Source organism: Emys orbicularis, chromosome 9 (assembly GCF_028017835.1).
Source record: "Emys orbicularis isolate rEmyOrb1 chromosome 9, rEmyOrb1.hap1, whole genome shotgun sequence".
Taxonomy (NCBI): domain Eukaryota; kingdom Metazoa; phylum Chordata; order Testudines; family Emydidae; genus Emys; species Emys orbicularis.
In genome coordinates, this window is record NC_088691.1 from 69,316,447 (window position 1) to 69,377,394 (window position 60,948).

The 60,948-nt window shown below is 43.3% G+C and overlaps 1 protein-coding gene across 1 annotated transcript; it reads right to left on the minus strand.

The window, feature by feature from the left end:
- Positions 1-32,467: 32,467 nt before the first annotated feature.
- Positions 32,468-39,790, minus strand: AP1S3 (adaptor related protein complex 1 subunit sigma 3). Its single transcript, XM_065411408.1, has 5 exons — positions 39,755-39,790; positions 36,465-36,643; positions 34,820-34,928; positions 33,751-33,888; positions 32,468-32,579 (listed from the first exon to the last, which is right to left on the minus strand). The coding sequence occupies exons 1-5, from the start codon at positions 39,788-39,790 to the stop codon at positions 32,544-32,546; spliced, it is 498 nt and encodes a 165-aa protein (XP_065267480.1). The 3' UTR covers positions 32,468-32,543.
- Between the last annotated feature and the right edge of the window lie 21,158 nt (positions 39,791-60,948).

A 60,948-nucleotide genomic window follows, 5' to 3' on the forward strand; every position in this document is an offset into this window, starting at 1 on the left:
CCGCGGGAGTCACTGAGCATCTGGCAACTTGAAACAACACCAACTGGAGTTCTATAGCCCAGCAACTCTCAGGATTAGTCCCAAATTTAAGAGGATAGTTTCCTTTTTCTGCAGGCTGGAGTAGTCTCTGGAATGGCCATATCCCACCTGTGAGAATGTTGTGCTTAGGTGTTATTATTATTGTTATTTGACAAAGTGGTATTTTAAGTGTCTATTTCCGCCTCATACTTGACAAGCGGGTAAGACAGTCATCCACTATGTCAGGAACGTGTCATATTTAGCTTTGGGCCTGAGTGACTTTAGTTGGCCCAATGTTTAATGAAAGTTAGCGTTGCTAAGGAAGTTTGAAGCAGCTTTTAGGTGTGTAGGCAAAAGATGATTAGAACAGTAACTCACTTGCCCTTGACTCTGTCCCCACTTCTTAGACTACTTTCCCAATGTCATAATTAATTCATTGCCATGAGAATGTGTAAAAATGAATGAGTGTTGATGCGGATTGGGCAATTATATTTAAACAATGAAGACACATGTCTGGGATCTAAGCAGAAGTTTGCCTATCAGGTCCTTACATCACCTTTTTGCATCCGGTTTTTGAGACACATCTGTTTTAATAGCAAGGAATCAGTTTATGACACGTATGTACCAAACTGGAATCTTCAATGTCACTCTCAGACCAACATGTGAGGTCATTAATCCACGATGAGCTATCGCCAACATGCTGGCACCCCTAACTGGGGCTCAGTAGACGAGTCCCTGATTCCTACAAAAGATGCCAACCATGCAGAGTAGGGGAAGGGGTCTTTCTCTCACATCAAATACCTGAACTTGTATCCTGCTTTCCTCTTCCTTGGACTGGCCACCCACAGGAAGAGAGTTGAAACAAGCCTGAAATGCAGCTAAGAGAGAGGACAGATCAAGCCCACTGCATGCAAAAGCATAAGTTACATGTTGTAATCGATGAAGATACTAGTAAACATTTACTTGTTCCAAGAGCCAAGACCAACCACGTGAGCTACAGATTTTTTGATGGTGTGAATATCCCATAGGACAACTCGAGGATGCTTGAATCAAGCCAATGCCCACAAGTGTAAAAGTGTGTGTATGTGTGTGTCTCTCTTTCTCTCTCTGTTACTTACTGTTCCACAACATAGACACTAACTCCTAAATCTGTTGTTAAAACAGTAAAAGATCTCTGGACCAGGGTTGCTCTAGAGCTGCTAGAAGTCTGGGATTTTAGAAATCATTCTGTCTGTGCCAATCTGTCAGAAACACAGGCATTGTGTTAAAGTGGGGAGGGAAATATATGAAATAAATCAAGCTTAATGTAATCTTTGTGAAGAGTGAAGCTTAACAGGGGAAAAACAGCCAAAGAGGAAGATACCAAGAACTTATTTTGAGTGATGTACTTCCTTAAAACTAAAGCAAGTAACAGCCTCTGCTGCTAACAAACACTGAGCTAAAGAGCATACATGAAAGGAAACAGATTCTCCCCTTCCCCTTATTGTAAGTTGTTAAAATAATTGTTTTGTTTAATTTACTCATTGTTTGATTCAGTTATTAAGTAAAGTAATTGGTGAACCCGATAAATCGAATCATTGGACCTACTGACTGTCTCAATGTAACCTAAATTTGACCATTGTATTGTACCTTTGTAATTTAAGTTAGGAAAGCTAGACTTGAACTTACCTAGTGACAGTTTACTTAAAACTTTGTATATAACTCCTTGCTTAAATCTTTTAATAAAGATGTAAGAGGTACTATGAACTGGTTTATTTCTCTAAATTTTAACTCAGACAAAGTAATCTATGTAGGAGAAAAAGCGAAAATAGTTAAAAATCATTCCTGAGTCCATCCTGTATTTTAATTACTTAAAACAACACCCTACAGTTGAGCATGTATAAAAATCAGATCTGGTAACCATCTTTAGTATACTAATAGTAGCTCCTTCATTTTTAATTGTTACTTGTATACATAAAGATGTTGAGATGTGTTCAATACAATTACTGTGTGACATCTGGGAAAGGGTTAATCAGCTCTTGGTGGTTGCTAGGCAATAGAGGCCTGCTCCTGTGGTATGTTCTGCCAATGAGAGACTGTTCTGGTGATGTAATGTTCCTATAGCTCATGGGGAGTTTTATGAAAAAACTCATTCTGCAATGGAATTAGATTTCCAGCCTGCTCATGTAGTTAAGTTTAGCTACTAGAAGCTGTTATTTTTTAACTGCCTTTGGACTGTTGAACATTCTACTCAAAAATGACCAAAATCTCTTTAAGTCGTATTATCATGTTTAAAAAAAAGACAGAAAGAGAACACCAACCAATAACCTTTTTTGGGCAACTAAAAGGATTTCAGCAATGTCTAGAATTTCGTTATTAATGCACCTTGAGTTATGACTCTCAAAATAGTAGAGATGGACCAAAGCAAATCCCCAGATACAAACCTCTCAAAACTTTGGAAATGTTCTGATCTGGATTCAAACTTAATAGCTGGCCCTCCCCTCCCCAGGAATAGGGCATATAGTCGCTTATTTTATAGATGCCTGAGTAAGGGTGGTAGCATTGAGTGAATAATGAGCAGAACCAAAAACCTGGATTTAGACACCCAGGAACTTTGGGGGGGTTCTGCACATCACCAAAGAGAAGGAAGTGCCTAGGGTTTTCCCAGCTATAAGACACCCCTCTCCTCAGAATCCACTATGTCTTGTTTGTCCACCCAGGAACCAAACGCTTCCTTTGTGAGAGAGCAGCCTTACTATTAGCTCTTGATTCATCAATAGCCAACATTTCTTGCCAAATTCTTATTTCCTCATCTTATTCAGAGAACTATTCATATTCATTTGGAGTGTGTTCTTTGCTTAATGTGAGCATAGGTGCAGGAACTAGGGGTACTGGGGGTGCTGCAGCACTCCCGCCTTGAAGTGGTTTCCATCGTATACAGGGTTTACAGTTTGGTTCAATGGCTCTCAGCACCCTCACTGTACAAATTGTCCCAGCATCCCTGAATGTGAGTGTCCTCAAATGACAGCTGAAGAATTCCACAACAACTATTCTGGCAAATGCTGGCCAGATCTAGAAAGATGCTGAGCACTCACAAAACCCTTGACTCATTATCTCTCATAATTAGGCCTGTTATTTGCCAGCTACGATGGCATCTACTTAAGGAAGATCATTTTGGCTATCAAGAGATCTTCCTCCAGCAAAGAATCCTAAAGCAGACTAGGAGCACTGCCTTGAACTTACTGGGACTAAGTAAAAGCTTGAGTGAAGGGATGTGATTGCTCTGAGACAAGTCTTTTCATTTGTTTCTTGTGATTCATCTGAACTTCTCGGAGCTCACACCCCTGCTTTTCATTAAGGGGTAGATAATGCATTTGACTTTCTTCCAGTCCGTTAATGCTTACCCTTTACTGGGCTGGTCTTTTCTCCCTGGAGCTTATGATAAGACAAATGAGTGAGCCATTTTGGCAACAGTACTGGGATTTACATTCTCACAAATTGGTTGTTCTCAAAAGAGAAAATTAAAATCTTTTAGGAGAAGGTGGCTGTACTGATAAAAGGTCAAGAGAACAGCAACAATAAAGGAGAGATTATGTTCTATTAAAATAAATGTAAGAAATAATTTGCTAACTGGCCTTTTCTTGATTTTCAAAATAAACATGGTTTGGTTTAAAACAGTTGGATCTCTGGCTATCGTTGGGACAGCTTACCCAGCGTGCCGTGAAGGAAATAGGATCCTTTTGCCTTTGAAAAGAGGCAGAAGAAGCTTTCAATCTACAGTCAGTTCAATTTCTTGGGCTACAAAATGGATCAGGGAGGCGGCCCTGGAAGGGTCATGAAACACACCAGAGATGAGACACAAGCTGTGAGGATATGGCAAGCATCTGTGGAACAAGGCTTAGTGAGCCCCAACATTCACATCATCCAGAAGAAAGAGATGCTGCTCTTAACTAGGGGATCTCACACTTCCCAGCTTCTGCAGGCTGAGTTAATTGCACACACTGGGGCCCTCTTGCATTCCGACATTCCCTCCCACAAGCTTCCCATGTACCCCCCTCCCATCCCACTCTAGTTCAGGGACTCCCTGCAACTTCAGCATTGCCCTCCCTTGTGTCTGGAGCTGTGCGTCCTCCCTTCCCCCTCCACTACATGCCACGGTCCCCCATTCCAATAGCTCTGCGTATATCCCCATTCCTAGTCCGTCCCCCCCCCCCATGTTCTCCATTCCCTTACCCCTCCCATGCTGGAGCTTTGTATACCCCCTACCCCCATACCAGGTTCCCCCACCAAGGGTTCTGTGTGCCCCTCTCCCTCCCTCTACCCATTCCAGGGTTCTGCATTCCCCCCCCCCATGGCAGATGCTCTATGAACCCAGTTATTTACCTTCCCCCATCCTAGGGGCTCTGTCTGCTCCTCCTCTTACCTCCCCCATACCAGGATCCCCCATTTCCCCCCTCCATGCCAGGAGCTTTGTGCATGCCCCTCCCCCGCATTATGCTTCTTTCCATCTGGGAGACGTGTTATTCAGGGTGTCAGCACTTTCAGCTCTGTTGGGATACTAGATAGGGGTGTTATGTTGGAAGGCATTAATGGGTGTCTTAAGTTTTGGCTCCACTAAAGAGCTGGTGAGGATTTGCACACACACACACACACACACACACACACACACACACACACACACACACACACACACACACAACCATTCTTTCCCCCCAAGACAAAAGGGTTTTGATCATTATGCCTAAAACATTCCCTGAAATTTTGGAATGGAATGGCTTTGACGTTCAAATTCAATGCATTACATACAGACAAACATCTCTAGTTGAATGCAAGGCCTTCATAAGCTCAGACAATTATAGGGCTTCATCAGGTTGGCGAGTCGCCTCAGAAACCATGCTAGGAGCTGCTTTCACTTGAAGTTCATGCACCATAAAAAGATGAGAGAGAAACTGATGAAGTGCTAAGTGTCAGCATCAGCAGGCTGGGGAAGAAAGGCCAGGGGAAGAGGAACAATGAAACTTTAGAACTGGGCGGGGAGGAGTCTAACGGGCTATTATCTTCCTTCAGTGATTGGCTTTTGTAGTATAAGGACATTTTGCTGGGAACTAATGCTAACAGGAGATAGGCCCCAGCCTTGAAATTTGCCTAACTTTCCTCACATGCTGCTGGAGCTGGCAATCAAGATTTTAGGTCAAGTCTGCTACAGATAAAGGCCCAATCTGAGGCCTGGTCTACACTACGAGTTCAGGTCGACTTTAGCAGCATTAAATCGAATTAAGCCTGGACACGTCCACACGATGAAGCCCTTTCTTTCGACTTAAAGGGCCCTTTAAACTGGTTTCTTTACTCCACCTCCGACGAGGGGATTAGCGCTAAAATCGGCCTTTGTGGGTCGGATTTGGGGTAGTGTGGACGGAATTCGACGTTATTGGCCTCCAGGAACTATCCCACAGTGCTTCATTGTGACCGCTCTGGACAGCACTCTCAACTCAGGTGCACTGACCAGGTAGACAGGAAAAGCCCCGCGAACTTTTGAATTTCATTTCCTGTTTGCCCAGCATGGAGAGCACAGGTGACCACGCAGAGCTCATCAGCACAGGTAACCATGATGGAGTCCCAGGATCGCAAAAGAGCTCCAGCATGGACAGAACGGGAGGTACGGGATCTGCTCGCCATATGGGGAGACGAATCAGTGCTAGCTGAACTCCGTAGCAGTAAACGAAATGGCAAAATATTAGAAAAAGTCTCAAAGGCCATGAAGGACAGAGGCCATAACAGGGACGCACAGCAGTGCCGCGTGAAAATTAAGGAGCTAAGGCAAGCCTACCACAAAGCCAGAGAGGCAAACGGAAGGTCTGGGGCAGAGCTGCAAACATGCCGCTTCTACGCGGAGCTGCATGCCATTCTAGGGGGTGCAGCCACCACTACCCCAACCGTGTGCTTTGACTCCGTCAATGGAGAAACACGCAACAGGGAAGCGGGTTTGGGGTACGCGGAAGATGATGATGAAGACAATGAAGATAGCTCACAGCAAGGAAGTGGAGAAACCGGTTTCCCCAACAGCCAGGATATGTTTATCACCCTAGACCTGGAACCAGTAACCCCCGAACTCACCCAAGGCGTGCTCCCAGACCCTGAGGGCACACAAGGGACCTCTGGTGAGTGTACCTTTGTAAATATTACACATGGTTTAAAAGCAAGCATGTTTAATGATTAATTTGCCCTGGCAATCGCAGCCAGTACAGCTACTGGAAAAGTCTGTTAACGTGTATGGGGATGGAGCGGAAATCCTCCAGGGACATCTCCAGAAAGCTCTCCTTCATGTACTCCCAAAGCCTTTGCAAAAGGTTTCTGGGGAGGGCTGTCTTATCCCGTCCGCCATGGTAGGACACTTTACCACGCCAGGCCAGTAGCACGTAGTCTGGAATCATTGCATAACAAAGCATGGCAGCGTATGGTCCCAGTGTATGCTGGCATGCAGACAACATCCATTCCTTATCTCTCTTTGTTATCCTCAGGAGAGTGATATCATTCACGGTCACCTGGTTGAAATGGGGTGATTTTATTAAGGGGACATTCAGAGGTGCCCGTTCCTGCTCGGCTGAACAGAAATGTTCCCCGCTGTTAGCCACGCGGTGGGGGGTAAGGGTGAAGTGATCATCCCAGAGAATTGGGTGTGTGTGTGTCGGGGGGGGGTAGTTGGGTTTGTGCTGCATGTTAACCTGGAAACCCCAGCCCCTCCTTTTACATTGCAAACCCATTTTAAATGGCCAACCCAATGGGTCCTTGGTATGGGAAATGAGGGCGCTAATGTTTGAAACCATTCCCATATGTTATGAAGGTTAAAAAAGCCAAAAGACTGTGGCTTACCATGGCTGCCTGCAAGCCGAAATCTGTTGCCTGGCACTGCATGAGTGATCTCTCACACCAAACCGGCAGGCCCTCAATATAAGAGGAAAAATGCGACCTTGTAACGAAAGCACATGTGCTGTGTAATGTGAACAGCAAAATTTAACGTGAAAGAGTGTACCCATTGTTCTCTAAAATGTGTCTTTTTTAACCACCTCTCCCTTCTCCTCCACCAGCTGCAAATGTTTCTCCTTCGCAGAGGCTAGCGAAGATTAGAAGGAGAAAACGGCGGACTCGGGATGATATGTTCACGGAGCTCCAGATGTCCTCCCACGCTGAAAGAGCACAGCAGAATGCATGGAGGCAGTCAATGTCAGAGTGCAAAAAAGCACAATATGAACGAGAGGAGAGGTGGTGGGATGAATCGCGGGCTGAACTAGGGTGACCAGATGTCCCGATTTTATAGGGACAATCCCGATTTTTGGGTCTTTTTCTTATATAGGCTCCTATTACCCCCCACCCCCGTCCCGATTTTTCACATTTGCTGTCTGGTCACCCTAGGCTGAACAGAGCAAGTGGCGGGCTGAAGATGATAGGTTGCGTCAGCTTGCAGACAGAAGGCAAGAGTCGATGCTCCGGCTGCTGGAGCATCAAACTGATATGCTCCAACGTATGGTTGAGCTGCAGGAAAGGCAGCAAGAGCAGAGACCGCCGCTACAGCCCCTGTGTAACCAACAGCCCTCCTTCCCAAGTCCCATTGCCTCCTCACCCAGACGCCCAAGAACACGGTGGGGGGGCCTCCGGCCACCCAGTCACTCCACCCCAGATGATTGCCCGAGCATTGGAAGGCTGGCCTTCAATAAGTGTTAAAGTTTTAAAGTTTTAAACTGCAGTGTGTCCTTTTCCTTCCCTCCTCCCCCACCCATCCCGGGCTACCTTGGCAATTATCCCCCTAGTTGTGTGATGAATTAATAAAGAATGCATGAATGAGAAGTAACAATGACTTTATTGCCTCTGCAAGCGGTGCTCGAAGGGGGGGAGGGGAGGGTGGGGTGGTTGGTTTACAGGGAAGTAGAGTGAACCGGGGGGGCGGGGAGGGCGGAGGGTTCATCAAGGAGAAACAAACAGAAGTTTCACACCGTAGCCTGGCCAGTCACAAAACTCGTTTTCAAAGCTTCTCTGATGCGCACCGTGCCCTGCTGTACTCTTCTAACCGCCCTGGTGTCTGGCTGCGCGTAATCAGCGGCCAGGCGATTTGCCTCAACCTCCCACCCCGCCATAAATGTCTCCCCCTTACTCTCACAGATATTGTGGAGCGCACAGCAAGCAGCAATAACAATGGGGATATTCTTTTCGCTGAGGTCTGAGCGAGTCAGTAAGCTGCGCCAGCGTGCTTTTAAACGTCCAAATGCACATTCCACCACCATTCGGCACTTGCTCAGCCTATAGTTGAACAGGTCCTGACTACTGTCCAGGCTGCCTGTGTACAGCTTCATGAGCCATGGCATTAAGGGGTAGGCTGTGTCCCCAAGGATAACTATAGGATTTCAACATCCCCAACGGTTATTTTCTGGTCCGGGAAGAAAGTCCCTTCCTCCAGCTTTTGAAACAGAGCAGACTGCCTGAAGACGCGAGCATCACGTACCTTTCCCGGCCATCCCACGTTGATGTTGGTGAAACGTCCCTTGTGATCCACCAGGGCTTGCAGCAGCATTGAAAAGTACCCCTTGCGGTTTATGTACTCAGTGGCTTGGTGCTCCGGTGCCAAGATAGGGATATGGGTTCCGTCTATCGCCCCACCACAGTTTGGGAATCCTATTGCAGCAAAGCCATCCACTATGACCTGCACGTTTCCCAGAGTCACTACCCTTGATATCACCAGGTCTTTGATTGCCCTGGCAACTTGGATCACAGCAGCCCCCACAGTAGATTTGCCCACTCCAAATTGATTCCCGACTGACCTGTAGCTGTCTGGCATTGCAAGCTTCCACAGGGCTATCGCCACTCGCTTCTCAACTGTGAGGGCTGCTCTCATCCTGGTATTCTGGTGCTTCAGGGCAGGGGAAAGCAAGTCACAAAGTTCCATGAAAGTGCCCTTACGCATGCGAAAGTTTCGCAGCCACTGGGAATAGTCCCACACCTGCAACACGATGCGGTCCCACCAGTCTGTGCTTGTTTCCTGGGCCCAGAATCGGCGTTCCACGGCATGAACCTGCCCCAGTAACACCATGATTTGCACATTGCTGGGGCCCGTACTTTGTGAGAGGTCTATGTCCATGTCAATTTCCTCATCGCTCTCGTCGCCGCGCTGCAATCGCCTCCTCGGCTGGTCCTGGTTTTGCTTTGGCATGTCCTGGCTCTGCATATACTCCAGGACAATGCGCGTGGTGTTCATAGTGCTCATAATTGCCGCGGTGATCTGAGCGGGCTCCATGATCCCAGTGCTATGGCGTCTGGTCTGAAAAAAGGCGCGAAACTGACAGAGGGAGGGAGGGGCGACTGACAACATGGCGTACAGGTACAGGGAATTAAAATCAACAAAGGTGGCTGTGCATCAGGGAGAAACACAAACAACTGTCACACAGAATGGCCCCCCCAAAGATTGAACTCAAAACCCTGGGTTTAGCAGGCCGTTGATTTCATGGAGAGAGGGGGAAGCAAATGAATACAGAACAAATCTGGTCCATCTATTTTTTACATCTTAAGCTGGCAGCAGATGGTGCAGCATGACTGATAGCCCTCGGCATCTTCTGGGTGCTTGGCAGAAGATACTGTACTACGACTGCTAGCCATCATCGTCAAGATGGTTCAATAGGACTGCCGGCAGGACTGAGTCTCCAGGAGACAAAGCATGTCTGCCCAGGTGCCTCTGATTGAACTGGAGTACGACGATGACGGATACCAGTCGTAATACACCATCTACTGCCAAAAGGCAAGGGGCTGCTGCTGTATAGCAATGCAGTACCACGTCTGCCGGCACCCAGATGACATATGGTGACGGTGAGCTGAGCTGAGCTGAGCTGAGCGGGCTCCATGCTTGCCGCGTTATGTTGTCTGCACAGGTAACCCAGGTAAAAAGGCACGAATCGATTGTCTGCCGTTGCTCTGACGGAGGGGGAGGGGCCTGACGACATGTACTCAGAACCCCCCGCGACACTGTTTTGCATCATCAGGCATTGGGATCTCAACCCAGAATTCCAATGGGCGGCGGAGACTGCGGGAACTGTGGGATAGCTACCCACAGTGCAACGCTCCGGAAGTCGATGCTAGCCTCAGTACTGTGGACGCGGTCCGCCGACTTCATGCACTTAGAGCATTTTACGTGGGGACACACACAATCGACTGTATAAAACCGATATCTATAAAACCGGCTTCTATAAATTCGACCTAATTTCGTAGTGTAGACATACCCTGAGAGATGTAGATTTAGGGCTTGGCTACACTTGCGAGTTAGTGCGCAATAAAGGAGCCCCGTGCACACTAGCTCACTCCCCATCCACACTGGCAAGGCACGTAGAGCGCTCTGACTCCGCGGCTGGAGCGCTCCTGGTACTTCACCTCTGCGAGAGGCATAACGTTTGCTGCGCCCCCGCTGGAGCGCCGCGGCACCAGTGTGGATGACCTGTCCTGTTAATGCGCTCTGATTGGCCTCCAGAAGTGCCCCACAATGCCTGTTCTAGCCACTTTGGTCATCAGTTTGAACTCTACTGCCCTGCCCTCAGGTGACCAACCGTCAGACCCGCCCTTTAAATTCTCTGGGAATTTTGAAAATCCCCTTCCTGTTTGCTCAGCCAGGCGTGGAGTGCTCCCAGTGAATCTTTCCAGGTGACCATGCCTCTACGTGCCAGGCGATCCCCAGTATGGAGCAATGGCGAGGTGCTGGACCTCATCAGTGTTTGGGGGGAGGAAGCTGTCCAATCCCAGCTGTGCTCCAGCCGTAGGAATTACAATACCTTCGGACAGATATCAAGGGACATGATGGAAAGGGGCCATGACCGGGACACACTGCAGTGCAGGTTAAAGTGAAGGAGATGCGGAATGCCTACTGCAAAGCCCACGAGGCAAACAGCCACTCCGGTGCTGCCCCCACGACCTTCCATTTGTACAAAGAGCTGGATGAAATACTTGGGGGCGACCCCACCTCCACTCCGAGTACCACCATGGACGCTTCAGAGCCCAGTTCAACAAGGCAGCAGGAGGAGGAGGAGGAAAGCGGGAGCGAGGGTGCTGAGGAGGAGGAAGACACCCCGGAATCCCTAGATGCATGCAGCCAGGAGCTGTTCTCAAGCCAGGAGGAAGGTAGCCAGTCACGGCGGCTGGTGCTCGGGAAAGGATAAACACCAGAGGAGGTTCCCGGTAAGCGGCTTTTATTTTGGGAAGGAAGTTATTTGGTGTGGGCTCTTGGGGCGAGGAGGATTAGGGCTGCATGCATGCATAGATAGGGCGTTGATGTGCTCTCTCACATCGTGGTAATCGGCCTCAGTGATTTCTTCAAAGGTCTCATCCAGAATTTAGGCAATGTGCTTCCCGAGAAACCTGCGCAGAGCCACTGTGGTCCTTGTCCCAGTCAGGCTAACTTGTCCGCGCCACTGTGCCGTTAGGGGTGGGGGGACCATTGCTGCACACAGGCAAGCTGCATATGGGCTAGGGTGGAAGCCGCATTGCAGTAGAAGACCCTCCCTTGCTTCCCAGCTCACCCTCAGCAGCGAGATATCGTCCAGGACGAACTCCTGTGGAAAATGTGGGGACAGTGTTCAGTATAGGGGCCCCCTGCCGCTGTTAGCTCTCCCCAAGGCACAGAAACCCAGAGGACAGTACAGTCATGAAACAATCAGTCACGCTTGACCCTGTGCTTACTTACTATTTTGGAGCTCCCGTGGGTTTGTGTGTGCTCGCTTTGGGGTGGGCAAATTATGCTATTGTGTAGACTGTACTTGCCCTCAAGTCCAGGGTAATCATTGCTCTGTCTGGTGTGAACAATGCTGCCTCCGTTAAGTGTTGCATTTTGCCTTTACAGATGCAACCTTGAGATCTCAGCCATCCATGTTATCACCGGCCGAAAGACTCCAAAGAATCAGAAAGAGGCCACGTAGAAGCAAGGAAGACATGCTGCATGAAGTAATGCAACATTCAAGTAATGAAAATCAAAAAGTGCAGGAGTGGCGGGAGAGTGAAAGGAGGATCTGCCAGCAGAATGCAAAGCACGGATCAGCTGATAAGCATAATGGAGCACCAAGCAGACTCTATCCAGGCGCTCGTAGCCATGCAGGTGGAGCAATACCACGCCCGCTCATCCCCCTCCTCCCCCCGCAGCCCTTGTCCCAAAACTCTTTCCCTTGTGCCCCCATTTCACCTCCAACCCACTTTCCCCAACATCCAGGTTCTTACCGCCACCAGTTGCCTCCAACATCTGTATCTTCACCACCCAGCCCTGAAAACTACGACCCTTACCCACTGCACTCAACCCCCATCACCATGCATTTTAGCCATCCTGAAGTGCAGCACTCATTGCACAGCACTCCAGACAGGACTGCAGGTTTTAAATATATTCCTTTCTCTAACCCATCAGCACAAATAAAGAAAATGTCACTGGTTCAAACTACAGGGTTTTAAATCAGTGATTGTACCGTTCCCCACTCCACCCCTTTACCTTTTCTGTTTCCCAAGCAGTTGTGTTTCTTTTCAATACATGAATTTTCTTTTCAATAAATGGATTTTTTGGCTTTGAAAACATTCTTTATTATTGCATAAAGTAAAAGATACCTTAGCCCAGGAAAGCAACAGGCACTGCAAGTCAGTGTAGCAAACACAGATTCCTATTAACATTGGAACCACTGCACTTCACTCCCGTGCAGGGCACCAGACATTACTGGTGGCTTTCAGCCTCAGATTGATCCCTCAAGGCATCCCTAAGCCTCGCAGCCCCGTGCTGGGCCCCTCTAATAGTCCTGCTCTCTGGCTGTTAAAATTCAGCCTCCAAGTGTTGAACCTCCAAGTTCCATGCTTGAGTGAATCTTTCACCCTTCCTTTCACAAATGTTATGGAGGGTACAGCACACGGCTATAACCGCGGGGATGTTGTCATCGGCCAGGTCCAGCTTCCCATACAGAGAGCGCCAGCTGCCCTTTAAACGGCCAAAAAGCACACTCCAGTGTCATTCTACACTGGCTCAGCCTGTTGTTGAAAGTCTCCTTACTGCTGTCAAGGCTCCCTGTGTAGGGTTTCATGAGCCAAGGCATTAAGAGGTAGGTCTCCAAGGATCACAATGGGCATTTCGACTTCCCCTATGGTGATCTTCTGGTCTGGGAAAAAAGTCCCTGCTTGCAGCTTCCTGAACAGGCCAGTGTTCCGAAAGATGCTTGTGTCATGCACCTTTCCGGGCCAGCCTGCGTTAATGTCAATGAAACACCCACGGTGATCCACAAGCGCTTGGAGAACCATAGAGAAATACCCCTTCCGATTAATGTACTCGGAGGGTAGGTGGGCTGGTGCCAGAATTGGAATATAACTGCCATCTTTCGCCCCTCCACAGTTAGGGAAACCCATTTGTGCAAAGCCAGCCACAATGTCCTGCACGTTACCCAGAGTCACGGTTCTTCTGAGCAAATGTGATTAATAGCCCTGCAAACTTGCATCAACACGATTCCAACGGTTGACTTTCCCACCCCAAACTGGTTAGCGACCGATCGGTAGTTGTCTGGAGTTGCCAGCTTCCAGATTGCAATAGTCACCCGTTTCTCCACCATCAGGGCAGCTCTCAATCTCATGTCCCTGCACCGCACGGTGGGGGCGAGCTCCTCACACAGTCCCATGAAAGTGGCTTTTCTCATCTGAAAGTTCTGCAGCTACTGCTCGTCCCAGACTTGCATGACGATGTGATCCCACCACTCAGTGCTTGTTTCCCGAGCCCAAAAGTGGCGTTCCACGGTGGTGAGCATGTCCATGAATGCAACAAGCAATCTCGTGTCATATGCATTACTCGAGTCGATATCATCGTCGGATCCCTCACTGTCACTTTGGATCCTAAGGAATAACTCAACTGCCAAACGTGATGTGCTGGCGAGACTCGTCAGCATATTCCTCAGCAGTTCGGGCTCCATTCCCGCAGACCGAAAGGGAAGACAGAGCGCACAGTACAAAAAACGTTGAAAGATGGCACCAAATGTGGACGGAAGCACAGGGATGCTGGGATGTGAAGCAATGCATCACGGGGCATTGGGACGGGACCCAGAATGCCCCGCACCTCTCACCCCCTTCCCACAAGCCACAGCGCCAGAATGGGAAGAGGTGCTCCGTGGGATAGCTGCCCATAATGCACCGCTCCCAATGCCACTGCAAGTGCCACAAATGTGGCCATGCCAGTAAGCATGAAGCTGTCAGCGTGGACAGATTGCAGCGCTTTCCCGTCTGCGCTCTCTGAAGGCGGGTTTAACTCACAGCGTTCTACATCTGCATGTGTAGCCATGCCCTAAGATCTAGTTCAAAGTCTGTGGGATGTTTGGATGAAGGGTCTGAGTTTGGCCTCATCTCTACCTGTAAACCACAGGTGAAAAGTAAGTGAGTAATCCCTTTAAAGGAATGGCCAAATATAACACCTCTGATTTATCTCTCTCAGTGCAGCTGAAAGAAAGAAAAGCATGTTTAAAATGCCTCCTCCCAAAAAAAGAACATGAAGTACCCAGGAGTTCATTCTGAGACATTTTCATGCAGTTTTTAAGCATAAATATGAGCTCTGACTCAGTGACTAACTAAAGGAAATGAGTCATGAAAAAGTGTGCTTAGTAAAAAAGTCTGAGTGTCCGACTCTTTTAGCCACTCTTTTAGTGTGAAAGCCAAAGCGATTGGATGGTATTTATATTGTATTTGCTGAAGAGAGCTAACGAAATAAGCTTGAAACCTGATAACGATACATTTCATCTCTAAAAAGCCATGTCTCATTATACAGTACTGTGGCTCTCTGATTTTTATCCTTTATTCCACAGGAGAAATAGACTTCATATAGACTGAAAATATTAAAGACTGACAGTCCTCTGTATAAGGCACATCTGTTTTTTGTCTCTAAGCCCATAGATATTCAAAATTCCAGCAAAGGGAGATCAGGAACAGCTATATAATCATATTGCATCTCAGTCTATTAAATTCATCATAGATTGATACATCAATAGTGTAAAAGTGACAGCAATGTATAGTTATTCAAGGCTACTGGAACTGGGCTATTCATGTGCCCAATTTATTCATTTATGCTCACTCTAGCCTACAGTTCGATAGCCATGATCATCAATCTGTGATTTCAATAACCAATCTAGGTTTCTATGAACTCACAATGGAATCCCAGCAGCATGAATAAAGATCTCCTTTCAACATAAGGTAGTCCAGCACATTCCATTTCAAAATCCTCTCAGATGATGGCCTTCTAATCTTCTGTATACCTGTCCCAGCAGGCACTGGATTGGAGCAGAATCTCCCTCCACTCCTTATTTTAAAAGGGAAATATTAACATGCAAAATCTAAAAGCCAAAACATTTCAGGAGTGTCTTATGACACATACTTACCATTTTTGCACCAGCTGTACATTCTGAACATATTTATTCCCATATATCCCAGCTTGCTTTTCAAGTGCAGCCAGTACGGGGTGTGTATTTATCAATATTAGAATTTCATATGACCAGTAAGTGATTACTACCTAGAATTAAGCCATTTCTGCTAAAAAGGAATCAAGTTCAGATGGTTTTCACATGGACTTGAACCTAGAAGACAGGCATCTAGTGGTGGTAAGAAGAGAGGCACCCTATTCATTTGTAAATTCAGAATTAACTGTTGTTCTGAAAGAAACCAACTCATGCATGTAATGCCTTCAGACTATGGCTTCATGTTTTTCTCACTAGAATTCTAACTACATCCATGAACATGTCATTCATCTACAGCACAAAAACATAGTGAAATGAATGTAACACTGACCATGCTACGCTGTGTGGGAAACACCCCTTAGGTGCCGGTCAGCCCTGACCATTTCCTAGCCTCAGCTCACACTCTGCTACAGAACATTTGCACCCATATATATATGGAATTATCATATGAGTTGCCACAGACCCAGAGGGTACCTCCGGACTACAATCATACTGAAAGCATTGGGATTACATTAACTGCCATTCCACAAGAGACCACTAGTCTGTTGGGTCTGGGATCCTGCCTCTAGCAGTAGCCTATAGAGGAAGTATCAGAATAGGGAAAGAAACCGACATACTTCTTGTCACACTGTGTGATGTTACACCATGTGTGGAGGCAAGGAGAGAAATTCCTTATTTACCCTATGAGGAGAACACACATATTCCCAAGAGCATGAGAATAAGTGTCATTTGTAACTAAAACCTAGCTAGTTTAACTGTAGGTGCTATTCATAGTCACATAAAAAAATACAAGCAATAAAAACTGTATGATCTAGCCTTTAAGTATTCTGTAAATAATTAATAATGACATATTAAACCTAACATCTGTGGCATTAGAAGAAATCCCCAGCGTCTTGCTATGTGGGTAGATATCAACTGCTGTATAAAAGAGGCAATAAATCCAGGTAGCATCTCCTAGATGAGCAGGACCAGATTTAAAATGAAGGGCCAAAGGTGAGCAAAGAATTTAGAATATTTGACTAAATGACAGGTTGTACTTTGATTATCCCTTAAGAATGATAAAATTCACAGATATAGTGCAGTATGGGATAGATGGAAAAACAGATTTGTCAGTGCTCATGACTTACTTTCTTACATATATATCCTTCCCCAACTTGAAAACAGGGCTACGGCCACCGTGTCACTGCCCTGTGTCCGCCTCACCCCATGCTACATACAACCACAGCTCAGCCTGAGTGAAGAAGCAAGGCCATTTTCTATAGACTACCAGTCCTATAGCTGATCTTCCATGTCCACTTAACTTTTGCTTCATCAGCTGATACAAACAAAAGGTTACCAATTAATACCAACTTTAGGCGTTAATTCTTACCTTTTCCTTGGGAACTAGATTGAGATTTACTCTCTTTTCACATATAAACCATTAAACAACCATCAGAGGGTTAACAACTTTTGGCTACTACTGACGTAGGCTGGATCTGTAAACAAAGAGATGAAAGTTTGTGTTTCCAGTCCCTCATGATAATGTTTTGTTTCTCTCTTAAAAAAAAATAAAAAAAAGGCCTTTGAAGTTTTTCCAGAAAATAGTCTAGAGAATTGCTGGAACAGCAGTTAACGTAAAACTAAGCTATGGCTACACCTCATTTAGAAAAAAAAAATAGATGTGATTGGGAAAAACTGAGACAGTTTTCTTGGAATTTCCCATTTAGTTTTTTTTCCTGACCAGCCCTAGCGAATGCAAGTCAGTGCAAATATGATCACGAAGGGGAATTTGTATTCGCCTCAGCTCTTGTCGTCCACCACACTGTTCTTCATCTTGCTATCCTTCTCTGAAGCTCTTTCATGCTCATGGCTTGCATAACAGTCTGACTGGACAGCCCTCCTAGCTTTTGTTGCCATAGAAGACTTCTTGTTGATGGCTTTATCTAGCTGCAGCTCATAACAGGCATCCCCTGGCCAGTTACTCCAGGTGGCTCTTAATAAGTTTATGATTGTCCCTATGTCAACAACTCTTCAATAAGGCCTTTTAAATAGATATGACACTTGAATTTATAAAATATATTTCCTTTGAGTGTCTCCATGATGCTAGGCTTCAGGGAGATTGTGCTTTTTATGTTTTAAAACTTTTCCCCACTATTGATACTGTTCATTTTTATATCTGATATGTTTCTTACTCAGTCTTTAATGTCCCCCTTTTCCATTTTCTTTAATATTTTAACTTCAGTTTGCCCTAAAAAGTCACTTTGTAAAATTACGTTATTGGATCTATATAAAATTTGCCCCATTTGCAAGTAAAAAAAGTTAGCTTATTTACATTCTCCTGCCAGTCCAACCAACTCAGCCTGGGCTCTGACGGTCATGATGGACTCTTTCTATCCGACATGTCACAGATTTGCCAACCCTGCTGGTTTTATGGCAAGTCTCACAATATTTGGTGTTTGTCTTAAAGTTTGGCATCATAAAATTACACCAAAATCTCAGCTTTCATTAAAAAAAAAAATTCCAGCTCTCATGGTTGGAGAGAGAAAAAAACAACACCTTGAAAATACACACCCAAAAGGCTCAGAAGCCAGAAGGCAAATAAACTCCAATTATTTCACCCAAAATGTCTTATTTTTAAAATATTGTGGCTTGTTGGTGGGGCTGGCTCATGATTTTTGAACACTTGGGCTTGGCAATACAGATGTCATTAATAATAAAAGGTTCAGTATGTCAACATCAGGCCTTTGGTGACATGACACCTATGAAACCCCACTGTCTCCAGATTATGCCCCAAGTAGGTTTGCACAGATGTCACTAAAGGCACAATCTGAAGGGAGACAGTGGAGTAGCACTGGTATCTTGGAGTGTGTCTACATTGCAAAAATGACCCTTGGCAGTGAGTCTCAGAGCTCGGGTCAACTGACAGACATGCAAGGTTAGCGCTACATGGCTAAAAATAGTCAGTTGACGGGTCTGAGACTCGCTGCTGCAGGTCTTTTTTTGCAGTGGAGACATACCTCTAGAGGGTTATATTCAGCCTGCAGACTCCTTACTGCTATGTGTGATTGGCAGGGGGTGCAGTGGGAGAAACAGTTTTAAACTATATCAGAGCCCAGGGTGAGCTTGCAGGCCTGGGAGTTAGAAAAAAGTAAGTATCTTTGTACTTGCAAATTGAGAAAAGTTTGCTATGAAAATCAGCAAATCATAAATATGGAATACCACAGGGCCATTCTCACATGTTTTTCAGGTAGAATGACATTTTTAAGATGTTTTTTAGGGCCAGAAATAGGTCTTTTTGTTCCACTTCAGTTCCAAAGAATGCCACACATTTCAGTTCTATCACTTAAAATGCTAGGCACTTACAGAATACATTTTAATGTGATGAAAAGCCTTTAGAGTCAGGGCAGAAGAATTTTGATATTCAGAAGATTATATGGCCAATTAAACCGATGTACTAGGCAATTAGAAGTGGTAAATCTACAGTAATTGGCCCACCATGCTGAAGGAAGTAAATTCTATCCCTTTCTTTCACAAAGCCTCATTAGTTTACTCTCTCTGTGGCTGTGGCCTAACAGCCTCTGTCTCCTTTTCTATAGTTGGAAACGGTTGTATTTTAGCAGTGATATCCAACTACAGAAGGAAAATGACATCCTTTGACTCTATCAGATAAAAATTGATGGTTTAATATTTTTATGTAATGTATATAATTTAATAGAGCATAGTAAGTTTAGGCCTTACCATAGGTTTCCATAACTTCAAAAACTAAAGTAGATTTTGTAACAAAATTCTTAAATTAAAAGTCATTTCAATTAATCAGTACATGCTTGTTGCCAAAGTTTTAAAGAAAGTCAAACTACTGAATTGGTGGCTAACCACCTGGAACCAACTTTTGACAGCAGTAGTCTCTTCTGCAAATGCAGAGAGAATAAACTGAAATGAAGAAAATATTTACTTGTTCAGTTCAATGACTAATTCATTCAGAGTTAGCAAACTGATTAGGAGTTGAAGAGGCAGGAAAACTTGTTTTCCCTCTTCCAACTTGAGAATAAAAATGAGGTGTGAGAGGATGAGATCTACCAGTTCTAAAATCTTGAAAGATATGGGGCCCAAAGATAGTTCAATTCACTAAATACAGGTACTGCCTCCTTTAATAAAATCAGTTAGTTTTTAGTGCTAAAAATGTTTTGATACAGAAGTTTATCCAGTACATTTAAAGGTAATTTTTAAAGTTTGCATTTTTAATGCATTCCAATTTTAATGCAAATAGAGTTTGACCCAAATCACAAGTAAAATGTAAATTTAGTAAGAAATGCATCACTCATGATTTTCTAACATAAACATGTAAAAATAAAAATTCAAATAAGTATTTTAAGCCATATAATTGCTTAAATAAGTATATAGATACAGTGTAGCCTCCTAGTGAGCAAAAAAGTAGTAATAAGTAGCGTAAACGCTATATTTAATAGCGATTAAACATGTTGTAATAGTTACCAACCAATGAAAATCAACCTCTCCTTAGTAAAAATCAAAACAGCAAAAAAAAGTTTAAAACCAATTATTTAAATCAAGGTTTTTTATTTAAAATATTAAGAAGTTATTTGAATTTTTTTTTACTTAAAATTAATCCAGCCTGTTGTTCAGCTTCAGTGACCTTTGCTCTCTCTTCAGAATAAAGTGAGTTTTGACTGGTTTCAATTTCAATACAACTCCCACCATCCCCAAGAAGTGAGTAAGGTCAGTGTATAGGAATCACTTTACTTACCATTGTAATGCACCAGCTCTTGCTGAATACCCAGAGACAAGACAGAAAGAGATGGATAATGCTATATATGATTGGACCATCAGTGGAATTTAGGATGTTCTTACCAGGTTGGAATAACAGTTCTACCCATTCTTCCAAGAAGCCCCATATGATGGGCTCTAATGATCACAAGTAGTCAATACCTCCTCTTTCTCTCTCATCCAGCAGAAAGCGGAACAGTGCCTCCTAAAACCATATTGGGGTATTGGTTCAGTGTTAACTCAGAGAGCAACATCCCTTCCTGGAGCACTTGTGAGTGTTTTTGGATGGGAGCCCTCCAACAAACAAATCTGGCCAACCTTGCTTAGTTTGAGAGCTCAAGGTTGTATGGCTGCAGGCTATAAATACCAGTCAGAGTGTGTTTATATTAGAAACACTACAGAGGTAGCACTGAAGCTGTGTCACTGTCACATAGACATTTACTACAGCGATGGAAGGGGTTCTTCTGTCACTGTAGTAAGTCCACCTCCCCAAGAGGCAGTAGCTAGGTTAATAGAAGAATTATTCCATTGACATAGCCCTGTCTATTTTGAGGCTTAGGTCAGCTTCACTATGTTTCTCATGGGTGTGAGTTTGTCCATACCCCAAGCAACATAACTAGGTCAACCTAACTTTCTAGTCCAGGCCAGCCCAATTCGTCAGCTAAAAGAAACTCTGATCTCTTTTCCTACAGAGTACAATTACTAGCTTCCCCCCAGCACCTTCATCCTGTGGCTCTTTCTTAGCAAGTATGTGTATGGATAAAGTGCTCACAACAAGAGAGACAACTGTGCTGATAAAAGCCAAGTTACATAACCTGTTTTGTATTAATCTGGTAACTCACGTGAACACTTGATCGGCACAGATGACAACCCAGAAGCTATTTATAAAAGCATCAACAGAAAGCTATCTGAAAATTCTCTTTGTCAATACCTGGCTTCACACAGATCCTTCCCATAAATCAACCACGTCCTCATAATGAAAATAGAAATTTAATTATTCACAGGCATGTCCCTTGAGCTTTCTCTGATCTTTTTGTGAATGACTAAGAGCAGCTGGTGCAGACAGAGCACACCATCTCTGCTGGCTGCCCTGTTAAAAGCAGTGACTCATCAACACATGACGTCAAACTCTCCACTCTTCTGAAATGGCAAAAAGTTTAATTAAGAAAGGGGAAAAAAGGCACCTGAACAAAACAGCCGGAACTTCCTCCCAAACAATCACTGCTTTGGTCACATATCATCCGAGTGGCCACGAAAAAAAAATCCAGCACACGGAGAGTTAAACTACACACCTCTAGTTTGGTCTTTTGAGTGGGAGACTGCTTTTCTATTAAAGTGTCAGTTGATAAAATATCTTTCCTCACAAAAACTGGCTAATTACATAGTAGCTGTTACAAAATAGCATTATTCCCCTTGGGAAAACCCCCATACATATTTTGGATGTGTATGCTTCATCTCTAAGTAGTGTTCAGTGTCTTCCAAGGGAGAATAACTCAAACAGAAGAAACTGATATAAGGAAGACTGAAGGCAAAATACAGTGACCACTTTGTGTTTATAAAGAGTTTTCATAAGATGTTTGCATGATACCAGGTATCACAAATTTCAAGTAAGTAGTTCTTGAAACTGCCAAAATAGCATTTTACAGGATCAAAATACACACAGGTGAGGGAGCCCCTACAAGAATATTATGAAGGCTCAACAAATGCTTCATAATAAATGCAAAACATCCACCCTGCACTAGTGCAATATTAACTCAAAAAATGTGAGTTACAGTTGAATGCACAACCATTACTTCATCCTCTTTTGCAAACATTAGGTTTTGATCCTGCTTCCATCAAAGTCAGTGGCAAAGCTGGTAGGCTGCAAAAACCAGCATATGTAAAATGCAGATTCTTATATCAGAAAGACTTGCTTTTCTGAATAAGAGTGGGGGCGTTTTACATACAAAGATGATAAAGCAGTGGAAAGAGAAACACATGCAGTAAACTGAGATTCAGCTTTTATATGGGTTTCTGTGTTGTCTGACTTCACATTATCTGAAAACAGAGAGTGTATCTGCCACATTTGAGCCTCAGTCTCGCCGACTAAGATGAGTTGAGCCCCAGCTCCCTTAGACAGTGCTTCACAACTAGAAAGCTTTCTCCTTTTCTTCAGACATGTAACTGTAATGCAGGGTGGGAGGCGAGAAGAGAGAGCTTCTGTTTGAAAAATGGAATTTAGATGTATTTCAGTGTTGACTTGAAGGTAGTATTGCTTATAAACAGCAATTCACCGGTTCCTCAGAACAGTTATGCTAGAAGCAGGCATACTGGAATTACTGGCTCAGTCTCTTCAGAGGTAGTCAAATAGGTTTTGAAAGATCAGAGAAGGTCTGAAAAGTCAGCGTGGCACTGAGACGTTAAGTGGTACACCAACGGTCACATTCTGTGACACAGCTGAGATGAGGACCCAGATACCCTGATATACACACATTTGCTGCTTCCTGCATTAGTCTGTCTTCAGTGTTTCTTGCGCAGATTAATTGCATTAGTATTTAAATGCAAAACCAAGGATAATTGACCAACCACATGGCAGTATTAGGATGTGTTTAATAGTGCAGAAAACATGGCATCAGAACCAAGAGTTGTTGCTTAACAAAACTGATGCACCCTCCCCCAATCTTTTTGTCACTTAGCAGAGATGCTTTTACAATCTGACCTTTTAAGCACTAACTTCATTCTTAGTGCCATCCTCTGACAGATTTTCTACAATGCTGTTTTCCTAGCAGCATTTGCATCCCTAGAGGTAGACGTGCTGTTTTCTCACTCTGAAAGGATATGAGGCTTTTCCCTTGAGGTTTCTGTTATAACCATGGACACTAGAGTCTCCACTAGTGCTTTAGCACTGGCAATTCCCGAAGGAAAATAAAAACCAAATAGATCACTCGCTCAGTTTCAGATCAGCATGTGCTTAATTTTCACCACGTACTTGGTACTTAAAACGTGTGATTAAGCGTCAAATCATGAAACCATTGACCAGCTCACCTGTCTAACATGAAGTGCTAATCTGGTAACTAAAGGGTTAATCATATCATCGTATGCCCGTGAAGTACACTGGATTCCATGATTACCCATAATACAGTATCAGAGGTTGGGAACTATACTAGGAAGAGTGAAACTCAGAAGGGCAGGCCCCTTCCCAGAAGAATTTACAGGCTAAAGAGACAAAATGTTAATCTCTAGGAGGACAAAGGAAAGGGGTAAGTATACAAACAGAGCAATCAGAGGGAGGAGGGGCACTTGCATACGTGGTTCCAGTTCTTTATTTTTTTCTGGTGGGGGAGCAAGCGGAGGAGGAAATGACAGAGGGAGGGAGTAAGTAGGACTGAGGCAGGGAAATGACGGAAGGGGAAGAGGCAGGATGGAAAGGAACATGGAGGGCAGAGAGGGAGACCTGCCAAGGAAGGATTTAGGAGGATGGGGGGAAGCAGGAGGAGATTGGAGAAAACAATCTGCTAACAAATAAAAGTCATCCTTAGTTCACGTTGTGAATAAGCCTGTTGAGCTCACTCACCTCCAAGGGCTGTGAAGGTTGGTGTCCCTGGATGGGACCTCTCCCTTCCCGCCCCACACTGCTGTTCCTGGGACAGGTCCTCCTCTGCTTCTCCCATCCCAGGTGGTGGGGAAACTTCTTGCCTCCAGAGGTCTGTTGCTAAGGAAGAACTTGCTGCTTTTGGGGATTAGCACCAGCCCCAGGAGATCAGGCTTTGCTTTCTCCATGTCATGAGACCAGGGAAGAGGGGAGTGCTGGTGCACCACAGAATTATCTCCAACATCTCCCCTAAGCAGAAGTGTTGTTTTTCCTGTTTGGTGATATCCCAGCTTTGCTTGTTGTGTGGCTGATCGGACATCACTTTGCAAAGCGAAGGGAGCAGGAGTTAAATTTCTACTCATGAACCACCCCTCCAGAGCTGCACCACAAGGCCAGGGCCGCTCTTCAGTCAAATACCTCCTTCTAATGAGTCTACTTCTTCTGTAGTGCTGACAAGACATTTGATTATTAAATCAAAAACAGCCTTCACTCCTTCATTCTGTGGCCTAGTCTTCACTGAGCAGTCACACAATCTGGGCCTTGTCTCTCCTCCCTTGACACATCACAGCTCTCTTGTTGCTATTCACACACGCACTTTGTTGGGGGCATGGCTGAAGTAAGTTGGCAAGCTATCGGTGGCAAGGATGTCTTTTTCCTTGAACTGAGGTATCTAGCATAGTAAAATGAAGTGGGCCACACTCCTAGGGAGCTGTCCTGGTGCTGAACCCCACTTCTCCACTAGGACTGTGATTCAGCGACAACGTTGCTCCTGCTTTGACTTCAGTGTGCAATCTCCATACTCCATTCCCCACAGCAGAAGGGAACAAATATCTGCTGCAGGGAGTGGTGGTGTAGGAAGAGGGTTATGTCTCTCCCTGATCTTCAAGCACGGAAATTGCCACCGCTGCCTGCCTCAGTGCAGGGATGGCCGGGGTCCCAATGCAAAGGAAAACGTGACTGTGCTCAGCTGGAGTACATTACTGAATCCCCAGAAGGACTGTGCTCTAGAGAATCTTTCAATTTAGCCTCTCCAGTCACAGGAACCAGACCATTCCTGTGCCGAAGGGGAAAGTTCAGCAGAAAATACCATAGATTTTCCCTTGTTTTCTAAAGAGAGGTTATCAGAAATTGATGAGATGTCAAAAAGAGCTTCAGCATTGCCATACTGTGTCCTAGCTTTAGGAAGCCTCTGCCTTTATTTATTTGACTAGCTATGGGTTGCTTATTCTTGCCTTGACCATGTCTCACTTTACCTACTGTATCACTCAAAAATACAGCCACTTTTAAAGCTTTAGCTTTCTTCCCTCCCCACAATCAACTCCCCCCTCTATTGCTGTTGCAAACAGTTCTCCTGCCTTATGTTCAGGGGGGAAAATCTCCGTCCTGTATTCACTATTTTACCTGCTTCATTTTAAGTAAACTTTTACTCCTATCACTCTAAAATCCACACTTATGGGAGAGTGAATTGAATTCTGCTGCCTCACACATCAAATGATGGACCTAAATTCCAAGGCCCCAGTTCAACCAAGCTCATAATCACGTTTAACTTCAAGACCGCATGTAGCCCCATCAAAGTCAGCTGGGCTACTCATATGTTTAAAGGTAAAGGAATACTGAAGAGATCGGCTGAATCGGGGCCTTACTGCCAGATTGTTATTAGCAGTTAGATATAGCTAGAAAATGGAGAGGGGATAAGAATTTTTCTAGAATTGAATTTCTGGTTTTCCAACAATTTATTCTTCATCTCCCTTGTCTAACCAGCGCTATTAGTTAGCCAACAGTGAACACGGCTTGAATATCAGCTCCTAGGGTAAGCCTGCAGGGTTGGGGCTTTTGAGGGGCACGGAAATCTCTTTATACTTCAACACTGTGCATATTACATGGAAATCAGACATTAAGCACAGAATCCCACAATGCTATCTTTAGAATGCTGTTTCAGAGTACAACCATATTAGGTTTGCTTTGATTATTTTTCAGCCTTATTGGGACAGTACTGTTACCCTAAACTTTGTCATATTTTCCCCAGAGTAATCCAGTTGGAAAGCCATTAAAATGACTTGCTCTTTTGTTTGTTACCTTTTTAAACTGCTTTCTCATGTTTCATTCAGTCCTCTGCACACACACACACTTTTCTGACAGCAGTAGATTTACAAGCCATTCTTTACCTAGTGTTTTGGATAAGGCCAAAATATCAGTTCCACAAGTTTAAGTTTTTCCCGTCAATTGTAAGAGACATGATGGGAGGGAACAGCATCCACTAAAGCCAGCAGGAAATGGATTGTGAGAGCCCTGTTCCAAAGAACAGAATCCCTGTTATCCCTTAGTCATGGACAATATTTCCTGAAAATATTCCATCTTGATTCCATAATCAGCAATCATTTTACAGCCTCACCTGGCACTCTCGTTTTAGCTCTTCTCGTGGAAAGTTCCTTAACTGAGATCTTCTTTTGGTTATTTCCTTCAGCACACTCCCCAGCACACTGTTCTCCCAGGACCCTTTTCCAATCTCTTCAAAGTAATCAGCATGACTGTGGCAGACCAGATGCCAGCTCATGCCAAAGCCAATTCACTTGTGTATAGTATAGATCAAAGTGACTGTTACATGCATAAGAGTATATTTGGTGTTTAAACTTCATGAAAACTAGTGGGATGTTATTTGCATTGTTTTCACTAATCTGTATCCTGTTATAATGTAGTATAGTAGTAAAAATGTACATTGTGTTTACTCCTGTAATTAAATAACCCATCAAAGGAGAAGGAAGTCTTGTGAAATACAAATGAAGAACTTTAAGAGAAAAGTGCTAATTTCAAAATATTTGATCATTGAGTGTGATGATTGGAGGTCAAAGATTCAAAAGGCATTCCTCCTCACCCTGTCATCAAAGGAAAAGCCCACCCAGGGAGTGACACTATCAGCTTGTTTTCTGTGAAAAGCTATAAGAATGGATTCAAAGAGCTTTCATCTCTGGACTGTTTGGCCTCTTACAAGGAAGTGTACCAGATGCAAAGGGGAGATCCCCAGTGACAATCTGGGAACCCTGAAAAGACTTTTGGGAAACTGGCTGTTTATTACATCACTGCCACCATTTAGGATTATAAACTGTGACTCACCTGTTAATATATTTCACCTGCTTTAGCCTCTCAATAACTCTTATTTATCCAGCATTAGAGGAAAGCAACTTTTGCTGGATTGATACAGGTGTAACTTGGTACTCAGTATGAGCTTATGTATGTTGAAATGTTCAGGGTCAAGTAGCAGAGATGGAGCTTGTTACTGGAAAGACATCAGCTGTACTTAAAGTGGCCACCTATGCTGTTAGCACTACTAAGGGGCAGATCTCCAGCTGGTGTAAATTGTCATTGCTCTGTTAATTTCAATGGAACAATTTATACCAGCTGAGGATCTGTCCTATGTGTCTGAGCATATGTCTTTTATAAACATCAAATACAGAAATGATTTGGGTGGAAATTCTTGTTTTCTAACTTTTTCTTTAATTTTTTGTATATTAAAACATCCTGTTATGAGGGCTGTTATCCTTCTTTCTTTTAATAGATAAACCAGTGGAATTTAGAATAAATAGAACTCCATTGTATTATCATATACCTTGGTCTTTTTTAGGGTTTGCTGAATAGCTACATCATTTCTTTTAGCCTGGATCCCATTAGTCATAGTCTGAGTCAATAGGTTTCCATGACAGCAAGTTTCTGTGCAATGCGGCAATTCATTCTTTATTTCTGCTCTAAACTTCCATTGATATATTTAAACCTCGACCTTATAAAAATTTCCTTTATCAAAAGTCATTTAATACAATAACTGGATTTTATTTATACCATGATCTTGCCAAAGAATACACACACTATTGAATTCAGTAAAGGTTGCCAAATTCTCCAGATTTTTTCCCCAGAAAGATATTTTTTACCTGGTTCTACCTCTCAGAATTCTGACAGCAGTCTCCCCGCCCCCCCCCCCCCCCCCCCATGTGTCAGGCCTTGACTCTGCAATGAGCTCCAGCAGGGTTGATCCTGGTGCTCATGCAGAGCCCCCAAATCTCCCCTAGCATCTGAAGCTGTGCTTTAAAAAAAATTCAAAACATATTTGAAGAGTAGTAGAATTTTATTGACCAGCATGGGCAGGGGATTTTCCTCCTTAAGAACAGTTTTCAGTCCTATTATTTTCAATGAGAATGGTGCATCTAAATCCCTTAGGGCAGCCTTGAAAATCTCAGCTACAGTATTTAGCTCTTTTATTCTTTCTTCATAAATCATTTCTCCCCATCCCTGATCTCCTTATTGTGTTGTATTACTTCTATGCAAGATAGTGCTCAACCATACATTTCCTGTTGGAAGGATCATAAAGTAAATAAATAATCATTAGCTCAGTCCTCTTACCGCAAAATGTAACTCATGCTAATCTGTCCAACAAATATTTTCAAAAGCCAACACTGGACCCAAACATTAGATATTTTCCCTCCTGGTTTTTGGTTGTTTTTGAAAGCATATACATTTCATAGACTTTGTTTCACTTTTTTTTTTTTTTTGGCACAGCTCCTATTTGAAAGGGCCTTTGTCAAACACACTGCTTTGTAGGAAGTAGCCTACCAAGATGATTCCCACCCAGATATTTGTAAACAGTCAATATACTTCAATGAGCTAGAAATTGAGGAACAAAATACCAACCACAAATTCAGTGACAACTAATAAGAATCCATGAGACTTCATGAGGTCCTGCAATACATGGGCATGCCTCTCCCCCATCGCATTTGATTGTCAGTTTTTAATATGGACATATATCTGTTATTGATATCTAACTCTAATTGCCCTAATACACTCATTGATGCCCCAACCCACCAGTCCCAATTAGCTGTATAGCAGAGAACCAGCCCTGTCACCACTGGTAGGTGACGAGATCGCAGGAAGAATCCCACAGGCAGAGAATGCTAATAAGAAAATGGAAAAGCTTATAGTCAGCACAGCTGGCAAGAGCAAAGAAAGAAATCTAAGCCAAAACATGCCCATGTTGAATGGTTATTTTGAGAAAATGAGGCTGTGCGCACTCTAAGCTCTTCAGCAAGGAGAGTTCAGATAAAATCCAAGAGAAAATGCAGTTATCTTGGTATTTAGGCTGCTTATTACAACCAATATTAGTATTACTTATTTCCTGCTTTATTGATAACTGTTTGATAATCAGTCAGTAATGACACCAAATAGTCTCTCTCATAGACTTAGTAAAGTTTAAATCGGACATTTTCTATTGGATGGAATGTACTGAGAGATTGAAATTTAGTAGGGTAACTACTAATACTGTCAAATTGGGCAACACTAAGACAGTTGTAATTTTATACCTTGGCTATTTTAAGAATAACCAAGATCAAATGTAATATGAGATATTAAGGCTCCGACCCTGCAATACACTGAGTGCAGCCCAGTCCCTGCATCTGTATAGGGTCCCTTTGAAGTGGGACTCTCTGTAGGAAGAGGGACATCCATACCCACAAAGCATTGCAGGATACAGGGCCGGCTCCAGGCACCAGCTTACCAAGCAAGTGCTTGGGGCGGCCACTTCGGAGAGGGGCGGCACGTCTAGCTGTTCGGTGGCAATTCGGCAGACGGTCCCTCACTCCTGCTCGGAACGAAGGACCTCCCACCGAATTGCCACCGCAGATCGCGATCGCGGCTTTTTTTTGTTGTTTTTTTTGTTTTTGTTTGGCTGCTTGAGGCGGCCAAAACCTTGGAGCCGGCCCTGGCAGGATAGGGCCTAAAAGTGATTCTACAATGTATTTGGGTTTTTTTGCTATTATGTATCAATATGAATTAAGTTATCTGAGTTACTGACACTGTATAGAAAGTGAAATAAATCTAAGGTTTCATAATCCTTCTGAACAATAACTTGTTCCCATTCCATCCAGTTGTAACCCACCTGTACCATTCTAAATAAGGTCTCTTCCTCTTCACTGTTTAAAACCTTCATATGCTGATAGTTGTAGGCTTGTGCCTCCCATTAACCATTACTTAGCCACACCGTGTGGACAAAGCTCAGCTCCTAGCACGAGTGGAAAGTCGCTGGTTTCCATCTGCTGATGAGTTCACAGAAGGCCAGAGAGCTAGGCATTGCCAGCCTCTATCGTTCCCACCCTGTAGCCCTTGTGTAGAGGGCATTATTAGTGGGAAGAGACTGAGGCTGGAGCACACTGCACTTCAGCAACCTTCAGCTGGCCTGTTGGGGAGCTGCAGCCAGCTAGCATAAACCACAGCACCTCATGAAGTGCTAATCTATGCAGTGTCTATAGCATGTCTAGGGTAGATGCAACCCGACAGTAAGGGAGCCACAAGCAGCCTCCTTGCAGTCCCCCAAACTGGGCATGGCAAAGAATTTGGGTCACGTTATTTAATTCAGATACGATGCTGATGTGGGTTATACAAGCACCTAGCTCTCTACTCGTGAGATTAATACTTCTTCATAAGCATCCCTCCAGGTCTCTTATGTATTATTGCTATAAAGTAAAGCAGTAGGTGAAGCCTTATGTTCCTTGTTAGAACGATCACAAAGGGCCAGATTTTGATACTCTTACACGCACTGAGTAATATCTTAGCCCTTTAGCTGCTCCATCTGATCTCACTGAGACAGCTTGAGGAATAAAGTTCTAATCAATGTGAGTAAGAGTATCAGAAATTGGCATAAAATAAGTGAGAAGAAAGTAAACTAATAATGATTTAAATGTTAAAGTCACTTAATAATCTGAATAGCCAGTATTTTAAAAGATCATCTTTATACGGTATGAACTGATTTAAAAATACTGAATTTATTATTAAATTACTGCAGTTCAAACCACAATGAAATAATATGCAGTCACCCAGTTTCACGTAATTGAATGTTAAAACCAATGTTCTGAAGCTATTTAAAGCCTTCAGTGTTTTCACTTTTTCCATGGTATTGGAAGTATCACTTTGACATCAATATGGAGAAAACAGATGGCTAGAGTAATGAACAAGTGAGCAGTATGATACTACCAACTGACTACTCACAAGTTTGACTAACAAATTAGATAACAGACAGAAAAGAAGTGGGCTGGTAATTAACAAAGTTGGTGCTGTATGTCAAAGTATTTAGAAAACCAGTAAGATACAAATAGACTCTGAAGGGAGTAGCAGTGAAATATTTAGAATAATAATGCAAGAAGTTTAATGATGAAAAAGGAACTGAAATATGGCTTTTACCATAGTGCCAAAAAGATTGGAAGTGAAGGAGAAAAAAACATACATTACTGGGGAAATCAAACCTGTAATCTCTGTGTATTTGTCACCCAAAAGTAAAGAATTCCCTACATTATATAGAAGACAGTTTCATGATTTGGAAAGGGTCTAGAGAAGAATAATGTGATGATGAAATAGAGAAAAGAAAACTTAATAACTAGGAAAAGGTCTTTTAACTTAGAAGCCTATTAGAATGAAATAATCACTCAAGTGATGTGAGTTCAGTCAAACTACAAACAGGTCAAAGCATTCAAGGTCAACCCAAAGGGAAAAAATACATCATTGGAAGGAAACTAGACAAGGTAACATGCTATTTTTTCCCTCTTCTGAAACACTTTATCAAAACATTATTATAAAGTTAGTCCAAATATTTGATTATTCTCATCTCTGTCTTGTTATTCTTGGTCTCTTCCATCTTTGTGTAGTCTGCAAAATTACAATGGGGTTTATTATAGTGTCCATTCTTATCAATATTAGGCCACTTGCAACTTTTAGGAAACAGGCTAATCTCTATGTGTATGCCAACTTTGGACTGGCTAGTTTTCAGGGGACTGTGTTGGAGAGGAGTAGCCATTTCTGGACACTAAAAGTTAGAGTAAGTTGGGACTCGAGGGAGGAGTAAATTCCACCAGACACCAACAGTCCTTCTTGTCAGGAATAATCTCTCCCTCTCAAGACCTGCCCTCCCAGTGGGGTCTACCAGTCAGTCTCTTTCTTCTTTGGTCCCGGATCTAACAAGAGGGAAGGTTATACCGGAAGGTCAGGCTGGGGTGGGGAAAAAACATGGAAATAAGACATCAGAACATAGCAGCAGAGAAGAACAGCCACGTAGAACCATGAAGGGCATAGAAGATCACAGAATCCGACTTAGACTAGGAATGTGGCCTTCTAGTACTAAGTGGAGGTGGTGTGCTTAGGGGGTGGAAGAGCTCTCATTTTATTGGGTGTAAGAGCCAGTGGTATAAGGAAGATAGTACTCCTACTAGGAAGTGGCAGGAGAGGGTGAGCTGAAGAGATGCATATGCATTTTAAGTGTTAACACATCTTCAAAGCAGACTCCAGAAAAAAAAACACCAGCTTTTAAGAAAAATTATTATTATTAGACCAGAATAATCATTACATTCAAAAAATATATTATTACAAAAGTATACTGATGCAATCAGTGATGGACTAAAACTAGTATAAATATCTTTTGCAAATATTTTCTTAGACTGAAAAAGTTCATAGCTAAAAGCCATTGTATAAAAACTAGTTTTTAGTCTAGGAGGAGGATAGTCGCTAGATTAAGTGTAATAACAGTTTTAAGAAACTCCTATATAGAACAATATACACTACTGGAGCTGACCTTCATTTTGACTACTATACAAATCCCTTTAGTTATTGGTTTTTGGTATTTCTCAGAGGCTCTGGCACATAGAAAAGCAATTTCAACAAGTGAATTTTACAGATAGTAAGCAGCATCTCTGTCCCTCCAAGAGGTTTTAAAGTTAAAATGCAGGTTTGTTCATATATTCCTCCATTGTCTGAAAAAAAAAAAAAATAGCAAGTGAGGTGTTACAGATTGTAAAATACTATGAAATACAGTAAGGACCTGAGCTGTTCCCATTGAACAGGGTTGGAATTTTTGATTGATTTCCATCAGATCCCTATGAACAAACACTAATCAATGAAATATCTACAATAATAATACTTTAAAACCCTGTTAGACTGAACTTGCACATGTAGTTGCTATATCTAGCTGGCCTTTTGTACATGCCACTACTGCAAGCTGGTGGGCTGCCTCAACAGCTCAGGAAAGAACCAGTGCCTTGCCCATGCCTCCCTCAGGCCCATGCTCCAGGGCAGAGAGTATTATTCAAATACAAAACAAAGCTTTTCCTTTGACCAAAGCAGACAGCAGAGGCCTTTCCCCTTGCCTCTCACCCCACCCCCTTTAAACCCATTCTGAGTTATGCACAGGCTGCTCTTAACTCGCTCTGGCTGTTTCACCCTATCAGCATGTGCAAATACCAGCTTGTACTGGGGAAAAAAAAAAAAACTGCAAAGGGCCTATTCACATAGTGTTTTCCTAACTAGTTCTACCAGCCTCTCATTTTCTTCCATGTTAATGATCGTCCTGAAAATTGAATCATCCATAGCGTTTGCCAGTTCTTACCATTCTCGGCTCACTAAGGTAATTTACAGTGTAGGAAAATGAAGCTCATTCCTGCAGGTTTTTGAATAAAAGTCTCACACCTATTCCTCATAGGAACCATTACATGGTCTAGTTATGGACAAACTGGAGGTTACCAGCACATACTTGTGCTGATTTTGATATTACCATGTAGGTCATTTGTCAATTTATTAGTGAAACAAAACAAAACAAAAAACTTGAACATTCAGGCCCTCTACCATGACGTGTTAAACGTCATTTAAAAATTATATAAAACAAATTCTTAATGCAGTGTCTAATATCTAGCAACTGACATGACTGATTAACAACCATTCTACTTGCAAAGTAGCCACCGATAGCATATGAATAACTTAATACCATATCACAGGATGCCAGAGGATTGAACAAAGGGTATAAGATATTGCCACCTTTTGTAATTATACGGTTGTACCTCGTAGTACTAAACTTCAGACATGTTGGGATATCAAACACTACTCCTGTCAGACAAAAAAACTGTAGCGAGGTGTGTGCCTCTGTCTTACCTCTTGTAACATATCAGAATCTTCTATGGCTTTCACTGCTGATTTCTTTGATGTTTCTTGTATTTCTCCACCCATTATAAACTCATCAAGAATAAAATAAGCCTTTTCAAAATTAAAGATAATATCCAGCTCGCAAACCTGATGAAGCAAAATACACATTTAGGCACAATATTATAGCATTATATGTATTAGCATTCCTAGAACTTACAGATTGCCAAACCTATTCAGCGTATGCACTCTTGTGGCAGACAGTAAAGTAAGAAATAGAAATACTGAATATTAAGTGATATCACAACTTTGGCGCTAGTGAAATCATATTCTTCTCTGCATGAACAAAGACTAAATAAGTATAAACAGATTTGTTTAAACACTTTTTGTTATAGAATACTTACTTCATGAAACAACTTTTAATAAGACATATTCTCTGCCCCAAACATCTTACAGTCTCTGACAGACCAAAAACAAAAAGACAATGGAAGACAGAGCACAATGATTTATGTTAAGGAGGAGTCAGATAAATCAACTGCTCAAGAAAACATGGTAGAAAACATTCATAAAAGTGGGTCTCCTGCAGCACCCAATGCCTCCCATGGACCATCTCCATGTCCCCTGGCCCATACCACCCTCATTAGTCCCGCACACCCTGCTGATCTCTTGCCCTCATGCGGTGTTTCCTGTTGCTTGATATGAGCTAAAAAAAGTAAGGTCATTTTTGAAAATTTAAAACAAAACAACAAACACCCCCCCTCCCCCCGTTTTAAAATTCTTTTTCTGATTTTTCCCAAAAACTTTCTAGATATCTCCCTTGGGAAGAGATGTGGCATGTGAAATGTCAGGATTGGATTCTCTTTGGGGTCGGGCATATTATGGGACATAAACTCCCTATAATAGCCTGGGCACTATTTTACTGTCATATCCACCTCATGCTGGATGTGTAGACATGGTACAACCAAGGCAGAGGGAAAGGTTGTGTAAGAGCAGCTACAGAGATTTTCACACCTTTGTCACTCTGTGACAAACAACTAAAGGGCAAAAATTATCACAACTTAAGGAAGAAAAGGAAACTTACATTTCCAAAATACTTGTCCAGTAGTTCTACATAACGATGAACAACCTCTAGTGTCAGCAGCTCATTATCCTGGTCTTCTATTGCACAGCAAAAATATAAACTAGCATACCTACAAAAATAAAAATGAAAATGGGTGAGTGCTTGGTAAAACCTGAAGTAATAACTCAATCACAGAGATAATTTGGTTCATATCCCTGCCTATGCAAGTCTGTTCTCTACAGTAAGGCTATGTCTACACTAGCACTTACTGTGGTATAATTTACGTTGCTCAGGGGTATGAAAAAGCCATCCCCCCTTAGCATCATAAAGTATACTGACCTAAGCGCCGGTGTAGACAGCACTAGGTCGGTGTGAGAGCTTCTCCTGCTGACATAGCTACTGCTGCTAGTGGGGCTGGAGTAGGTAAGCCGACGGGAGAGTTCTCTCCCACTGGCTTAGAGCAGTTACCACAGAGAGCTTATAGCAGCGCAGCTGCACCGACGCAACTCCACTGCTGTGAACTCTCTAGTGGAGCTGTAACTTAACAGTTGAATGAATGTTCCTCTCTCAGCACCTTTATTTTAAAAGGAATATATTAATAACAGTAAATAATTATTCTTTTGTAAAAAAGCTGAGTAGATTTGTTGAATACCTCCTCAGTGTTTAAGCTTCAGGACTACATTTAAAAATAACAACTGGTAAGGGACAAAAATCTCCCCAAATGCTGCAGTAGCCCCTACTGTAGGTGTATTGTTTTAGATTGTAGAATAATTTTGTGCTTTAAAAAAAAAAAATGCATAGAAAGAACGAACATTTGGGCCACTATTCAGGCTACCAAATGGTTAATAGGGTAATTTGTGCATATTTCAAGAAACAGATTACATGTAACTACTCGTGCTGATCAATTCTTTCTTCTGATTGGTAGCAGAGTTTTATATTTAGTTAATCTAGTTTCATGAGGGGGGAGGAGGAATATCCACCGGAGCATTCTTCTCCGGGTAGTGGCTGGAGCACCATTTCAGCAAAGCATCTAAACCTGTGTCGGTCTATCCCTTTTCAACAAAGCGCTTAAGAACATGCTTAATTTTAGTGCTTTGCTGAATAAGGGTGGACTTCTGTTTTAGGGCCTTCATTTCTCTCCTGTAACTATAAAGGCAGGGATAGCCTGTTATCACTCAGGCTCATGTACCTGGGGAAGATACAAGTTCCAGAATGGTAAATACTTCAAAGCTATGATTTGGCAGAAGGCTCCTCAATACAGTGTGTGTAACCTTGCAATACACTGACAAAGCACAACATGCTTTTCAGCACAATACCTTTAAATTAGCAAGATTAGCTAGGCATAGCATCTTCTATAATTTAAACTGTCAATCAATTCTTACTCCCATTTTTCTTCAGTGGTAAGCAATACCAGTATTTTTCTAATGGCAATTCACCGTGTCAATTTATGGAATGGGGAAAGGCAAGCTGATTTTGTTTAGAATCAACCTGCATTGTTCCTAGTTTCAGGCTCTTACATACAGCATTTTCAAACCCTCATGGCACTCATTGTTCCTCATGTGCTTCATCCTAGTAGCATTTACAAGATTAAGGTGTGTGTGTGTCTGTCTGTCTGTCTCTCTCTCTCTCTATATATATATATTTATTCTTATAAAACTACTCACACCTTTTGTAAACTAGCTTTAGGTCTTTCCAGTCGACAAAACTGCTCATCCTTTGACTGCGAGCCAGAATAATCTGAACAATTTCCCGTGTGATCTTTTTCCTCTCTTTGTCAGGTAACGTTATGTACCACTTCTGCAGTCTTAATTTCCCTTGTCGGCTGAACAGCAGTATAAAGCGTATCTAGAGTAAACAAAGCAACATGATAATACCGGGTCACATGCAATTGTTTTTCCAGGAAGCAGCAATTCAACTGCCATTCTTTACTTTATTACAAAGGAACATGGCAACTGGCAAAGAACAATTCACCCACGTGCAGAGGGCCAATATAATGCCTATGGCACTTAAGCTCTCAAGAATTTCATTATTACCATACACATCTAATGTTAGCCCTAGTAAAACACATTCCTCACTTAAGCATATGAAAGAAATGAAGATGCAATCAAATGCATGATTTTTATTTTATTCAGGGATTTTTAAGGGCTAATCTAAATATCTCTGAGAGTTTTGTGAATTATATAATGAAAGATACCCGGATATATATTAGAATATTTCAGATGTGCCAAGGCACTAATACAGTCCCACCCCTCTCCTAATTAGAGGGAAAGAGTGTTCTGATAATTGAGCCTACAAATTTACCCTAATTCTGAGCTCAACTGTAAAAAGTATGTAAAAATTCATAAGATGTCATAATAACCTTTAACAACAAATGTTGATGGGAAAAGATATGAAAGGGTGACAGACTAAAATTAATCTAAACAAAAAGGCTCACTGATATAACTCAAGGACTGTGTTATGATCACGCTTGGCAGATAAGAAAATGTGGGTCCAGAAATTAATGAACCAAAATTGGGATGTCAGATATTAGGCCTAATTGGTGGACAAAATAATGAGGGGCTGTGCTATTCCAACCATTCTTCTCTGTTTGGGTGCTTAAAGAAAGAGACTTAGGGGATGGGAGAAAGATGGAAGAACAGATGGAGGCTATTGGCATGAGCTTCACCATCATGGCTGCCTTGCAAAATCTGAGACAGACGAGGTGTGGAGAATGCTTTCAGATGTCTTAAAAGAGCAACACTCCGATGAGGAAACTACAGAACCCGAACCACCAAAAAAGAAAATCAACCTTCTGCTGGTGGCATCTGACTCAGATGATTAAAATGAACATGCGTCGGTCTGCACTGCTTTGGATCGTTATCAAGCAGAACCCGTCATCAGCATGGACGCATGTCCTCTGGAATGGTAGTTGAAGCACGAAGGGACATATGAATCTTTAGAGCATCTGGCACGTAAATATCTTGCGATGCCAGCTACAACAGTGCCATGCGAATAGTGTTCTTGCTTTCAGGTGACATTGTAAACAAGACGTGGGCAGCATTATCTCCTGCAAATTGTAACCAAACATGTTTGTCTGAGCGATTGGCTGAAGTAAGACTGAGTGGACTTGTAGATTCTAAAGTTTTACATTGTTTTATTTTTGAATGCAGTTATTTTTTGTACATAATTCTACATTTGTAAGTTCAACCTTCATTATAAAGAGACTGCACTACAGTACTTGTATTAGGTGAATTGAAAAATACTATTTCTTTTGTTTTTTACAGTGCAAATATTTGTACTCAAAAATAAATATCAGGTGAGCACTGTACACTTTGTATTCTGTGTTGTAAGTGAAATCAATATATTTGAAAATTTAGAAAACATCCTAAAATATTTAAATAAATGGTATTCTATTATTGTTTAATCATGCAATTAATCTTTTTAATCGCTTGACAGCCCTAATCTAAACTATTAGTTTTAAAAAAAGACCACCAAGCACACGTGCAAAAACTGGACTATGACAGCTTGGTTCAAATTAAGAACCAGCATTTTCCCCCCTTGATAAAGCTTCATTTCCATGTAAAAAGGAAATTGGCCAGAACCAAATTCCTGGATCCAAACACCATTGAACTCTGGGGTTGTTCAAAATCCGGACCTATAGCTGAATTCCATTAACTGTCCCATCTTTACTGAGAGTCAAATGGGTCCAGATTCGCTGGGACAGATTCTCTGGGGCAGAACTCAGTAGCTGGAGGGAGAAGGCAGCTTTGCACCATCTCTGCATTCCCCCTGACAACGGGCCAAGCCAGGAACCAACCTGGCCCTTGCACAGGTCAAGAGCCCTTTTGGCCCAGCTGCCCACAGCCCCAAGAGGCTATTCTGTCAGCTGAGGATTGATGAGGCAGAACAGTGCACAGCTCCTCGCTTTTCGCCCTCACAAGAATCCCCACATGCTGTGGGCTGGGAAGGGACTTGTGCAAGAGTTGCTATGGTGGTTTTACACTACTTGGGGATTCCTTCCATACAGGGAGAATCGTGAAGAGGCTGAATTTGCTTTATACTGCAGGAGTGGATGCAAGAGTCAGGCTCTAGACGGGGACATCTCAGATATGAAATGCTCAGACTCCAGATCTAAATGCTGAGCCACACCCTCTGCTGGTGTAAATCCATGGAGCTCCACTAAAGTCAATGGGGCTACTCTAACATCAGCTGAAGATCTAATAGGATGTGGCATGGACCCATGTCTTATATATGGACAATTTAAAACACATTAAAGGATTAAAGTTCAGGTTGCAGTTAAGATTCAGGATTAGAATTAAGGATTCTGCAAAGAAAGCCTTGCATTCCAGTAAATTATAAATACATCCAGCAAACCGAAGTGCACCAGTGAAGCTTCTGAAAAAAACACCCTGCTTCTAATCTCTCTGCAGCTGGGTTTTAAAACAGAATATTTATTCATAATTCAGAACTACTTGGTGGCTAATAAAAGCCCACATTTATATATTACACATTGAAGCACACTCAGTAGGAAGGAAAAAAACCTTTGATCATGTTTTCTTAATTTCAGAATGATTTGTTTAAATATTTAAATTAGCATCAGCAGAGAGAAATAATTGTTTAAGATTATTCAAGATATAACAAATTGCCTTTTCTAGCTGTAAATCTTTGGAGAATACTGATAAAATTGGCTTACTGGGCACAGGTCACACACACATTGTATGTCCCTACACACAGAATAAAAAACCCTTTTCTAAGGGCATTTACAGACAATTCTGTTGGCAACAGAAGAAAATACTGTATCTTATTCACGGCATTCATATTTCACAATGGATCTGAACTACAACTAGTTTGTTTTTAGTTGTTTTGTATGAGAAACCAATGGCCTCAAATACTCTGTCTTTGTGATGTTCTCTGTGATGGGTTCTAGGCCCCTCCTTCCTTCTGAAAGTACTGTACTGCCTTCACACAAAGACCTACCCATACATGCTCTGTCCTTGATAATATGTCTGTCATAGTGGTAGGCAAATGACTTATCTGGAGACTAACAGTTGTGAATTAATCAGGAAGGTTTCAAAAATGTGATCATTTTGGGGAAGGTGAAAGGTTGTATTCTATTCTCCCTGTGGAAGGATTAGTAAAGCTCCAGGAAATGGCCATTGCTATTATTGGACTAGTTAGCTTGATAAAATGAACTGGATTTTGTAGCTGCTGAAAGTCTAATAGTTTTAATGATGTCCCAATGAGTTACCCAAGTAAAAAAATAAATTTCTGGCAGCTCAGCAGGAATGGCCCGATTAAGATCAAAGGACTATGCCCCAGCATGGCTCTGTTTGTGCTATTAACTTGTTTTGACATAATGAGGTTATAAGAGTTCTAGAGTTGTAAAGGCCACCTCCACAGAGATTCAGACACAGTGCTTACTGTACATAGAGTTGTCTGCTGACCCGGGGGTTGGGTGGGCTAAAGGTTATTTTGCTATCTGCACAGCAAGTTACCTCCGCAGCCTTTGTTAAGATGATTGTATTTTCAAAAGCACAGTGTTAACTCTCAGAGGATGAAGGCAATCGGTGCACTGGGTCAGCAAGTGAACAGCTTCAATAGAAGTAGTCCCACAACAAAATAATTCCATAGCTTGCTGGTTGGAGCCCTCCCCTCAGAGGTGGGAGACCCCTGTTAAATGCTCCCCCCCCCTTCAGGGAAACTGAACCCTGATCCCAGGTGAGTGCTCTAACCATTGGGCTAAAAGTTATGAAGTGGGCACCAGCACCACCTCTTCCTCCCCCCCACCCCGATTTTGAATGGGACCCAATCCAATAGGCAGCTTCTGAGCATACCTACCAGAAGTGGCGTCACACACTACATTACTGAGCAACCAAATCAACATGGAAAATGTTCACTATAGAATTAGTTAGTCTGTAACATCTCAAAATGCCAATCATTTTTTTCATACATGGTGAAGCACCAGTTCTTCCGTGAAGACTTGTGTATATCAGACATGAAGTGTTAAACACCCCTTTAAATTACCCATGTTCAATAACTGTGTTGGAACTGCTTGCTAAAGCCCAGTGGACTGGTAATCCCACAAGACAGTTCACTCACACGTTCACTCACTCATTTCACACACACTTCACTCACATGCGCACTCACCAAACAAAGGGTAGGAAAAATGTTTGAAAGAAATGGAAGTGAACCTCTTTTGTTGGGTGCACATGCCCACTATTGTTTTCACAGGTCTGAGAGCTGTTTTCCTGCTGCACAGCCAGCAGCTTGAGATCACATTTTGTTTTTGTGGTTGTGATGGGTTAGATCACAGAACCCCCCATGGGAGCTGCCAATGATGTGCCAAGACTACCTCTGCCCCTGCTTTCCCTGCCAGCTCGGGACCCCAGCATCCTGTTTTGCTGAGCCAGACACACCCGTCTGCTCCAACACAGACCCAGGGTCTGAATTTCTTGCCACAAAGCTGCAGACTTAACTGAAAGCAACTTACAGAAGCGTTCTTGTTTTTAACACTCAGATGCCCAACTCCCAATGGGGTCTAAAACCCAAAGAAATCCGTTTTACCCCGTATAAAGCTTATACCAGGTAAACTCATAAATTGTCCAAGCCTCTGGCAGTAAGTTCAGAAGGAGGGCGTGACGATGCCACCCATAAGGCTTTATGGAAATATGCTTATGAATGTATGTACATTATATATATATATATATATATATATATATAACACATAACTAGAATATGTTTAATGCTACATATGCCATGTAACATATCTCTGTAAAGGTCATGATCTACTGAATCTATTAATCCTATTTGTATGCATGTATAATTTTTGTATTCGAAGTTATGAATATTGGCTGCATACTTGTTTTATTCTAAGTAGGCTGTAGTGAAGCAGTTGGTCAGCTTCCTGAGAAAAGACTATTCTCAGTAAGTGCCCAATCAAGAAACACTTAAGCCAACAATGAACTTGGAGACACCAATCCACATCTGGGCTTTCCCAGGAATGTGGCTTGGCTGGTAAGGAACTCAGTCATGCATGGACATGTGACTTGCCCAGGTGGTTCCAAAATTCCATTTTGTAGCTGGACTTTGCATAGGAGAGAGGAGGGGGTCTCCACCCACAAGAGAAAGTCTATTTAAGCCCAAGGGAGACCCCTCCATTTTGTCTTCAGCTGGCTAAAAAGAGAGCCTCTTCACCCCCAAAGATACCTAAAACAAACTGGAACAAAGGACAGTGACTGCAAGGAGTGTGAGTGATTGCTGGACCCAGACTAAAAGGAGATTAGTCTGTAAAAGGAAGCATTCTGGAACTGGTGAGGATTTTATCTGTATTCAGTTGGATTAGACATAGACTGGCGTGTTTTATTTTATTTTACTTGGTAATTCACTTTGTTCTGTCTGTCACTACTTGGAACTACTTAAATCCTACTTTCTGTATTTAATAAAATCACTTTTTACTTATTAACTCAGAGTATGTATTAATACCAGGAGAGGGTCAAACAGCTGTGCATATCTCTCTATAACACTGATCCAAGAGAGATGTGAACAAATCGAAGACCAGAAGAAAGCAACAAAAGTGATTAAAGGTCTAGAAAACATGACCTTTGAAAAAAGATTGAAAAAATTGGGTTTGTTTAGTCTGGAGAAGAGAAGGCTGAGGGAGGACATGACAACAGTCTTCAAGTTCCTACGAGGTTGTTATAAAAAGGAGGGTGACAACTTGTTCTCCTAATTGCGGAGGACAGGACAAGAATTCATCAGCTTAAATTGCAGAAAGGGAGATCTAGGTTAGACATTAGGAAAAACTTCCTAACTGTAAGCGTAATTAAGTACTGGAACCTCCATCACTGTTAAGAGCAGGTTAGACAAACACCTGTCAGGAATGGTTTTTCAGTGCAGGGGACTGAATTAGATGACCTACTGAGGTCCCTTCCAGCCCTACATTTCTATTATTCTATTATTGTGTGCATGCAGCATGTAATTGTATACACTAATCTAACTTTATTATTACTTTCAAAAGATTTACAATGAGAGGATAGGTGAGAGTCTCTACATCTGTCCCCCTCCATTACAGTTAACAGTAAAATAGTACACACTAAGCTCAAGCTTATTGCAAAGCTTGGGCCACTCCACTACTACTCTAACAGAAGCAATTTCTGAGAAAGCAGCAGACAATTATACTTAGAAGAGGAGAAACCATTTGTCTTTTCTCTTTCTAGTCCCTCTCATCCCTTTTCCTAGTCTCCAAATTTCACTCAATCTGGAGCATCCTCAGGGAAGCAAAGAGCAATATTACATCCACAAGAGCTCAATCCTACTTCCCAGAACCATAGACCCCAAACTACAACTGGCATTTATTACTTCACTGTTGGATAGACACTGCTTCTTTCACTTCAGCTTTGCTCTTCTCAAAAGTATTGACACAATATAGCATGTTGCTCATCCTCACACACGTGTTCATGAAACATACTGTAAAGGAATATTTTGTTATACTAATGGACCTGGAAGTACTGAAGTGTGTAGACAAAACACTAATAGCCTATCTATGCAGTGTTCTTTGAGAGTGAAAACATATTTGCTTTATCACTTTATTAATAAATTAATTATTGACATTGCCATATATCAATCAGATCCATTTTATAACATGTAGTAATAGATATGTTGTTTATGGAGACCATCTAAATACAGGTTTAGTAAAAAAACTAAAAGGTCACACTTTGTATTACATTTGTAAACAGTGATATATATATATATTTTCATTCTAATCCAAAGAAACCTAGAATTTACGTAATCTTACGGTGAAAAATTAAGCTCTCAAAACGCGAAAATACAGAACAAAGACTGAAAGTTAAGGTTTAACTTTGCTCTCATGGTACTTTCATATATGGTATTTCCATATATCTTTATAATTTATCTGTTGCCATTCAATATAACATATAATTAAGAACAAACCAGAATTTCTTATATAACCTGTCTTGCAGGCAGTTACAATTCATAGAGTCTCAGTGAAATCTACAAACCCGACCCTGGAGGAAGAAAGTCATGCCAGTAGTTTCAAAACTATTGAATGTTTAAAAGTGGAATGGCCCAGAATTTGACAATCCAAACATTCTCACAGTAAATTGGAAAAGATCAAAACATTTCTTTTCATTTTTTGAACTTGCTCAGTTTACAGATTATATAAGTAGTGTGTGGGTCCTTTACTGCTTTCTAAAGATACAAAAACCACATCTCACTTACCTCATTTTGGTTGTGGGGCTTTGGCATAATCTAGTGGCTCTGACTCACGTGACCTTGTTACCTTAATTGTTTCCTTCCCGCAACTGTGTCAGAATCACCATTCTCTCCAACTTCAGTTTGGTTTAGATTGATGGGTCACACCTGAAACTCTGGATAGGGTTGCCAACTATCTAATCTCAAAAACCCGAACACCCTTGCCCTGCCCCACCTCTTCTCCAAGGCCCTGCCCCACTCATTCCATCCCCCCGCCTCCGTCGCTCACTCTCCCCCACCCTCACTCACTTTCACCGGGCTGGGACAGGGGGTTGGGGTGTGGGAGGCAGTGAGGGCTCTGGCTGGGGGTGCAGGCTCTGGGGTGGGCACGAGGGGTTCGGAGTGTGAGAGGGGGCTCCGGTCTGGGGGTTGGGGTGCAGGAAGGAGTGTGGGGTGCAAGCTCTGGGAGGGAATTTGGGTGCTGGAGGGGGCGCAGAGGTTGGGGTGTGGGAGGGAATGTGGGCTGCGGGAGGGGGCTCAGGGCTGGGGCAGGGAATTGGGGTGCCAGAGTGCAGGGTGCAGGCTCTTGGAGGGAGTTTGGGTATGGGAGGGGGCTCAGGGCTGGGGCAGGGGGTTGGAGTGCGGGAGGAGATGAGGGCTCCGGCCAGGCAGTGCTTACCTCAGGCGGCTCCCAGTCAGTGGCGCAGCAGGGCTATGTCAGACTCCCTGCCTGCCCCGGCCCCGTGCCGCTCCTGGAAGTGGCTGGCACATCCCTGCAGCCCCTGGGGGTGGGGGCTCCGCGCGCTGCCCCTGCCTGCAGGTACCACCCCTGCAGCTCCCATTGGCCGCAGTTCCCGGGAGCTGTGGAGTCAGTGCTCGGGGTAGGGGCAGCGCGCGGAGACCCCGTCACCCCCTCCTCCCCCCAAGGGCTGCAGGGATGTGCCGGCCGCTTCCGGGAGTGGTGCGGAGCCAGGGCAGGTAGAGAGCCTGCCTTAGCCCCGCTGCACCGCTGGACTTTTAGCGGCCTAAAATCCCCCAGTTTGGCTTCAGTAGCCTCCAGGAGATAAAGCTCAATTCCTGGTGAAATTAGGAGGGTTGGCAACCCTACCTCTGGGCCATTCAACTTCAAAAGTTTCTAACTCACAGAAAATCAGTCAAGTTGTTTCAAACTTGGAATGTTTTGTAGATCTCACAGAGTTTCAAACCTGGCCACATCGGAATGTACTGTATGTCACTTTAAGCTTGCATTAAAAATTCCAGTCTGTATTCTTTTATACGTGGAATTAAGGATTTAACAATTGATGAAGATATAAAATGAGAGAAATTATATCTGAAGACATAAGCACAAGGGGGCAGAGTTAAGGTTGAGCTTTACACCTGAACTGATTTTTCCTGACTTCTGAGAGCTTGATTTTTCAAGCTTCTGGCCCAATCCTGCACACATCTAAAGCGTGTAGTGCTTCCTACTGTGAGCAGTTCCTCTGGGCTTGTGGGTTGGGGGTCTAATGCTGCTGTGGGAGTGAAGGTGCTGATGTCAGAGATGCTTCTCCTCCCACCCCATGCAACATACACATCCAGCGCAGCACTGTTTCCAGAGGATGTCAGGCCAGCCACATAACATCTAGCAACACCACTTCTTTTGCTTAGGGCTTTGCATGTGGGAAGAGAGCTCCATTATTATTGGCTATAGGGCAGGAGAAGGTGGAACAGAGATGAGGCAACCAATGGATTGAAAAAAGGAAGCAAACTTCTTTTTTCTTCCTCTCCCTAGGTTCTTGCTGAGTTCTAGCAACCATGGCATTTTGTCAGGATTTTTTCTCAACCAGGTGGGTGTGATTCACTTCCTGATCATGCTCTGCCATTCAATAGCATCATAGGGATAGCTCAGTGGTTTGAGCATTGGCCTGCTAAACCCAGGGTTGTGAGTTCAATCCTTGAGGGGACCATTTAGGGATCTGGGGCAAAATCAGTACTTGGTCCTGCTAGTGAAGGCAGCGGGCTGGATTCGATGACCTTTCGGGGTCCCTTCCAGTTCTATGAGATAGGTATATCTCCATTTATTATTATTATAAACTCCTTACTTGGGCTTTAGGAAGAAGATTTACACATCCAACTTAAAAGCCTCACACATCCCACAAAGTTTTGAAAATGGTGACAAGTTTCTGGAATTCATGGATATACATCCTTGCAAATTAGAAGGAAATTAAAAGATTGTATGCCTGGTGAAAGGGGAAATTGTGTTAACATAGACTGACTGATGGAACTTAATCATATATATTTTATTTATGAATGACAATTCAACCTTTGTACTGATGTTACAATAATTGGATGAGGTCACATACAACATGCTAATAAAGACATAATACAAATTCACATACTATAAAAGATTGTGGAAGAAATTAAGAGAGACACCTGTCATTGTTATATCACATCACACACACATTGCCAGAGCACTGAGAAAACAGACTGGCTGACCACAGCTGGCTGAAACAAAATGACTTTGAGATGTAATTGCAGGGTGTTGTAGCTGTGTTGGTCCCAGGGTATGAAAAAGACAAGGTGGTTGAGGTAATATATTTTACTGGACCCACTTCTGTTGTTCAGATGAGTTGGGCCAATAAAGAAAATATAAGCGCACCCAACTTGCCTCTTTGATATGTAAGGTTTTCATCTTGCTTAGCCAAATATTTCATTTAACACAACTTGGAGTCTGGCTAGCTATCTTTTTGTACTGTTTCAAGTTAGCTGGGTTCATATTATGCTTAGCTTTTATTGTTTGTTATTTTCTATGCTAAATAAACATTGTCTTTACCAACAAGTAGGGTTGGTCAGAAAAGTTTTCAACTCACAATGACAAAAACTTATGATATAAAGGGTTTTTTTCCCATTCTCGTTAATATTTTTTTCAGTAGGGATGATTTGCTTTTATTCAAACACAAATACACAGAAAAATAGCAAGAAACACACAACCATTGGCAAACTTAACTACATTTTTTTTCTCATAGATGTGATTTTTTTTCCTGTTGCTCCTAGGTTCAAACTCCCTAGTTCTTATACCAAGGCAAAATCTATGCCAAGAAGTTTAGTAACACAGGAGGACAGTATAATGCAGAATTGTCACTTTAATTATATTATTGTCTCTGATGCAGATGTCAACCTGATTTATTAGATGAGGCTTAAGGATGTTGACACCATTTAACATTGAACCAGCTCAGAAAATATTCTGACCACAATGGCCTCAGATACGTTTAAAGAAAACCATTACAAATTCTAAGCCACTTTACAGAGCCCACAACTTGGGCTAGAACTATTCTTCAGGGTTTTAAATCTCACTCCCTATCCAAGGACTGACATGCTATCGTCACGGTTGTCTATGCCCTTTTTCAATCACCAAAGCTGTATCACGACAGGTTAGATGGGCCCAGTCCTCTTGACCGAATCCCACACCTCATCAGTTGATAACATTCTCTCTTAATTACCTTCTCCTGAACATACAGGTAGGTTCGCAATGTTCCTTTCTACAAGCAGCAAGGCTAGTCTCCTCCCACCAGAGAGGCAGTTGGGTTCATAGAGAAGAGACAGGATTTGGTTGTAATGAATATAAAGAGGATTTTATTTTCAAATAGCTGGGCAAAGACAGTCGCTGGAAGTTCTCTCAGGCTCAAAGACTAACTAAACACAGCCTGCTCTGCCAAGTATCACGAGAATATTGCCTCATTCTTCTCCTGTCACTTACACCTGTATAATTTCACTGACTTCAACAGAGTTATCCCAACCAAGTTACACTAGTGTAGGTGAGAGGAGAATCGGGCATAAAGTCTCCCTGAACACTGGCCTGGACTAAGCAATCGTAGAATGCGTTGTGACTGAATTACAAGAGTTCAAATCCAATTAGCTAAAACAAGAGCGATATTTGTTGTACATCTGAGAAGATGACATTTAAGGGTGATAAATTTTAACCTCAGCACTGGAGAACCTAGATGGGTCTGGTGATGCTATTGATTACACTGGTCTACAATTTTTGAGAAGTCGTCTGCTTCAGAGATAAAATGTGCTATTTATTATGTATTTTGATGTGCTGAATTCAAATATGACAATTAAAACAACTGATTGGCTACTGTTTCTAAGATATTTAAGTTTTTACATTTTCTGTATGTATATGGTGTAGATAGTAGAGTTTTAATCATAAATTGTAAACCTAGGTCGTTTCATGTGTTTATGGTTGCTTTACATGATAATATTTCACCTGTCCTGTTTATGTAACACTTTAAAAATCAGCAAAAGGGTTATATAAATAAAATTTATTAGGAAACAAAAGGCAAAAAACTATTATGTACATAGTTTAGTCCTATTCAGTGTCTACTCGGCGCTTCCTGGCTTGTCTCTTGTATTCATTAAATGGAGCATCTCTTGTCACTGTCCAGCGATAGTCTGCAAGCATTGATGGGATCCATTTGCCCTGATAGCGTTTCTCCATTGTTGCAATGTCCTGGTGAAATCGCTCGCCGTGCTCGTCGCTCACTGCTCCGCAGTTCGGTGGAAAAAAATCTAGATGAGAGTGCAAAAAATGTATCTTTAGTGACATGTTGCAACCAAGGCTTTTGTATGCCTTGAGGAGGTTTTCCACCAACAACCTGTAGTTGTCTGCCTTGTTGTTTCAGAGAAAATTTATTGCCGCTAACTGGAAGGCTTTCCATGCCGTCTTTTCCTTGCCACGCAGTGCATGGTCAAATGCATCATCTCGAAGAAGTTCACGAATCTGAGGACCAACAAAGACACCTTCCTTTATCTTAGCTTCACTTAACCTTGGAAATTTTCCACGGAGGTACTTGAAAGCTGCTTGTGTTTTGTCAATGGCCTTGACAAAGTTCTTCATCAGACCCAGCTTGATGTGTAAGGGTGGTAACAAAATCTTCCTTGATTCAACAAGTGGTGGATGCTGAACACTTTTCCTCCCAGGCTCCAATGACTGTCGGAGTGGCCAATCTTTTTTGATGTAGTGGGAATCTCCTGCACGACTATCCCATTCACAGAGAAAACAGCAGTACTTTGTGTATCCAGTCTGCAGACCAAGCAAGAGAGCAACAACCTTCAAATTGCCACAAAGCTGCCACTGATGTTGGTCATAGTTTATGCACCTCAAAAGTTGTTTCATGTTGTCATAGGTTTCCTTCATATGGACTGCATGACCAACTGGAATTGATGGCAAAACATTGCCATTATGCAGTAAAACAGCTTTAAGACTCGTCTTCGATGAATCAACGAACAGTCTCCACTCATCTGGATCGTGAACGATGTTGAGGGCTGCCATCACACCATCGATGTTGTTGCAGGCTACAAGATCACCTTCCATGAAGAAGAATGGGACAAGATCCTTTTGACGGTCACGGAACATGGAAACCCTAACATCACCTGCCAGGAGATTCCACTGCTGTAGTCTGGAGCCCAACAGCTCTGCCTTACTCTTGGGTAGTTCCAAATCCCTGACAAGGTCATTCAGTTCACCTTGTGTTATGAGGTGTGGTTCAGAGGAGGAGGATGGGAGAAAATGTGGGTCCTGTGACATTGATGGTTCAGGACCAGAAGTTTCATCCTCTTCCTCGTCTGACTCAAGTGAGAATGATTCTGGTGCATCAGGGACCGGCAGTCCTTCTCCGTGGGGTACTGGGCGTATAGCTGATGGAATGTTTGTATAATGCACAGTCCACTTTTTCTTCTTTGACACACCTTTCCCAACTGGAGGCACCATGCAGAAGTAACAATTGCTGGTATGATCTGTTGGCTCTCTCCAAATCATTGGCACTGCAAAAGGCATAGATTTCCTTTTCCTGTTCAACCACTGGCGAAGATTTGTTGCACAAGTGTTGCAGCATATGTGTGGGGCCCACCTCTTGTCCTGATCTCCAATTTTGCAGCCAAAATAAAGGTGATAGGCTCTCTTAACCATAGTGGTTATACTGAGCTTTTGTGATGCAAAAGTCACTTTACCACAAACATAGCAGAAGTTATCTGCACTGTTCACACAAGTACGAGGCATCTCTGCTCACTTTGGCTAAACAGAAATGTGTCCCTTTGCAAAATCATACACTGACAAATAAGAGAGCACGACACTGTATGATTTCTAGAGCTGATATAGGGCAATTTGTTCAGCAGAGTGATGTAAGCTTCGTTATGATTGCATCATCCATGACTTCTAGGAATAACATGATGTAATTCATATCATGTATGACGCAATACCAGCTTCAGATTGCATCATTCATTGTTTTGCCTAAAAAGCAAGTACTGTCCAAACCCAGTCATAGATTTATTCATAGATCCAGTCAAAGATGTATTTTAGTCATTTCTGGTTTAAATTGAGATCCCTTCCCTTTATAACTCACTTATCCTCCGCCATTCCCAAGTCAAGGGTCGTATATACTGACCCAATAGCATATCTTGAAAACTAGAGCCAATCAACAATTTTAAGCATCATTTTCATTCTCAGTGACCCAGAATTAGTAAAGTTTGACTACATTTATTTCAGAAGCATTTTGGCTGTAGAGCAGTGTTATCTTAGGTTACATGAAGCAACAGCATTTAAGACATTCAGAACAATTAACTATGCAATCATACCCTTCTTTTCATTCAACTAGTTTTAATGGCAGTCTGATCCCAAGCTGGAGTCTTTCATGGAGAAGCTCATTGTCAGCACAAAATGGCATCTCTCTCTGCCCTCCTGGTCTCTAAGGTCTGCTTTTGTAACTATTCGTACACTTCTGAAAACAGCCGCTGCTCAGTTACCATAGGTACAAGGAGACAAGCTAAGGGTGAGTGATGGAACAACAAACAATCTGAAAGGGCCACAGATGATGAAGGAATGACTCAGCAGAAGAAAGAAAGAAAAAAACCTCTTGGTCAGCCAGGCTTTTTCCTTAAGAAATTATATTTATACCAAGAACTTAAAGTAAGTTGAGCAGAAAATTCCATATCTATAGGTTTGAGACCCAGTCCTACAACGTTCAGTGCAGAGTCCTAAATTCCAAAGCATTCTATACTCCCTACCCGACTGGCAGCTATTCATATAACTTCAAAAGTTTTTTTTCTCTTACTTAATTGGCCTCTCAGAGTTGGTAAGACAACTCCCACCTGTTCATGCTCTCTGTATGTGTGTGTATATATATCTCCTCAATATATGGTTCACTCTATATGCATCCGAAGAAGTGGGTTGTAGCCCACGAAAGCTTATGCTCTAATAAATTTGTTAGTCTCTAAGGTGCCACAAGTACTCCTGTTATTTTTGCGGATACAGACTAACACGGCTGCTACTCTGAAACCTGATTCATATAGCTGTTTCTCTGAACACACGTGCAAGCGGAGGGGAAACTGATCTGAAATTAAGCCCATGTTCGTGGTGGCGGATAGTGCCCTGCACTCTGTCACAGCACATTTAAATGTCCCCACAACTTTTAGCATATCCAAGGTTATCTACATCAGCACAACCACAAAGGAAAGCCCTGCTATCTGGGAATTTAATCCCAGAACCCTCCTCTGATTCTGACCTTGCAGGGAACCAAGCAATGGTCTTTGTTGTTCTGGGGATGTGAGGCACTTAAAAGCTATCAAGTTTCAATGACTTCTCACCCAGCTGATAGCATAATATTTTAGCCTGAGGAAATCAGTGTCTGGTGGAACAAGAATGTTCTGAGCCATCCAGCAGCCTCATGAGTCATGACATGAGACTAACAGGGAAAGGTGTGCCTTTGTTCCCTTCTCCAGCTCACCCTCTGTCCTGAAACAAGTTTCAAAGCTCTTCATGTTAAAGGAGATATTTTCAATTTACATCTTACAGTTATTTCATTAAAAGGCACAGGTACAGATTCAGATTGAACTAAATCAAATAACAGCCCAACTCACCTTCCATCTGCAGCACACTCTAATCGGAGTCCCACTTTATTGTTTAGCTGCATTTTACAGATGGGAAACTGAGGCATAGAGAGACTAGTGACACTGGAAGTGTGGGGTAGATCAGAGAATCAAACCTGGCCCTCCAGGCTAGCACCAAAACCACTAGAATATCCTTCCTCAACTTTGGAGTTTGGTTCCTTATCCATACACAACCTTTTGGTCTGTCAGGATCTGGAAGAGTTAATTTTAGGCAAAACACAAGGCTTATCACTTGAAAGTGCTTTTGGGGAGTGGCTGGGTTGAGAAGGAGAGTAGACAGAGTAGGGATGTTACTCCCATAAGCTAGAGAATCATTCATACTCCACAACAGCTCCAATTAGTAATTCTGAGAGTTTACAATGGCTGAAATATAATACAAAAGCAAAGTGCTTTTCTAGAGCTTAGAATGGACAACTGAACACTAGTTAAGTGTTTGAGATATTTTCCTTGGAATGTTTGTTATGGAGAACTTCTGTATTATTTTTATGGAAAATATGCATGACTCAGTTGTCCCCACTCACATTTGTATTACCACCAACTCAGATTGAGGGTCTAATGACAGGTAAATCAGAGAAGGGTGCTGGTCATGCAGGCATGTCTGGGTTAGTTAAGAATGAAATACAAGAACTGTCAACATGTGAATGGAGCTACCTTGGAGATACAAAGGACAGCAAGGACCAGACCATTCACTTTTAAGACTGCTGGGCCAAAGGGAGTTTTCACAACCCCCTCCCCAGCCTGGGCCTCGGGGGTGGGTGGGGTGTGAGCTAGGAATGTAAAATTTTAACCTGTAAGCATTAGTCTTACCGGTTAACCCACTTTAACCGGTAAACCCCGGGCTGGCCAGCTGACTCCAGAAGCCCCATGCTGGCCACAGCGGCCCCTCTCCCTTTAATCGGTTAACCATTTAAATGATATAATTTCAATCATTTAAACGGTTAACTTTTAAAACTATATTTACATCCCTAGTGTGAGCTGCTCACATTAATTCAGCATGACTGCAGTTTGAAACGAGGCACTGAGCATTAAGCATGCTACTGCCCAGTGCAGTGAGAAGTTTGAATCGAGGGGAAAGAGAAGCAGATTGTGTTGCCAGCACGCAAGCTTTGCTTTTCCATTCTAACCAAAGGAGCCTATACACTGTATTCCAGTTGACTAAGACATGCTGTCTTATTTTGAAGAAGCTGTCCTGTGTCACTGAAAACATCTACAAGTGCTCCCAAGAGGGTAAGTCTCTGACACAGGTCTAAACTCATTAGGACCTGCTGGAGGAGCCATGGTGAGAAACAGGTGCTGAAGCCAAGGACTCAGTCTTGGGTTAGCAGGGACTGCTGAGCTCCGCTTTGCAAAAAGTGGAGGCCCTGGGCTTAGCACTAAAAGGTGTCCACTGCCAGAGGGCAGTGAGTAAAGGCCAGAGGCAGAGGATACCCTTTGGAACCATGATAGTACAGCAGTTAAGAATTTAACTGTTCCTGCCTTTAGTTGACATGGGCAGAAGCTGCACAGGTGTGGTAAAAGAAGAGTGATTGGGTCAGGGAGAGCGTGCGGGCAGCTGTGGGAAGCTGGTGCAGAGTCACGGACTCTCCACCTCGACCTGCCTTTGGTCGGGCAGGGAGACGGACCAGGGGCTGCTGTCAGCCCTTCCGTACCGCGGGCCGGTGGAGGGTCCACATGTGTGGCTCCCACAACTGCCCAGACTCCTGTCCCCATCCAGGCTGCATGCTGGCTTGGCCAGGTGGACAGGCCCCACCCGCCGCCCCAGCAAAAAGTAGAGGAGCCAGGCCCATCCATTTTCAAAAAGTGGGAGGGCCATGGCCCCCTGCCCTCCTGGCACCACTGCATCTTGCATGACACACTCACATTTGGCAGTGTTCACATGTCTGCACATAGCCCAGCTATTTTTCATGCATCGAACTGCCCCAATTTCCTTGCACATCCCCACGGTCCCATGGTCTCCCAGCAACCCTCCCCCCGGCTTTCCCCATCCACCCACCACATCTTCTCTAGGCTGCACCACTGCCCCAGAAATCCTCCAGGCTCTCCCCACCCTAACAATCTCTCTTCCAGACTCTCCCCCCTACAAAATATCCTTCTACCTTCTGGTGGCTCTCGACTCCTTGTAATACCCCAGTCCTCAGGCTCCCTTGATCTTTCCTTCTAAAGTGTACAGAAAATAGGCTCCTACCTCCCCCATACCTATTCCCAATGCTCAAGCTGATCTTGAAGGGGAAATCCATTAATTCTTTCACTTTCCAAAAATGTCACTCATGGAGCTGCACAAAACATGGCAGCTGGATTTTCACTCAGACCTATGTGGGCCTTATTTCAAAATATGACCCAAACTACTGGTGCAGCTACAGTTCCACACCTGATAAGTCAATTGTTCCTTTTCTCCTGGCCTAAGTAGATTATGGTATCCTGGATCCAGATTTCCCCTATCATCTTATCAGACTTTTTGTTCGACAGGAATGATTTCCCAATCCCGAAAAGGTGAACTGGTTAATTTTTTTGTGTCTGCATAGTCTCAACTGGGAGCATAATCTAAATAAATAATAATATCATCTGAAACACTTTAGGGAGTTAAATGTACTCTTTTTAAAAAGCCTTTCCCTTGATGAAAAGTAATAGTTGGGCAGAAAAGAGTGACCTTCATGGCATGAATTAAAGTTATGCTGCACACCGTGCCTACAGAGCATTTCCACTAGAGTAACCATTTTCTTGCTAATATGTGATCTACAAATTGAGAACATACTATAGTTAAGTGCATAAGAACAGCTTTTGTGACTAAAATAATTTCTATTGCTTACATACATGCTTTGACGTTTATGGAGGAAAAGTAACAAAGATGGATAACCAATATTATCCCCATTTTAAACAGGGAGAGGCTGAGGCATAGACAGTTCAAATGACTTGCCCAAGATTATACAGTGAGATAGTTAGAGCTTTAAAGAGAACTCTAATTACTTGACTTCTAATCCAGTGCCAGATTCACTATATCATGCTGCCTGAGGAAGGGGGTATAAACAAACACACACATTTGCCTTACAAGTTTAATCCTGTGAAAAACGGATATGATGGACAGTCTCCAAAATGTCAATAATTGGCACTACTGTAGGCAATGTTTCCTTATCCCATGCCCAATGGGCCACAATAAATGTGTTGGACAGAAAGTATTTGTGAAGTCCTTAGATCAGGGAGACTCTGGAATCAGCTTTCCATGTTGGTCAGGCAAAGCCCAAGTTTGTTGACCTTCAACGTAAAGTACAAGCTCTATTTATTTACTCAAGTTTTACTTACACTTAGGGGAATGACTGAGTCAGATGAACTCAGGCGGTGATCAGAAAGGTAATACATTGTGGGGATGCGTGGGAAGAGAGGGAAGGAAATTATTTTCATTGACATATACACTTTATTATTTATACTCTACACACACCCAGCAGTGTGATGATGGGCACATCTTTATAAAGGCACTCAATGAGACAGACACATTTGTAAATTTGGTTCTGATTGGATCAGTGTATTTACTGTACTTTACCTTTCAGACCACAGCCAAAATCCAAACACCAGCCTCCAATGAAAGATGGTTTTGATGTTTCTGTTCAGTTCCAGTGCTCAATTCATATTACAAATCCACACAACAGGCAAACTGTGCAAGATAGAAGTTCAGGGAACACCCAGAAAGAAGATGATGACTTAACAACCAGTCAACAAGTTGGTTTGTCAAGTAGTACTAACCAAGTTATAGGCACCATAGACAAGTTCTGGCCTGAGAACCTACACCTCCAATAGGAAAAATCTGGCCATGAGTGCAAGGATATCACTCACTACCTTTCATGAAGAAAAAAAAAATCCTTAGAAAGCACACATTAACCTTGACGGGCCTCCATGTGATGCTCCTACAGTTAGCGTAGCGACCAGCTGCAGTGAGCGTACTTACCTCTCCTACTATCTCTTCATGACCCTTCAGAATGGATGGCTGCTGCCCCTACCCAGTGCCCTTTCAAGCTAAAAGATGGATAGCAGCCACCTAGCTTCACCTGAAGATCCTGAGAAGGGAGCATCCTGAAATCTAGCCCATGTTTTGCAGGGAAAAGGCAAATCTTGTGGACTCATCAAGTGAATGTCTCCCAGAACACACATGAACCAGAGCCAGAATCTACAGGGCTCATTCTGCTCTAGTGATACTTGTTCTGCCTTAAGGGGACACTTGGTGTTTCTGATTCTTGTCACTTTGTTGTGAGTCTCACACTTGGTGTTTTTCTTACAGCTCCAGCTTCCACAGTTATATGAAAATCTGAGGAGTGTACCCTCCTGGTTGCCCACATTTCCAAGATTTGTCATACAATCTAATGGTTCAAAAGCCAGAGGCAAATAAAAAGAACCCAAAATTTATCTTTTAAAAAATCTCATGATTGGGGGGAGGAGGATAGGGGGGATGATTTATTCTTTTAAACCACTTGCAGGTAGCAATACTGAACACTGTTGATGTAAAAAATTGGATTTCTTTAAATGCACATTTTTCCTGTGTCTAAAAACAGCTCAGATTATTAAAACTGGAATTTTGAACATTTGAATTACCTTTCCTTCCCATTTCTCTCAGTGTGGAGACTGAAAATAAGTGTACGGCTACACTTAAATACTACAGTGGCACAGCTGCACCACTACACTACAGCGTAGACATTAGCTACACCAAAGGGAGGGGTTCTTCCCTTGGCGTACGTAATCCACCTCCCCAAGAAGCAGTAGTTAGGCCAAGGGAAGAATTTTTCCATCGATCTAGAGCGCTCTATACTGGGGGTTAGCTTAGCTTAATTACACCACTCAGCATTGTGGATTTTTCACACCCCTGAGTGATGTAGCAAAGCAATTTGATTTTCTAGTATAGACGAGGTCTAACCTAGTCAATTTCACTTTTGTTCAATATCTGGTTCACTTTCAGGGCCTTATACACTAATTAGTAATTATGCTGAATGTTTGTACTGTGAAGACTGTTAGCGAATGATTGTTTAAAAAACCTGTTTCCACTGGATTGTTTTTTAGTTGAAGTGCCATGCAAACATTTCTGTTTGTCTTAGGTTTTCACAATATTTATCTCTGTGGTCAAATTTGAATTGAGAGTGTCTTAGGCCCTGACTACACAACAACATTTTACTTCAGTGGGCACAGAACAGCTTAGAAAATTGAGGCCTTAAGTTTGGCCTACACACAAACCTGCTCTGGTTTAGTTAAACCAGTTTAGACCCCCACATGGACACACACATTTCAATTTAGTTTAAACTGGTTCCTAATCGACTTAAGCTAAACTATAATAACCCTAATTTAAACCAAAGTAAGTGTGTCCATATAGCCTTTTGCATCAATTGAACCAAGTCAGTTTAAAATGAGCCCTAAAGTGAAACCAATGGAACTCTGCCTGTAGAGCAGCCCTTAAAAGGGAAGTTGTAGCTGTTGCAAGCCTATAACATGCAAAAGCATATGTAGCCACAAACCGAGAGGCAAAGAAAGACAGTACCACTGCCTGTCTGCTCGAAAGCACATGCTCCACCGAGTACCAAGAAACAGAAGTAGATGTCACAGAAATATGATGTTCTCTACCATGTTAGATGTCACCCACTGCGGGAACTGTGCTGCAGGGATGGGTGATGTGATTTAGGCTCTGATCACTGGGGCAGAGTACAAGAGGGGAGGCAGACATGTCACCCACCTATGGGTCTGGGGCACAAAAGGGGTCATTTGCCCAGGGCCCATTTGTGAGGGCCCCCAGAGTGGCGTTGCGAGCAGGTGCGCACGGTGGCCATGCCGCTCAGGACCATGTTTCAGGTAGTGGTGTTGTGACCCAGGGGGCGTAACTCGAGCGGCACTGCCAGGCCGTGGGCCTGCTGGAAGTGCCCGGAGCGGGGCCCAGCACTGCCCACTGGGTGAGCGCCCCAGGCAGGATCTCGCCAGCCTCCCCTTTGGGGTCATGGGGGAGGAGGGCAGCCTCTGTTTCAGATTTTGCCCCCAGCCCGGCCTGAACAGTGACAGGAGGCTCCCAGGGTCGTGTGGCCCAAACCCAGCCTGGGGAGGGGGTGGGGGTGGGCTCATTCCCGCGCCGCGCCCCGCCGAGCCTCAGCCGGCTCTCCCCAGCGGCGGCCCTGCCAGGCTGATCTTGGGAAGGTGTCCGGGCCAGCGCCCGTCCCGGGGTGACACGACAGGGTGCCAGCCAGGAAGGCGCCGGGGTGGCCCCAGCCCTGCTGGCCGGGGGGAAAGTTCCTGGCACCCAGTTCCCGCCGCGGCCGGGGCTCGTTGCCTGGCGGTTCCCCTCAAACCGCGCCCCCCACTCACCATGGTCACTGCTCCGGGCGGCTCGCCCCGGCTCCCCCCTCAGTGTCAGGTGCGCGCCCCGCCGCCCATCCTGCCTTCCCACAATGCCCGAAACTGAAAGTGACTCCGCCCCGCCTTCACCTGCGCCAGGGAGCCCTCGGGAGGGGCCGGGCACCTGGCGCCGGAACAACCCGTCGGCGAGCACCTGCCCTGGGCGCTGCGGCGGGACCCTGCCGAGCGAGCCCCGCAGCCTCCCCACGGCAGCTCCGTGCGCTGCGCGGGGTGGCGGAGACGGGATTTCCAGAGCAGGCGGGGAGGGGCGCTCCCGGGGCTCGGGCACTGATCGCCGCTCTCCCTTGAGTCATTCCGGGCCCGATTGCTGCCAGCCCAGAGCCGGTATTAGGGGGAAGAGCTGCAGCTAATGGGCTCGGGCAGGGTTGGAATACCTCTGGGGAGGTGAAGGGCGAAGAGCTGTAAAAGTGGAATTTTTACCCTTTGGTGCCCGGGGGACACCAGCCTGCAGTCTCAAGGGATTTCCCAGTTACACCACTAGGCTAGCAGGCTGACCCAACAAGCAGCATAGAAATAGACAAGACAAGCCTGGTCCTGTACACTGTATATAAGCGCCCAAGTCAAATTCACATTCCCGAGTTTAACTAATTATATTTACATAATACCCAAGCACACGAACAATGGCACATAAGCAGTCTAGGCTGAAACTATTATTAGCATATTTTGTGCACCTGGATTTTCCACTTTCCCAGCAATCACTAGGCAGAACAGGACAGATTAATAAAGAGAAGGGTGGGGGAGTCAAGTTTCCAGTCTCTTGTTCCCATCACTGCCCCTCACAGACCTCTTGGAGAAGACTCCAGTTCAGCAAAGCCACATGAGTAGTTCTGTTGGTTTCAGTGGGACTACTCATGCTTAAAGTTAAGCACATGCTGAAGTGCCTAGAATCAAGGCCTAGAACCTGTTTTAGGGAGAGAGAGAGAGAAGGTTGGTAAAGCCACCAAGATTCCCCCCACACACACACACACACACACGACACACCCCTTTTGTTTTAGTTATTTTGGATCTTTAATTTCCATGTAGATAGTTACCAGAGGTGGGCAGAAGTGATCTCAATTTAGTATTGAATGAGAAGGATGGTGAAGGCTGCCTTACTCTAGTACTGTAATCTCAACATGAGGATTGAGTAAGAGTGCTGATTTACAGCTTGAACCCATGGACATCTAGGCAAGAGGTGAGAGCGTGAGAGCACTAGTAGCAGGGCAATACTGATCTAGCATTAAACATGCTACAATCTCTATGTTGAGGAATTATCAAGCTACACCGTGGCTTGGTGAACTTCCAGCATATTGAGTAACCTCAGACAGTGTCTCTTGTAGTTCCATTGAGAACATAATGGCTCAAATGGCGCTTTTACAGTCTGAGTGGAAAGATCATAGTGACTAATTGAAGTGATACCAAGTTCAAAAGACCTGATAAAAATGCAGTGACAGTAGATCATGCATTGTCTCAGTGAGAGATATTTTAAAAAGAAAACAAATTTTGGCCTTGAAGTGGTAATGCCAAGTTAAAAATCCAAACAAACAAGTTTCTTTACATTTGTACTAAGAGCAGGTTAATTATTAAAAGTTAAAGATTTTAAATCCAATTTACCTTTTGCTTGTTTGCTCTTGGAACTCTATGGTAGCTAGTTTTGGTTTCTGGGTCTCAGGCATTTGCACAAAGGTGCAATGTTTGGGAAATATGTCAATCCAAACAAAAAATTCCAGGTAAACTTTTTTCAGTATCTTTTATAGAAAAAAAAATGACAACATTTCTATACCTATAAGTCTTTATGTTCTTTCAAAACACAAGCAACCTACATTTGAAGCCTGGATGGTGGCTCTTTAAAATTGCTAAAGGTCTTAATCAAAGCCCCCAAATCTAGGCTTAAGGCTTCTCACTCAATTGCCATGGGTCTCATTGTGACGCTCTGTACCTTGGGGGAGCGTACTGTAACCCCCATATTTCTCATTTACATTTACATATAATCGTGATCTTACATATAAAGTATGCCTTGTAAGGTATCAGGGGAAAGGTTCTGATCCGCTGAAAGTCATTTCTCTATCCATATATGTATATCATTAATGCATATGAAGTTATGAGAATTGTGTAGTATGGTTGTCACTAAAACATGCTGTAAGTTGGGGAAAATCAGCCAGATATTAGCCCCCCGGAGGCAACAGCAAGGAAAGTAACAAACGCCCCGGCAGGGTGTCAAACAACCCATCAACAGCCATTGCCCAGCAAGGGAGCTACAATGCAATGACTCACCTGCATGAGGCCACACCAGGGGAATTGCTCAACCTTGCTTGGAGAGACTCAGGGCTTGTCTACACTGGCAATTTACAGCGCTGCAACTTTCTGGCTCAGGGGTGTGAAAAAACATCCCTGAGTGCAGCAAGTTTCAGCGCTGCAAAGCACCAGTGTAGACAGTGCATCAGCTCTGGGAGCTGCGCCCCTTGTGGAGGTGGATTTTTTTAGAGCACTGGGAGAGCTCTCTCCCAGCACTGCGGCGCAAACATACAAGGCATGTTAAAGCGCTGCCGCGGCAGCGCTTTAGCATTGCCAGTGTAGATCAGCCCTCAGCAATGCCCCACAGACATTCTTGGACTTGTGTTCTACAAGCACATGGACTGAGGGTATAAAACAGACAGAGGGGACACATACTGGGCCCTTCTCCT

Excerpts from the sequence above, each read along its gene's own strand:
- AP1S3 (XM_065411408.1), bottom strand. The coding sequence starts at position 39,790 with ATGACAGACATATTATCAAGGACAGAGCATGTATGG. Across the intron at positions 33,889-34,819 it reads TGGACAAGTATTTTGGAAAT|GTTTGCGAGCTGGATATTAT; the intron begins GTAAGTTTCCTT and ends TTGCTTCATCAG. Across the intron at positions 32,580-33,750 it reads ATTCTGATATGTTACAAGAG|ACAATGGAGGAATATATGAA; the intron begins GTAAGACAGAGG and ends TTTTTTTTTCAG.